The 56,624-nt window shown below is 45.2% G+C and overlaps 3 protein-coding genes across 9 annotated transcripts; 1 reads left to right on the top strand and 2 right to left on the bottom strand.

Annotated features, from left to right (window-relative positions):
- Positions 1–1,325: 1,325 nt before the first annotated feature.
- On the bottom strand, positions 1,326–22,589 carry DESI1 (desumoylating isopeptidase 1). The gene is made up of 6 exons (XM_043880629.1): positions 22,247–22,589; positions 10,192–10,213; positions 8,921–8,990; positions 6,576–6,685; positions 5,788–5,910; positions 1,326–3,908 (listed from the first exon to the last, which is right to left on the bottom strand). The coding sequence occupies exons 1-6, from the start codon at positions 22,332–22,334 to the stop codon at positions 3,815–3,817; spliced, it is 507 nt and encodes a 168-aa protein (XP_043736564.1). The 5' UTR covers positions 22,335–22,589; the 3' UTR covers positions 1,326–3,814.
- Positions 22,590–22,781: 192 nt separating this feature from the next.
- Positions 22,782–44,880, top strand: XRCC6 (X-ray repair cross complementing 6). 6 transcript variants are annotated; one of them, XM_043880623.1, is made up of 13 exons: positions 22,782–22,834; positions 23,483–23,575; positions 26,291–26,403; positions 30,901–31,039; positions 31,313–31,567; positions 32,241–32,424; positions 34,287–34,473; positions 37,139–37,307; positions 38,256–38,417; positions 40,330–40,459; positions 41,785–41,885; positions 43,609–43,722; positions 44,413–44,880. In XM_043880623.1, exons 2-13 carry the CDS (start codon positions 23,497–23,499, stop codon positions 44,607–44,609), a joined length of 1,830 nt encoding a protein of 609 aa, XP_043736558.1. In that variant the 5' UTR covers positions 22,782–22,834; positions 23,483–23,496; the 3' UTR covers positions 44,610–44,880. The 6 variants fall into 6 exon arrangements, with proteins under 6 accessions (XP_043736558.1, XP_043736560.1, XP_043736556.1 ...); XM_043880625.1 differs by having other exon boundaries at positions 22,822–22,844; XM_043880621.1 differs by lacking the exon at positions 22,782–22,834 and adding an exon at positions 22,851–23,203.
- A 3,218-nt stretch (positions 44,881–48,098) lies between these two features.
- SNU13 (small nuclear ribonucleoprotein 13) lies at positions 48,099–56,322 on the bottom strand. 2 transcript variants are annotated; one of them, XM_043880630.1, is made up of 3 exons: positions 56,165–56,322; positions 50,294–50,414; positions 48,099–49,311 (listed from the first exon to the last, which is right to left on the bottom strand). In XM_043880630.1, exons 1-3 carry the CDS (start codon positions 56,165–56,167, stop codon positions 49,049–49,051), a joined length of 387 nt encoding a protein of 128 aa, XP_043736565.1. In that variant the 5' UTR covers positions 56,168–56,322; the 3' UTR covers positions 48,099–49,048. The 2 variants fall into 2 exon arrangements, with proteins under 2 accessions (XP_043736565.1, XP_043736566.1); XM_043880631.1 differs by lacking the exon at positions 56,165–56,322 and adding an exon at positions 52,171–52,287.
- Between the last annotated feature and the right edge of the window lie 302 nt (positions 56,323–56,624).

The following is a 56,624-nucleotide window of genomic DNA, read 5'->3' as shown; positions in this document are numbered from 1 at the left end:
CCCCAACTCCCCCACCTCCAGCTGTTCTCAACAGTGCAAACCAGTCACATCATTCTTCGACCTACTGGGCCAACCCACTCTCCAGCTTTGACATCTCCCATCACCCACTCTGCTCAAGTTCCAACTGCTCTAGTCCCCTTCATTTCCTCCAACATTTTCTCACTTGCTGCTCCCTCTGCCTGAAATGCGCTTCTCTCAGATCTGCTTTTGTCATTTAGTTCTCAGATTTTTTTTATTGTTTGTATTTTGAAATTAAGCATCTTAGTTGACACACATAGGATGTTCGTTGTGGTGTGTAGGATCTAGTTCCCTGACCAGGGATGGAACCTGGCCCAGGGCAGTGAAAGCGCCAAATCCTAAGAACTAGACCAATCAGGTAACTCCCTTGACTAGGTTCCCCTCAAGGACTTCTGACCCTAAAAATGCCAGCTCTTGGGAAGCAAATATGTCAGCTAAAGCCACCTGCCCTCTGTGTCTCCTGGAAAGACAGAAACTCTTTTTTTTAAAAAAAAAAAATGTTTTTAATTGAAGGATAATTGCCTTACAGTGTTGTGTTGGCCTCTGCCATACATCAGCATGAATCAGCCACAGGTATACGTATGTCCCCTCCCCCTCGAACCTCCCTCCCACCTCCTACCCCTTCTTGCTTTATTTTTAAGCTAGCACATTGGAAAGAGGCAGTGCCTCAATGATGATGTCTCAGCTGGGTGGTGACAAGAACATGGCCTGGATTCAAGAGCTCAGCCACTCGCCACCTCTGCACCCACTTGCCCATCTGTAAAATGGGACCAGTGCTCACATCTCACATCCATTGTGAGGGGAATGGCCTGACTGAACCCGCAGACACCCACCGCCAAGCTGATGTGTCTGGTCATATCAGGGGTCATTCAGAGACCTGTCCATCCACCCCAACACTTGTTCAGTGAGGTGATGGTAACAAGGTGGGGAGAGATCTCCGGGGGCACAAACCCAGCCTACAGCCAAACTGAAACCAGAAGTGGATACTTCTTGTGAGGTCGATGTCCTCTGAGATCTCAGAAATTGGGCCCAGCAAACCAGGCTTCTGAGTCTTTCTCCACCCCCAACCACGAGGTGACCTTAGGCTAGTCAAATTCTCTCTGGGCCCTTTCTCCACCTTTATAGTCCGGCGGTGAAAGTCAGATATTCTTCTCTGCTCTCACCACTTTTTATCCACATGGCATATAGCCAAGCACAGGCAGCATGTCCAGACTCAGAGAAGCTAAGCTCAGAGGCAGACAGACGGAGCAGCAGCTTGGAGCTGCTTCATGCTGGCTTCAGACTTAGACCCTCAAACAGCACGCAAATGCAGCAGGCAGAAGTGAGTTTATTGCATTAGAAAAAACACCAAAGAAGACCAGCAAACACCTCCACACTAGACACAATTATTAGCTTGACTTCCAAGGGCGGAAAGGAATCTCTAAGGTACAAACTTTATTTCTGGGAGAGGGTGACAGTCTCATCCCCTCTCCTCCTCCCCTGCCCCGTTAGACCCGTGGACCTCAGTGGAGGCATCCCACTGTGATACAATCACACACGCCTCCTGTCTCATTCTGCTTGCCCGTGTGCTCCCGGGTGGAGCTAGCTGGTCACAATGAGCAGGCTCCTGAGGCTCTGGGATACAGAGAAATGTGAGGATGGGGTTGGGAGGTCCTAGTCTGAGCCTGGGCTTCCAGTTAGTGACTGTGGGACTGGGGTGGGGGAGGGAAGGTTTGCCTTCCTGCAGAGCTGCGGAGAAGGCTTACTGCTCCCTCCTCGTCCTGGACAAGCCCTAAGGCACGGGCTTTGGCACAAATGGCTGTTGCGCATGAAGGGCGGCTTTCCGTGAACCGAGGGACTCAAAGTCTCTCGGGGAGCTGCTCAGGCTGACTTCTTGGTATAGCCCTGGGTCTGGAGGTGACTATTAGAAGGAGAGAAATCAGCTGAGCCCGGATGTGGGGGAGGACAGACAAGACAAGGAGCTTGTGAGGCCCACCATGCTCTGGCCAGAGCACAGTGCCCTGCGCAGAGGGGTCTGGAGCAGGAGCCTGGAAGAGAGGGCAGGGCAAGGCGAGCTAAACAAAGGAGAGCACCTGGCTAAGAAGCAGAGCTGTGGCCTCCACTAGCATGCTGCCCTCCCAGGAGGAACCCAGCCTCAAACGCGTTCTCCACAGCCCAGTTCTGCCAGTTGGTCCACATTGAATAGCAGCCCTGCTAGTTTCTGCTCTGACGTATCATTACCACACACACTGGCAAATCAGTGGGTCTTGAGAAGGATTAAAGTGCTCACTGGTTTAGCTTCCAATCTTAAAAGTTCCAAAATGTCACTTGATAGCACAGCTCATCATCCCGGACGTGCCCTGCTCAGGTCACAGGCAAACACTAAGGCAGAGGAACATCTTTTCCTTCAGTTGAGACCTGACAATGCCAGCTGCCATGATAACGGCAGAGATGGGAGATGAGGCCAGAGGTGAGCAGCAGCTCTTCGGAGAGGAAAGGCACCTGCTGCAGGCCAGACCCCAGGAAAAAGAACATAATTCAAGTCTGAGAAGTGGCAAGAGCCGTGGCAGGAGGGACCCACAGAGGCCAGGGCTAGGACTCAGGCACTAGGGAGCTCTGAGTTCTCCATATTCACTCTCCCAACTTAAGGGAGGCTCACAGGAAGAAAGAGAATCTGAAAGCCTCTCCAGGTTAGAAACTTCCAGATTGTTCCCTGCCTAGAAGCTCCTGGCCAACAGCCCTTTATGAAAATGCCCACTCACGCCCTCCATCTTGCTTCCTTCAAGTCAGAAGGACACCAGAAATAACACTTGCCTTCAAAACACATTTAGGATACTATAAAAATCCCTATCAGAAATAACTCTACATTTTCTTGCCACCTTGATTCTGTATTATTACGCTTTCTACATCAGGGATATTTTCCAAGAGCATGGAATCATCTCCCCTTGGTCCCTAGTTGAATACTGCATATTGGTCTGGGTTGGGTGGGTACAGTGACTGTCAATAACCTACATTATTACTTGCAGACAAAAGGCCTGGGTCTCTGCTGCTCCAGACCTTCATTAACTGTGACAGGTCAGCTATACGGAGGAAGAGCAGACCGCAGACAGCAAGGGAGGTTCTCCTAGAGCGATGTCAGAGGACTGGCCATCAGTCTAGGTGGAAGGAAGCATGGCTTTATCCGGTTTCCTCTGGACTGGCACTTGCTGTTACTCTCCCCGCATCCTGAGGCTTTTGGTTGCTCCAGTCTGGGCCCCCTGGCCTTGCTGGGGGAGGGGAGGGAAGGTGAGAGAGATCGTGGCTAAAGAGTTCACTTAGGTTGGGTGAGTTTCCCTGAAACTGGCCCCATGTGCACCAATCCTTTGGTTCATTTCATGGTGGCGAGTAACCACTTCTAGGTCACGGATAACGTAAAACTCACCTGGGTCCCACAGCAGGTGGCAAGCTGGGTGGAGTGTGGGCATTCTCTAGAAAGAGGTTCTGGGCTGGGGCTCCCCCAAACAGTGCCTCTGGCTTAAACAAAGCCCCTCCCTTTCTCCAGTGGGGAGGACGCTTAGGAAGCAGCGTCAGAAGTGAACTCACAGACAAGAGAGCCTTAATAAATTAGTATAATACTATTAGAAGGGATGGCATTTTGTTCTGTGTCTTAGCAGCTGTGTCCTACATGCAGCCTGATGATTTCCTTCCCTGGGAAATTTAAAAAGCCGTCCCCTGGTTGTTAGCTCTGATGTAAAATTATAAAATAGAAATCTGGTAGGGTTTGTTTTGTTTAAAAAGGAAAAGCCCTGGTGAGGCAGGGCGGTCCCATGCAGTCCGGTTAGCTCTGGCCGTTGGGTCGGCCCACTGGGCTCCCTCCGGGAGGCTGGATCGCAATGGAGTCCAGGAAGGGCCTCAGGGCCTGTCCGAAGGGCCTGTGAAGAGAAGAGACACGGGCGCTGGGGTGGGCTCCCGGACGCAGACCAGCACGGCTGGCCACCATGCTCAGCTCTGCCCGTGTGTGCAGCAGGACTGCCACGCCTGGGAAGAGTTCTCTATTGCCTCACTTCATTTTCTCACTGAGCCCCCCACATCCTTTTTCCCAGAGGGGATCTCTACACAGTCGCTCTGCATTTTCACTCCTGGGGTCCCCTCCTCGGTTAACGCTACCATCGTACTGCCTTCGCCTCTGCATGCCGGTTAGCTGTGGTTTGAACAGGCTGGCCACATACAGTACAGAGTTTTCTGTGCCTCCTGCACTTGTATTTTCTCATGGCATAAGAAGATAAAGTTTTAAGTGAGGAAGCTGAGGTGAAAGAAAAAGGAAATGAAAAAGTCAGAAGTGAAGATGGCACACAGTTGGATTTGGGGGGAACTGGGGTCTTCTGGGGGAGTATTGGCAGTATTCAGGAAAAACGGCAGGTGCAGGTTGTCAGAAGGTGCCGATGCCACTGCCCCGTGTGCTCTGAGAGCAGCTCAGCTGGAAAAAAGACTGCAGATACTGTAGTCTCAGACACTCTCCAGGACTTCCCAGGTGGTCCAGTGGTTAAGACCCCCTGTTTCCAATGCAGGGGATGTGGGTTCGATCCCTGGTTGGGGAACTAAGATCCCACATGCTGTGTGGCACAGCCAAAAATAAAAAAAGAGACTTTCCAAGATTACTACAACTTTAAATTGGGTTGCCCGCAAAATATCTCAGTTATTGGCTTTTTTTTTTCCTTCGGTGGCTACTGCCATTTTTGAAAACCATCCCTGAATTCAAAGGAAGTGAAATATTCTAAAGCATAAACAGAGGAAACCAAGAAATAGTAAGCCTAATTCAGACAAGTCCAGGAACTCCATGCATCAAATAATAACAGCGAGAACACTCCAGCTACTCAGGGCCCATGACCTAGATCCTGCCGTGGGGTTTAACACGCCCACTAAGGAGTAGAAAGGCAGGGCCAGGGACGTGGGGCTCTCCTCGCTGGCTAGACACTGACAACAGCCTTGTTTCCTGAGGGGTTCTGACCCAGGTGTGAAGGATAGCTCACCTTGCTGAGCCTGCCAAACCTGTCAGGATCTCTGCTGGACAGGTCCTCAGTTCAGAGTCAGTCAGGAAAGGGGCCTGCTCCTGCAGGGGGCAGAGGCTGCCTAAATGCAACGGGAGGGCGGGGTGAGGTGGTACAGAGGGTGCGTGTGTCCCCTGAAAGGACGCTGCCTGGGTGACGGCCCACAAAGCTCGGACCGCATCAGGGTGGGAGGGGCTCCAGAGTGCTTCTGAAGAAAACACCTACTGAGGGCTGTCTATGTGCTACGAGGTATGAGGCTGCCTGGGAGGTTGTCTTTGAGGATGTCAAAGAGCTCAAGGTGCAAGGGAAGACAGACTGACAGTTTCCAAACAAGTCCCCTGACTAATTCTCCGACTTACTCTCTGCTCGTCCATCTAAACTGCCTTTTAACCGGGCACTTCTGGGGAGTGGCAAGCTTCATGTGCAATGGGAAAGACAGATGCCAGGATTCTGTACAAACACTGGGGCCGGCGTCAAGTGGGTTTCTAAATTCTGCAGTTGCACGCAGGCCAGGGTAGAGTTGGTACAGGGTAGAGTAGGAGGGTGAAGGTAACACAGGTGAGCCTCTGAGAGCAGAAAGAATGGTGGCCTTCCATGGTAGAAGCTGCCATCATGACACCCCACCCAGCCTGGCAGGATTCTGCCGAGATCGGGGTGGGGGTGGGGGGGCGGTGATGGGGAAGGAGGCGGATGTGGGCCAGAGGAGAGACCTTGTCTGTGAGTGGGGATTTCAAAGGCAGAGGCAGAGACAGAGGCCACTTACGTGGAGAGAATTTCAGAGGGAAGGTCAGTGATGTAAGAAGGGATCTTCCGCCCGGTTAGGAACTGTGCCACTTCGTTGCTGAAGGTGTTACAGTTGTTCTCAAAGATGTTGTAGGCCTCACTTCTGTACATTATGAGAAAGGTTTGGGACACAGATATAAAAGTCAGTAAGTGCGTACATGAAACCGAAATCAGGTAATGGGATGGTGAGCACAGCTGAATCTAAGGATGGGGAATGCCTCTCCTACACTCCCAAAGCAGAGCTTGGTTTGTCACTCTGGGCATCTTAAGGGAAGAATGAAATAAAAACATATAAAACATATGGCTCCTCCATTTCAGGAGAATATTTACATTCACAAAAGCCGAGCTCCGGGGTTAGAATTTTAACACTTGAAACTGACTCAAGCTTCAGTAAGAGAAAACCTGCTCCAGTATATTTCATCCCAACCTCTCTACAAACCCTGTTTCTGATTTTCAGGACAAAATACTTGGTTGAGAGCAGCAGGTGCTGAACTAGCAGCAGCTGCTTTTAATCAGAAGGAATAAATAGCCCTTCCTTCCCTCAAAGTTTCAGCAGTAGGTGTGCTGGATGGAACAGTGGCCTTGGAGGCAGTGCTGAGCTCTTTTTGTGGAAAGTAACCCCTTTCCCATCCTACTTGTTCAGCAAATACTGGGCCAGACCTTGGGTTGAGTGCTCTGGGGGAAATGACCTGGTGGCTGCCGTCTGGGGGCCAATTATCTAGTGGGGGAGACAGACACGACGACCCACTACCCCTGTTCTCCACTCACCGGAACAGAGACTCCCCCAGGGAGGACAGGTACTCCAGAAAGATTTCTTCTGTGACTTCTGTGCTCCCAACATCAACCACAGAATCTGGGGGCCCAAGCAAAGTCCTTCCCTACAGGAGCCAACCCAAAGAAAGCCAGTAAGTCACTCCCTCCGCTGAATTTTTTCCCCTGCCATGGAAGACCACGAATGCTCTGCTCCAACAACTTCTAACTTTCAGAGCACCTGGGGCAGAGGAAGACTTATTTCTTCTTTGTGTCAAGGCTACGACAGCTTAGAGGCTCCTGGAGACTGTCCGTGGCCGTGGGCTGACAGCATGGCTGAGAAGTCGGGTGTCTGGTTTCTGGTGGGGCCCTGGGAAGCTAAGTCTTCTGCAGGTTGGACTCTTGATACTGCCCACTCCTCCAGTGGACAGACACAGAAATCCAAAATCTGCGGTCTCCCTTTGTTCCCTGCAGGCCTAGTAACGAGGGCCGAGCAGGACGGCCAGAAATGCCTCACACCTGAGGCATCTTTCCATGCCCATATTCATCATGGATGCAGCCAGCTTTTCACATGACACACCTGATACCCCCTGTAGCCCTGGGAAAATGTGAAGAACTGTGAGAAACCTGGCAGATATGCCCAAGATTCAGTTCCTTTTTGATCTGTGACGCCAATTTAACAAGGTGATAGGGTTCCCCTGGCAAGAGAGTTACTGGCCCCTGAAAGGCCTACCAAAACCCCTCAGCCATGGGTTAACAGACTGCGGCAGCAGATGCAAGGAGAGACTGAGGCCCTGGGGGAACCAGCTGTGAGGAAAGCAACAGGATCAGTAGGGAGGAGAGGGCTGGGAATGGGCTGGGGAGTGAGAGAGCGCACTTCAGAGCTGCGCTCCTCGAAAAGATCATAAATTCACGCAATAGCTCAAGCACCCAACTGTGTGCCCGACAAGATTTGAGGGAAAAGCATGGTGAGCGGATTACTGTAGTCAGAGGTGCAAGAGACCAAAAGGTCACTATTTGACCCATTACTCTTCACTCGTATAACAAATATGTTATTGAGAACTTACTGCATGCAAGGCACTGGAGGTATGTGGACCAAACAGATGAGATTCTTGTCCACGTGGAGCTTACAGTCTAGCAGTAAAGGCAAACCAATGTATAATTATGAGCTGTGATAAGGGTCTTGTTGGAAAAAGTACAGAATGCCATTAATATATAAAACAGGGGACCTTCCCAGTCCAAAAGGTCAGAGAAGACTTGTCTAAGAAAGTGACAGTGAGCTCACCTGGAGGATGGAGAGAGTTAGCCCAGTGAAGGATCAGGGAGGTGGACTGATGTCAGAGGACAGGTTTAAATGTCCAAGGTGTTCAAGGAATGGGAAGGGGGGAAGGGTGGGGAAAGGCACCACCTGCAAAGAGGCAATCTAGAGAGAGGGGCCGAGACCAGATGGGACGGGCCTCGGAGGCTGTGCTGAGCTCTGGTTTTCATCCTGAGAGCAGTGGGGAGAGCTCTGACTTAAGCAGGGCAAGGCCATGATCAGAGCTGGGTTTTGAAAAAACTGCTTTGCCATCTGTACAGAGAACCAGCTGAGAAGGAAAAGCAGATGCACTGCTGTGGTCCAGGCTAGAATGAGGTGACTGGGTTAAGGCGAGGACTCGGGAGAAATGAGAAGAGACGAAGAGGGACAGACTGCTTTAAGATACACTTACAAGGTGGAGCTGACTTGGGCTTAATGAAGGACTTGTTATAGGAGGTGCGGGGCCAGTAGAAGGAAGAAATAAAACATGACGTCCCATTTATGAGTATCAAAATGAATGTTTTCTTGGTCTTTGCTTGAGTACCTACTGGGACAACCCTTAGATAGCTTAGACAGAAATTTTCTGGAAAAGGACATGGGATTTGGAGTCAGAGAAACCTGAGTTTTAGTACTAGTGCTCCAACTGGCTGTGTAACTTTGGGCACCTCACTCTCTCTCTCAGAGCCCTCATCAGCTTCACACTGACTGAGTTCAGACCAGGAGAGAGGCAGTGAGCTGGTGATGGTGACAGAAGAGTGAGACGGTCTCAGCTTATAAGGAGCATACACGGGGCTCCCTGTGGAGACTCAGCAACGGCCTGTTTCACCATCACATGCCCAATGTGACAGAGGAACCACGAATGCCATGGGAGCAGAGAGAAGGGCAGCTGCCTGGCAGATCTGTGAGGGGTATTCTTGAACTGAGTCTTGAGGTCATCATGAAGAACTATGCCACAGGGCTACTTACACCAGGTTAGACGCCAGAACTATGGAGGACAGCAAGGATCCTGGACTATGGGAACCCCCGGGAACCTGGGACAGTGGACAGGATGGGGGCAGACACTCACTGGCGGACAGCTGGAGATACCGCCACTGCCGAAGAAGAACTCATCCTTGTGCACGACTATGGAGGTGTGCCTGCAATGCAGAGAAGAGGTAGAATGAGCCAGATGGCTTAAAACTGGTCTGGGGAAAAGCAAACACCACAGTGCTGTAAGAGTAATTTCTGCCTCAGGATATGAATTACAAGGTCAACAGCTTTATAATCCTAACCAAACAAAGATAAGATAAACATCATAGATCAGAGTTTCTCAGCATTGGCCCTAGTGACACTTGGGGCTGGCTAATCCTTTGTTGTGGGGGCTGGCCTGTGCATTCTAGAAGGTTTAGCAGATTGTGGTCTGTTCACACTAGACAGCACTAGCATTCCTCATGCCCTCTGTGGTGATAACCAAACGTGTCTGCAGACACTGCCAACATTCTCCTGGTGGCAGAAATGTCCCTTGTTGAGAACCATCACTGTGGATCATGTCAGTGGAGGAGAGTCCTGAGAGTCACCCCAACATTAACAAATCAATACTGAAATAAAGCTCCGCAGACCAAGATGTTTCCAGACTTTTCATATGAGATCAGGTGCGTTCAGGGTGGTATGGCCATAGGTTGTTCCCAGACTTTTCAAATTAACAGGAGTAGTTAACCTGGACCATGTTGAGGGAAAGAAAGACCAGATGGTATTCAGGGTGGACCTATTTCAAGTGAAGGTGCTCATATTGCTTCTTGGTTCTGGTCAAACAAAGCAATGGTCATCTGGTCAACCAAAATGTCAGGAGGCTCTAGGATCCAGTCAGAACTCTGACCTACAGTTTCCTTAGAAATGGAACAGAGCCCAGCCATCATCCTGTGTCTGACAGGGATGAGTCTGAGAGACCAATGAAGTTGTGTTTTAAGACCAACATGGGGTCCTCATGACTTCTATAGTTAGAAAACTTGGTCAGGGGTGAGCATACATCATTTTGCCTTTCCTTAGGACAGGGTTTTTTATCCTCTGTCTGGTGAAATATCTGCACCACTGATATTTTTAGCTGGATAATTCTTTGTTGTGGAGGGGTGTCCTGTGCATTGCAGGATGTTTACAGCAGCAACCCTGGCCTCCACCCATCCACCCTAAATGTCTCAAGACACTGGTAACTTGTGGCTGGGAACCACTGCATTAGAACGTGAAGATTTGTGGCTTAAGAGAGCTAAGTTTCAAACTGGAAGCCACAGACCGGAACCTGAAATGCATGGATGCTGTTTGGTTTCATAAACTAGCCAACGTAAGGAGTCCTACCCAACTTACCAGATGCCTTCCAGTTGTTTCCCTGCGGAGAAAAAAAAAAAGAGAGATTTAGCCACTTGGGACTAGACTAACTTGGGACTTTTGCTTCCCAGCCAGAGCAAATTCAGATCATCAGAGGAACCCATTATAAACCTCTTGGGGGACCTCTGATAAGGTCCTTAGGTCATGACATGATATGTCATGTTAAATAAGTTGAAAAATAATCAGAATCCTTAAGCAGAATTCAAGAAGAAACACTGGTATTGATATACCCCCCCCCATTTTTTTTTTAATTTGTGCCAAGTCTTAGTTGCAGTGTGTGGGATCTAGTTCCCTGACCAGGGATAGAATTCGGGGCTGTTGCATTGGGAGTGCTGAGTCTTAGCCACTGACACCAGGGAAGTCCTGATGTATGTCTGCTTTTCTTTCCCCTTTAGGGTCAGTTCAACTCTATCTTTTTAATTTCTGTCTCACCTACAGAGACAAAGTAAAACAAGAGTATAGAAAAGCCATTATCCATTTCTTCATTGAGCATATGTGAGGTGAAATCCTCTAGAAAATAAGAATGAACTCTGAAGATGCCATCCATTTGACCAGTCAATGCACATGTATTCTGTACCTCTATACCTCTATATGCCAGAAGTGATGAGAGATACAGAAATGCAAATATGAAATGCAAGTCCTGCCTTTAAGGAGCCCAAAGTCAAATGGAAAGAGAGACATATGTAACTAACTCACAATGCTGATAGGCTCCATAACAGAAGTAAGTGTAATAAAGGTAAAAAATTACCTTCAGGGCTGCAGTTCAACCAGTGAACAAACAGGGAGAGGGGTGGACATTTCTGCCAGAGGGAACAGCACATGCAGACACAGGGCTATGAAAAAGACTAAGGTCTTGCAGGGTACAGCAGAAGGTGCAGTGATGGCGGGAAGAGGACAAGTGGCAGGCAAAGGTGCGAGAAAGAGAGAGCAAACCTGCACTGAAGGCCGCCCCACACTGTAGGGCATGGAAGGTTGTTAGGCAGCACAGTGCCTCGACCAGATCCATGTTTTCAAATAATAACTGTATCTTCTAAGAGATAACTGTAGGAACAGAAGACGTACTGGAGGAAAGACGGCAGAGAATAGACTGAGGAGGTCTTTGCGGTAAGCTACGGAGGATGCAGGAGTGGCAAGAATAAAGAGGAAGGGCAGTGAAGGACGTGAGAACACTATCAACATCACTCACCCGCCTTTGGTTATCATTTCAGGGTAACTGTTTACTGAGTGCTAAGTAAAGAGTGCTTACTGTCGCTTTCAATGCTTCGGTGTTTGCCCTGTGACTTTCTAAAGGACAAAACTCTAGGCCCTGTACAGAGGGGGAGCTGATGTGATTACACTTTTCCCTTTGCATAAGCTGCACTATTTTGCCCCTTCAAGCAAACTTGAAACAGATAACCTTAGCCTAATTTTCTTTTTTTGGAAGAGACAAAAGAAACCATGGCTACTCCATGACAACCTATTGATGACTCAGCATAGTGTCATTAAAAGCAGTTAAGAATATGGCATAGGACCTTCCTGGCAGTCCAGTGGTTAAGACTTTGCCTTCCAATGCAGGAGGTGTGGGTTCAATCCCTGGTCACGGAGCTAGGATCCCACAAAAACATAAAAAATGGGAACAATATTGTAACAAATTAAAGACTTTAAAAATAGTCCACATTAAAAAAAAAAAAGAATATGGCATAAGTTCAGATCTGCGCTATTCCCTTTGCTAGAGGTGGATCTTGGGCAAGTTTACTCAACCTGAGCTGCAGTTTCATCAATACAAATTTGTATTCAGTAATCAGTAATAATTACCTGATTTGTAATGATTATCAAACTTGTAACCAGTAATGGTTATATGTGTAACGCATCACAGTGTGTGGTACACACAATGCTGATTAATGGAGATACTGGATATAATAGTCTCCTTGAGGAAAAGGGTAAAAAATTTTAAATAGATCAAAGAAATACCACTTCAGGGTTGATAGGTAAGATCCAAGAACAGATTTCAGTGTCCATCAGATTAGTCTGAAATTCTGTATTACACGTAATCATTTTACACTTTGTTGTTAGTGCTGTGAGGCTAAGTGAAATAACAAAGGAAAATAAAATGTAGCAGAGTTGTTCTGACTCTAGAGACCAGTCTGCTTTCCACTAGGAAACCGGCTGCTTTGACCACAAGGTCACAAATGGGACAGAGGGATTCTGGCCCAGGGTTTTGGGGACTGTGGGGCAGGCCCTGCCTTGATCCAAACTGAAATTCCACAGAGGTGGATCAGAAAGAAATGGATGCCAAAAGGAAGTGATAACCCATTTAGGACAGGCACTGAGCTGGATTCTTCATCTCTTCCAGCCAACTCTAGGAGACTCTAAAAGACCACACTCTTCCTTTTACAATGCGTAAAGTGGAGGGACTAACGTTGCCTTTTAAATTGAGTTGGTGTGCTCTTCTGGACTGACACATAAAAACAGCTTGTCTAAATGGCAGCAACCTGATGTTTATTTCCTTGAAGACATGCAATGATGCATGAAACTGGACAGATAAGGGATCCTGCTTTCTCCTGGGTGATCCTGCTCTCATTTACTTTGGGAAGAACACTATGCTTATAAGACAGAAGTACAGTGTAGTGAAGAACAACACAGATTCTGAGAATTCCCTGGCGGTCTGATGGTTAGGACTCTGCGCTTTCACTGCCCCGGGCCTGAGTTTGGTCCCTGGTTGGGGAACTAGGATCCTGCAAGCTGAATGGTAAGGCTAAAATTTTTTAAAAAGAGAACACAGATTCTAGTGTGGACAGGGCAGGTCTGAATCTTATCAGTTCAGTGAATCAATGTTTATTAAGTGACTATTATATTTCAGGTTATGTTCTTGGCATTAAGGATATGTCAAAATGCAAAGGAGACGAAAAGAAAAGGAAAAAAAAATTCCTTCAATGCATTCACAGGGTGGGGAGATAGGACAGTCAATAAATAATACTAATAAGCATAATAAATCACAGTAGGTTAACAATGATGATGATGTGAAGTTGCTCAGTCGTGTCTGACTCTTTGCGACCCCATGGGCTGTAGCCTACCACACTCCTCAGTCCATGGGATTTTCCAGGCAAGAGTACTGGAGTGGGTTGCCATTTCCTTCTCCAGAGGCTCTTCCCAACCCAGGGATTGAACCTGGGTCTCGCGCATTATAGGCAGACGCTTTACCATCCGAGCCACCAGGGAAGTTAACAATAATGAGTTATAAAAATAAGAGCAGGGTAAGGGAGACTGGGCATTTTGGGGACGTCGAGGGTGGGCCTATTTGAGAAGGTGACATTTGAGCAAAGGCCCGCAGGAGGCAAGGGAGGGAGCCATGCAGAGGCGGGACATGCTAGGTATATCTGAGCGACCTTTAGGAGACCACTGTGGCTAGAGTGGGTGAGTGAGGACAAAAGTAGGAGGGGAGCAGAGGTAATGGAGAAGCAGGTCACGTAGATCAACTGGGAGAAGTTGAGAACTTTTCTAAGCCTGAGTTGTCCAGCATGGTAGTCACTGACCACAAGTGGCTTTTAAAATCAAAAGAACAAATTCAGTACTGCTTTTCAAGCACTCTCAACAGCCATGTGTGGCTAGCAGTTAGCCATGGGACAGCGCAGATCTAGAATCTTTCCATCACTGCAGGAAGTTCTATTGGTTGGCACTGTGGGAACCTTGGTTTTCAACTCTGTTAGGGAACAAAAGGCATAGTAGTAGTGTCCACCTCATAACATTTCCAAGGTTAAAAGAGATGACACATGAAAGAGGCCCAGCACAGTGCCTGGCACATAATATGTGCCCCACAAAAAGAATACCTCTAATTTCTTTTAGGCTTTACAGTTTGCAAGTTCTATGGCTGCTCTCACAGCGCCTTGGTATAAAAACTACCTACTTACAGGTCTTTCCCCCCCGTTAGACTATAATGGTCTCAAGGATAAGGGCCATTGCTTATGCATCTTTGTGATTCTAGGGCTGAGCAAAGAACCTGGATCAGAGATGTTACATGCACGGCTGTGGTGGCTGACACACGGTGCTAATGAGGCCAGAGTTCTTAACCTCAATCTTGGCTGCCCTGGCTTGTTATTCAAATGACTTTGCAATGCTGGCATATTGCACCCTGCTTCTGCCTTCTCAGATGCCCACGCTCAACGACCCAGGAGGACAGGTGGCAGGTGCAGATGCCCTGGTTCAAACCCAGTCCTACTAAAATAATGGGTTTTTGGAGTGAGGCCTCAGAGACCTTCCTGCCACTTATTTTTACACCTGAAAAACAATGCAAAGTTGTGGGATACGAGTCCTACTTCATTCTCCTTGATATTCTCTGTACTGATCATTGAACTTATCTGTAAGCTGGATATTATGCACACATGCGTGCGTGCCAAGTTACTTCAGTCGTGTCTGACTCTTTGCGATCCTATGGACTATAGCGTGCCAGGCTCCTCTGTCCATGGGCTTCTCCAGGCTAGAATACTGGGATGGGACTGCCATGCCCTCTTCCAGGTGATCTTTCCAACCAAGGGATCAAACTCATATCTCCTGCAGCTCCTGCATTGCAGGCAGATTCTGTGCTGCTGAGGCACCAGAGAAGCCCCAACGAGGACATTATACTTCCTATTTATTCAACCACATCAAGGTATGCTTAAGATCCTATCCACCCATAGAATGGTGATAGAAACTATAGAAAAAAAGATTCTTATTTATCCTTCTGTCATTAATCAATCCATCAACCAAACACTTAGAACCAACAACTTAAAATGGATTGAGTGGATTCACATCCTTTCTTAAACTGCTTCATAGTTATCCTTATTCTCACATCTTTACATAGTAGAGTGGGACAAATATTTATTAATGTCATTTCAAACAGGTAAATAAAAATGCATGATTTGTCCAGTGTAAAGAGGAAAAAAAAAAAAGGGATATGACCATGCACTCGTTAGAGCAGTTCAGGTAGAAATGTGACGTTAGCTGCCCTGTGACCTGATCTCATGAGGACAAGAACCAGGGTCATGGCCTCCTCTGGGGGTGATCAGCACTGTAAAGTGGGACTGAAGTGATTTTTAAATTTTTTCGTTCAGACTGAGACACAGTAGATGAGTAGGTGGTGAGGGTTGGAGACTGAATCAGGGCACAGGGCCACTGGGGGACGTGAATGAGGCTCAGTGGCTATAGGCGCACTACAGAAAAGCAGACTGTTTCCCACTAGGACTTCCTCAGCAAGCTGCAGAGTCTGTGGGTCAGATAGCTGTATGTCTCTAAGCTTGCTGGTACACCCACTGCATTGATTTGGAAGCCTGTGAGGTATGCACATGAAAATAAATGGAAGCTGTGGATATTAGCCCTGTTTTCCATCATAAACAACAAAGAATGTAGATTGAGGTCCTGATTATAAGAGTCAAGTCAGTAATATAAAAGCCAAGGAGAAAATACTCCATCTACCTCCCTCGCAGATTAAGGTAGTGGAGTTTGTGTGTACAGACAGTTGGCAATGAGACGTGCTCACCTTGTATACTGCTGGTGCTAAATAAATGTCTACTAATAAGCATAAGGTGGGTGGCAGGGATGGGACTTCAGGAGCAGGCAGCATTAGCTCATGGGTATAAATTGAAAGTAGCCCAGGCTCACCTCAGGCTTCTCTTGTAGCTCAGTTGGTGGAGTCTGACTGCAATGCAGGAGACCTGGGTTCAACCCCTGGGTCAGGAAGATCCTCTGGAGAAGGAAATGGCAACCCACTCCTGTATTCTTGCCTGCAGAATCCCAGAGACAGAGGAGCCTGGCAGGCTCCAGTCTATGGGGTCGCAAGGGTCGGACATGACTGAGCAATTGAGCACACTAGCTCACCTCCTAGGTGTCTCCCCACAGGGACAAAGCACTCTTAACTGGCAATGTTTTAATCTGATTTTCCAGATTACCAGCAATGTGAAGGGGTTAAAAAAAAATCAGCTTATTCTCTAGATGGTGGTTTAGTTGCTAAGTCATGTCTGACTCTTGTGACCCCATGGACTGTAGCCTGCCAGGCGCCTATGTTCATAGGATTCTCCAGGCAAGAATACTGGAGTGGGTTGCCATTTCCTTCTCCAGGGGATCTTCCCGACCAAGGAATCGAACGCTGGTCTCTTGCATTGCAGGTAGATTCTTTACCGACTGAGCTATGAGGGGTTCTCTGGTGGCTCAGCTGGTAAAGAATATGCCTGCAATGGGGGAGACTTGGGTTCGATTCCTGGGTTGGGAAGACTCCCCTGAAAAAGGAAATGACAACCTACTCCAGTATTCTGGCCAGGAGAATTCCATGGACTGTATAGTCTATGGGGTTACAAAGAGTCGGACATGATTGAGTGACTTTCACTATTCTCTAGAACCACTAGGTAAATGTTGAATCTATGTGGGAAAAGGTAAAAAGAAACATTTGTGTATCATAAGTGGACCTCTGGACCTATTTTGTTTAAAAAAAAAGAAAGCTTATTAGCAGGGGGCTTGCCCCTCCTTAAGGCAGGGAAAGGTCATCACAAAATCAAAATGCAAAACACTGTTAAAAACTGAGAGGTATTTTAATCCTCAAAAAAGGATAGATTTAAAACTACTTAATACTTTAGCTCTAGGATCCAGTACAGGATTCTTTCTCAGGATAAAAATAACTAATTTGTGAGTTCTTTTTTTTCAGTACTGAGTGGGTTCCCTCTTAATCGTTGCTTGGTGTTATCAGTCAGGCCTTGTAGCAATGCTTTGAGATAGGTCTGCAACATCCTGTCACTCAGTTTGTATGATATTTACTGAACTCCAGGGATTCCCAGGTGGTGCTAGTGATAAAGAATCTGCCTGCCAATGCAGAAGACAAGAGGGTTCGATCCCTAGGTGGGGAAGATCCCCTGGAGAAGGAAATGGCAACCCACTCCAGTATTCTTGCCTGGGAAATCCCATGGACAGAAGAGCCTGGAGGGCTACAGTCCATAGGGTCACAACGAGTTGGACATAACTAAAGCAATTTAGCACACATGCACAATCAAGAATTCTTGTCCCCAGTGGAGCTTCTAGTCCAGGTGAGGCTGGGGGAGTGGACACAGATGAGAAAACAGGCAATTATAAGATAGAATAAATGCTATTAAAGGAGATCACAGGATGTTATCAGTACTTTATAGAGACACATGACCAAGATTTGAGGGGCAGGGGGACAGGGAAGGCTTCCTGGAGGAAGTAACACTTCAGTTGAGACCTCAAAGATAAGCAGAAGTTATCCAGGCTAAGAGATGGGGGGAGAAAGCATCCCTGGCAGAGGGCACAGTTTTTGAAAAGCCTTGAGGTGAAAAAGAAATGAACAGTTCAGTCCTGTTAGGATGTGCAACCATCTTCTCAGACCCTGGGGTTCTGTTAAGACAATTAGGCCATAATGCCTTGAGGATCTACTGGGAGAAACAGTTACTCAGATCATTTTCTCCAGGGCTTAGTTCTCCTGTAGAACCCAGCTGAGAAAGTCTTAAGTAGAGACTATTCAGGATGTGGGGACAGGTGAGGGTGGAGAGAAAAGCAGAAGGATCATAAAGGGCCTGGTAAGTCACATTTGTTTTTTCATTTTGCAATTAAGAAATGGCAGTTATTACTAAATCAACTCATTGGATGGATATAAAACAACACACATAATGAAGAATAAAAATCTAAAACAAAACACAATAGATGGCATTAAAACATTAAATAAATCCCCTCAGATTTAAATACATTCTGTCTAATCTTAAAGCCTGAGCTTGTCTCAATCATTCCTATAATCAATATTTACTGGCCACTAGCTCTGAATGACCACTAGGGAACACACAGGGGAGACAGAGTCCCTGCCTTTCAGGAGCTCAAGGTTCCTGCTGAAGTCTTTCTGACACATCCAACCCACAATGGCCTGTCCCATCTTTCAAGGCCTAGAATAATTGTTTCACCACTCACTTCTTTTTGGCATCTAATCATAATCTCTTTTGGGCTGTTATCTAATGTGGCATATGTACAGCATTATTTTTAACTAAATAAACTACTCAAGGACAGAGTCTATGTGTTTTATTTTGTTACTATTTGTACTATAGAATTAAGCAAGAAACTGAACAGTGTAAAATCTCAAATATTCATTAGATTGCATTCTGCCAAGAATATATATTTATATATATTCTATATGCCTAAGTCTTTAAATTTGAGAACACTTTTGAGACAGGATTGTAAAGAGAAAATAAATGTGATCTTGGAACATGTATATGTACACAAAACTTCAGATCGGAAAACAATCAACAAATACAAAATATCCCTTAGTACAATTAAATAAATACATAAACCTCCACATTTATTTTTACGTACTTTAGCACAGAAAGAGGTCAAGGAATTTAAAGAGCAGCCAAAATTATTAAAAGGACAAACTGAAGGACAATCATAATAGCTAATTATCTTAGGCAAATAGTGACCATGAAAAAAAAAAGTACAATCAGGCCATCTGCTCGATTAGAAAGGTAAAGATATTTCTGGGATCATGTTCATGGTGAGTGAGAGACTGTGGAACAGGAACAGCTTCATGAAAAGCAATTCTAGAAGACTGAAAAGGGGACAGAGTAAAACTGTGGAGTCCACACTGTTTCAGGGGAGAACGTAATTACACTGGGCTTTGGAGAAGGAAATGGCAACCCACTCCAGTATTTTTGCCTGGAGAATCCCATAGACGGAGGAGCTTAGTAGGCTACAGTCCACAGGGTCGCAAAGAGTCGGACAAGACTGAGCGACTTCACCTTCACCTTATCTGGTCTAGTCATGACTGTAATAGACTACACGGGGTCTTATAATGAGGAACTGTCACAAAAGTACAACAACTAAAGAGCCAGGCCACTCCACCTTAAAAAAACAAGATTAAGAGGGCACTGCTGATGAGGTCACACTAGTTCGGGACAATGAAGGCCAGGAGGCATGGTCATAAATCTGTGATTATGACTGGCACACACATTGAACTCAGCTAATTTGAAACACCTGGCCAAAAATGCCTTTACATCAATTATAAGGGAACAGATTACACAAGAGAGGTGGTATAGCAAAATAACTGAGAATATGAGCTCTGGAAGTCAAGACTGCCTGTATTCACAACCCAGCTCTGCTACTTACCAGGTGCAACCTGGGGGCAAATTTCTTAATGCCCTTTATCTCAGGAATCTCCACTAAAAAATGGAGGTAATAACAGGACCTATCTCACAAAATTGTGGCGAAGAATGTAACACAGGAAAATACTCAGGAAACAGAAGGGTCTGGCACATGGCAAGCGGTCAGTGAGTTCTAGCTATTAATATGCTTCTAGAATTCATGAAAAAATTAGGAAAAAAACTGATTTTTTAAACGTTCAAATATATTAATATTTAGGAATGGGAAATCAATGGATGGCTACTCACAGAATTGGGACACACTCAACTTTAAGGTTAGTGATGTTTGGATGGGATGAACCAGTAAGGTAATGCCCATTTTCCATGTTTTTAACTCAAGAGAGTAACGATTATCAGCTCTGATAACCCTTTTTTCATTACTTTTACAAAAGGCAGAGAAGCAATATGAGAAAAGGGGATAGAGAAGAGAGAATTAGATTTGCAGGCAAGGTGGTGTTCTCAGAAATACCACTGCAATCAAAGGTGCCCAAATGATGAAGTTCCAATTTGGCTGAGGTCTTCTAGGATTTCACATCTATTAAAAAAGCTTTCAGATGGGATGGGAAGGAGTCCCAGTATTCCACCTTCAGTTAAGGCACTTTCTTCTTCACGCACTGAACTACACAAAGGTCTTCTTCCAGTGCCAGGCCAGGCTCTTCTTGCCTAAGGGCCTTGGCAGGTTAATTCCCCTTCTGCCTGGAACCCTGTAACTACCTCACCACCCACCTTGTGACTACTTCCTCATCCTTAAATTTCCAACTTAAAAGACACTACTCCTGATTCTCTTATTTAAAATAGGTCTCTCTTCGTATTTTTTGTCTCAGCACCTAGTTGGCTTCCTGCGCAGCCTAGTACTTTTCACAATTTGTAGTTATTTCATATGCTTATTTATTTTTACTATCTTCCCCACTAAATAGCTCCACGATGGTAGAGAACATCTTTATTCATCACATCATCTTCACTTAATCTTAACATTGACTAGCATATAGTAGGCACTCAATAATATGTTGAATGAATTATGAACCAATGGCCCTAAGGCCCCTTCCAGCTAAAATCAATAACTATTAGATAATATAACAAAAAATATCCAGTGTAAAGGTGGAGGCTTTTATTGATGGGCCTAGGAAGTATCGAAGTGACACCTCACTATGATCAAGCTAACTAAATGGCTCCATTCCAAGAGGTTTAGTCACAACTTGACTGATGTAATATACTAGTGACTATCACCTCCTCAAACAGTGACTCTGTAAGTTTTGCTTTCAGATTTGCCTTACTCATTTTAACAACTGGAGAACTAGGCCCAAACTTCTAAACATGGAGTGGCTACGTAAGAATTGTCTGAGGAGTTTATTAAAAAGACAGGTTTCTGGACCAAAACTCCAAAGATTCTTATTTAGTACTTGTGTAATAAGGCTCTAGAATCCCTATGTTTAAAACTTTGTGGGAATTCTCTGGCAGTCCAGTAGTTAGGGCTCTGTTGCTTTCACTGCGGAGGAAGAGGGGTTCAATCTCTGGTTGCCGAACTAAGATCCTGCAAATCAGTGTGGCCAAAAACAATGCTTATTTTGCAATATGTGTATAGTACACAATTCAAAAGATACAAAAAAGTTTACAGCAAAATCTCCCTTTCATTCCTGTCTCCCAGCCTCAAGTTGTCCTTTTCATAAGCTAACACTGTTACAAATTTTCTTATGTATTCCTCCAGATAACTATTTGCCTAAACAACATGTATCCTTTGCTTCAAACACCCAATTGCATATAGAAAGAACTATTTCAGTTTCATTTTTTCTATTCCCATTTAACAACATATTTTTAACAAGCACCCTAGGTGATTTCTGATGGAAAGCCAAACAGGAATCACTCATTGGCCCAGAGTTAAGTGATTAAGTTCACTCCAGCAAGACGTGTTAGAAACTTCAAGGACACACAAACTCAAAGGTAGCCTTGCTTACTCGACCTCTCTCCTCTTGTCTCATGGACACGAACTAAAACATTCGCTAATGTCTCCACAGAAGTCAGGAGAAACTAGCCATTCAAATGGATGCTCCCAAACTGTTCAGTTTTCAATTCCCATAATCCTTTCCTGCCCAACAGCACCTGAAATCACAAACCGGACTATTTCTAGGTTACACAAGACATTTTGGTATTTGGGTTATAAAAGAGGATTGGTTTCCGCTAAACTGGGACTGGTTTTCTCTCCTGGTAGTTAAGTAGTTTAATGGAGCACAACCGAAAATACTTCCTTCACTAATCATTACTGACCCAACAGCATTCAATCCTCCAATTGCTTTCTCACCATGTGGGCAAAAGCAATTAACTTAGAAACTGTCGAGAAGACCGCATGAAGTCAGGCCGAACTCGGTGAATTTTCGAGTTCGGAAGCCGGGAGACCCCGACTTTATTCTGTCTGGGGTCGATTGGCGGGGCCCCTGTTCAACACGCTCTAGCCTTCTCTTCCCACCTACCCCAGAGACTGCAGGAAGAGTTTCCCTTTGGCGCGGAGCGAAGGATCTCCTCCGCAGTGTCCCTTTCACCACGCGGGGCACTGCGCGGAAAGACACCTCGCCTCCCTCCGAGGGAGGAGGAATGTTAAGGGGGCTCCACGAGCGACTCAGGACACCCACCGGGACCCAGCGCCGGCTTCCCCCTCCTCCCAGCTGGAGGGGCTCTGAAGGGCTTGGGGAAGGCGTGACTCCTCCCTCCCCTCTCCCGGGATTCAAACGTGATGACTGCAAAGTGGGGCTTAGAGGGCCCCCACCTCAGACGCACATCTTCTCTCCTCGGGCGCTTCTCCATCCTCTGGGCCTTCCCTTGAGTCGTGACCCAGGCCTGCCCCCCTCGGCCGGCCGTCCCGGAGCCCTCTTGCCCGGTTCCCGCCCGCTCCCCACAGCCCCCCTCACCCAACATGATGGGGCTGAGCCGCCGGGCCAGGCCCTTGGACAGGTCGTACACGTAGAGCTTCACCGGATAGAGATTCGGCGGCTCCATCGGGACCCGTGGCTGCGGCGGCCACGAAGTCCCTCAGGCACCCGGCAGCGGCTTGGACCTTCCCGTACCCGACGGGGGAGGGGAGTGGAGGGAACGGGAGACCGAGCCCCGGCCCGGCCTGAGGGGCGGGGAGAGGCCGCCCTGGGCTGCTTGCGCCCCGGCACCCGCCACCGGCAACGACTACTGTGAGGTGACAGAGCGGGGACGGGCACGATCCGTGCGAAAGACAGCACGGGGGCAGGGACGCACTTTCGCGCATGTGCGTAGTATCCTGACGGACGGCGAGGGGCGGGGTTTGGCGGGCGGGGGCGGGGCTTTGCAGACGGCGTGGTGGTAGTTCGGGTCCGGTGTGGAAAGCGCCTTGTGGGAGTGGGCGTGTTTGCTGGACAGGAACGGGGCGCGCCGTGCGTGATGACGTAAGCGGCGTTGATTGGGTGCAAGAACAAGGGTTGCGCGTGCGCAGCGCTCCGCCTTCTGCCCAAATTGATCGCTTCCTTGAGGTAGACGTAGGTGGGAAGGGGCTGTTCTCTGTTGTTTGTTGCTTGCTGGCCAGGGCTGGCTTCATTCTGCTTTGCCTATTCAGTCTTGCGAGTCCCCCGTAGCCTCGCCGTGGGGCGGTGTCAGCCAGAAGTGTACAGACCCGAGGAGGTGGAGGAGACAGCCTCTGATCTCCGTTTCTTCCTCCGGGGAGAAGGCGGCACCTGGCCTTGGAGGGCCGCTTCGTTTGAGACCTCAGTGGGCATAGCTGGCTGAGGAGTTGGGGAAGATTTGGGGGCGGGATGAGGATAAGTGGGTCTGCTAAAAGATGGAGTACCCTGGACTGGGAATCTCCAGTCCAGATGATGCTGGAGGCGGGACTGGACCACTAGGTCAGGCTACCCAAGCACACCCATTAGAGGGGTTATCCCGGGCCACCGGCCCTGAATCATCCTTAAGGGATATAGCTCAGGAGAGGCTGCTTCAGGAATGGTCCCCATGCCCGTTACCTTTGCATCTCATTTACCAAGCACTCCAGGCAGTAGGATCCAGCATCTACATTTCTCATAAGTAACCTGTAGCCTTTAGGACAGATCTCAAAGGAGCCTAGGAGTAGATGACTTTTAGGTTTAAATTTACTTTGTTACTGATCTTCTCTTTCTTTCACCTAGTGAGCAGTAACAACATGTCAGGGTGGGAATCTTACTACAAAAATCAGGGTGATGAGGAAGAAGAAGAACAAGAAGAGGGCCTCGAAGCAGGTGGTAAGTGACTTTCATTAACATGTACCATTGTGTGTGTGTGAAAGCCTTTCCCTGCCTATCTCTGCTGGATGACCCTTGTTGCCTCCTGGCCCACCTTTCTCTCCCCAGAGAATCTCCAGCACTTTCCTCCCTTTGAACTTTGCAGAGCTGCTCTGAAAGTGGAAATGAAAGTTGCTCAGTCATGTCTGACTCTTTGTGACCCCCATGGACTATACAGTCCATGGAATTCTCCAGGCCAGAATACTGGAGCGGGTAGCCGTTCCATTCTCCAGGGGATCTTCCCAACCCAGGGATCTAACCCAGGTCTTCCAGACTGCAGGCCGATTCTTTACCAGCTGAGCCACCAGGGAAGCCCTAGGCACTTTTATTTGTGTCCTACTCTAGTCTATGGTACATTCCTAGTCTTAAACTTCTGCTGGGCACTGGTAGATTGAGCTCCAATAAACTACGCTGAAACATTGGTATTAAGGGTCACCTTAGGTGGCTCAGGGAGAAGGCAATGGCACCCCATCCAGTACTCTTGCCTGGAAAATCCCGTGGACGGAGGAGCCTGGCAGGCTGCAGTCCATGGGGTTGTGAAGAGTCGGACACGACTGAGTGACTTCACTTTCACTTTTCACTTTCCTGCATTGGAGAAGGAAATGGCAACCCACTCCAGTGTTCTTGCCTGGAGAATCCCAGGGATGGGGGGAGCCTGGTGGGCTGCCGTCTCTGGGGTCACACAGTCGGACACAACTGAAGTGACTTAGTAGCAGCAGCAATAGTAGGTGGCTCAGGTAAGACCCTTCCTCACCCAGGAAAGTAGTTTTTCTCATTCTTGGACCTCAGTGCAAAAATGCTTTCACCCTACAATAACTGCAGCAACCAAAGAGTAAATGTTAGCAACACAGTTACAAGAGTCATTCCCTCACCTTAGCCTGGTGTTTTGGGAGTATGTGTTCAGGCAACACAGTAACACATAGGCCAAAGGAAAAGAAACAAGGGATGCATGTCTGTTGTTCATTTAATAAGTTGCATCCAACTCTTTGCGACCCCATGGACTACAGTACTCCAGGCTCCCCTCTCCTTCATTGTCTCTCAGAGTTTGCTCAGATTCATGTCCACTGGGGCAGTATGCTATCTAACCATCTCATCCTCTGCTGCCCCCGTCTCCTTTTGCCTTCAGTCTTTCCCAGCATCAGGGTCTTTTCCAGTGAGTTGGCTTTTTGCATCAGGTAGTCAAAGTATTGGAGCTTCAGCATCAGTGCTTCCAATGAATATTCAGGGTTGATTTCTTTTAGGAAATCATGTACTCTATATACTGGTTAATTTAAGTCCTGGGTAGAAAATTTTAAAGTATTTTTATTAAAAGTGAGAAATATAAGAAATATAAAAAATGAAAGATCTGTAATCTACATAATCTACCACCCTTATACAGCCATTACTAGCATTTTGATAATTAGCATATTTCCTTCCTATATCTTTCAGACTATGTATTTCCTAAGTATATACAGTCTGTTTTTGTTTGTATCTGATTTTTATATAATTGTAATCATAGTGCTTATATTTTTTCCTTTTTAATTTATACTTTCAAAATTTATGTTTTTCAAAAAGAATTTTAAACATAACGTTGTGTGCCTTTTTTCTTTACTGTACTATAGATATATCTTTCCATGTAACTGCAAATATAGCCTCTATGACTCATTTTAAATGCGCTGTGATTTTTTTCAGTCTACCTTCCTTTGGACATTTTAGTTTTCAGTTTCTTACTTTAATAAACAACATTTTGGAAATTTTTGCATAGGATTTTTCCATATCTTATTTTCTTAATATAGATTCCTAAGAAGCAAAATTCATTGGCTCAAGGTAGAATTTTTGTTTAAGGTTCTTGACATATATTGCTATATTGCTTTAGAAAAGATGGGTAAATAAATTTATTGCATTAGGAAGCGGCATAGTCAAAAGGGAGACAACCAGATATTATATGTCTTTTTGTGAAAAACTCGACATCACCTATAATGTAATTATGCCAAAAAAAAAGAAAGAAAGAAAACCAAATCTGATGAAGCTTCTGTAGGTCCTTTGTGGGAAGGACAGAACTATGTTAATCTACATCAAAAGAATGTAGTCAAGCAAAATCCAGAAGTTGGAAAACTATATGACATAATATCTAGGTTCTTCGGCAAATAAATTATAAGAGACAAAAGACAGAGGGGCTATCCATGGATTAAGAGGCTTTAAAAACTGTTTTTTGTGTTTTTTTTAAGTCAAAACCAGTGTGTAGGAATGTTGGCTTGGATGATTAAACTATAAAGAAAAATAAATGAAGAATGATTACCAAAAGTCAGGATGGTGGTTACTCTTGGGAGGAAGGTGGGTGATAAAATTGGAAGGGGACCTGGAGAGGGCTTCAGGGGTTACTGGCAAGATTCAATTTCCTGATGTGTTGATTTTAAGAATGTTCGCCTTTTTTTTTTTTTTTGGTTGCACTACGTGAGCGTGGCTTGCCAAATCTTAGTTCTCTGGCCAGGGATTGAACCCATGTCCTCAGCAGTGAAAGCAGGGAGTCCTAACCACAGGACCACAAAGGAATTCCCTAGGGGTGTTCATCTTATAATAATTCATCAGGTTATAGTTTTGCTTAATGGGCTTTTTTCTATTTGTTTTACATGAATAATAAACATGATAAATATGAAACAACTGCAAATATTCCCTTCAAATTTTTTTCCCCCATAGGAGATTATTCATATTCAGGAAGAGATAGTTTGATTTTCTTGGTTGATGCTTCCAGAGCCATGTTTGAATCTCAGGATGAAGATGAGTTGACTCCTTTTGACATGAGCATCCAGGTGAGACTACCTTTTCATTTAATTAAGCAAACAAAAAAGTATTAACACCCCTTTAAAAAATGTGGACTCTTAGAAAAGTTTGTTTGGATTGATAAATGGTGGTTAGCCTCCTAGGATGGCTACCTATACTTGCAGCTGAAAAAGTAGCAAGAGTTGGAGAGAAGGCCCATTTTATTTTGGGTTTGAACTTCTGACCCTGGGAATACATTGCTCCCACCTTCTGTGTTAGCCCTGGTAGTAGAAGTGGGCACCTCTTTCTCTAGAGATGTTTGTGTAAGGGAAGGAATGAAGTTCCAACAGTTATGCTGTGAGATAGGTCCTTCTGTAAGTAATTATGTGGAAGCTGAGTATTACTTGTGATTGTGGACGATTATTACAAGAGGACAAACAACCTAATTTTTATTTTTGGTTGTGCTGGATCTTCATTGCTGCACGTGGGCTTTCTGTAGTTGAAGCGAGGTGGGGCTACTCTCTATTTACGCTGCAAGGGCTTCTCATTGTGGTGGCTTCTTGTTGCAGAGCACAGGCTCTAGGTCATGCAGGCTCAGTAATTTTGGCTCCTGGGCTCTAGAGCCCGAGCTCAGTAGTTATGGTACACTGGCTTAGGCGATCCTCAGGATGTGGGATCTTCCTCCACCAGGAAGGGGACTCATGTCACGTGCATTGGTAGGAGGATTCTTCTGTCTGTTTGTTTAATATTTATTTCTTTATTAGGCTGCATTGGTCTTAGTTGCAGCACTCGACTTCTCGAGTTGTGCACATGAACTTAGTTGCTCCATGGCATGTGGGGTCTTAGTTCCCCTACCAGGGATGAAACCCATGTCCTTTGCATTGCAAGGCAAATTCTTAACTACTGGACCCCCAGGGAAGTCCCTGGCAGGAGGATTCTTATCCACTGTACCACCAGGGAAGCCCCGGACAACCTAATTTAGAAATGAGCACAAGACTTGAATACACATTTCTCTAAAGATGTTCAAAGGTCCAAAAGCACATGAAAAGAAGTTTGACATCTTTAGGCATTAGAGAAGTGCAAACCAAAACCAAAATGAGGTATCACATCCACCAGAACTGGTATAATTAAAAAAAAAAAAAGAACAATAAGAAGTGTTGGCGAGGATGTGGAGAAATTGGAACCCTCATGTGTTGCAGGTGGGAATATGAAATGGATCAGCTGCTGTGGAAAACAGTTTGGCAGTTCCTCAGAAACTTAAACATAGACTTATTATTTGACCTAGGAGTTCCCCTCCTGGCTGTTTAGCCAATTAAATAAAAAGCAGCTTCTCAAATACTGATTCTGCCACTTACAAACTGCATGATATTAAGAGAGTTGCTAAAGCTCTTATACGTTTTCTCATCTATAAAATGGAAATAATAATAGTACCTGCTGTGTCAAATTGTCAGAATTAAATGTTTTCGTTTTTTAGATTGAGATGTAATTCACATAACAAAATTAGGAAGTAATTTCATAACCATTTTGAAGTATACAATTTTAAGGTATTTAGTCATTCATGTCACCACTCCCTATCTCATTCTAAAACGTCCTGAGTGGATAAACAAAATGTTTATATATAGTCAGTTCAGTTGCTCAATTGTGTCCTACTCTTTGCGACCCCATGGACTGCAGCACGCCGGGCTTCCCTGTCTGTCACCAACTCCCAGGGCTTACTCAAACTCATGTCCATCGAGTCAGTGATGCCGTCCAACTATCTCATCCTCTGTCATCCCCTTCTCCTGCCTTCAATCTTTCCCAGCATCAGGGTCTTTTCCAGTGAGTCAGTTCTTCACATCAGATGGCCAAAGTATTGGAGTTTATATATAGGTGGAATATTATTGTTGTTATTTAGTCACTAAGTCGTTCTGGCTCTTTTGTGACCCCATGGATTGTAGCCCATCAGGTTCCTCTGTCCATGGAATTTCACAGGCAATATTGGAGTGGGTTGCCATTTCCTTCTCCAGGGGATCTTTCTGATCCAAGGATCAAATCTGAGTCTCTTTCATTGGCAATTAGATTCTTTACCACTGAGCCACCAGGGAAGCCAAATGGACTGAAGCCATAAAAAAGAATGAAGTACTAATACAAGCTACAAGGTGATTGAACCTTGAAAACATTAAGAGAAAGAAGCCAGGCCAAAGGTCACATACTGTATGTTTGCATTTATATGAAATACAGAATAGATAATCCACAGAAAATGCAGGTGGGTAGTTACCCCCAGGCTGGAGGGGGAGGGAAGAATGGGGAGCAACTTCTTAATAGGTATGGGGTTTGCTTTTGGGATGATGAAAATATTTGGTAACTGTTACAGATAGAGGTGGTGGCTGTACAACATTATGAGTGTATTAATTGAACACTGAATTGTTCACTTTAAATTGGTTAGTTTTGTTATGTGAATTTCACCTCAATTAAACATGTTACTATTTCTTCACAGAGAAGAATTTCTAAGGATTTATTGTATATCTTGTTTCTCATATTTTTGCAGTTGGGAATCAAAGAGCGGTTTCTCATGTTCTAATTTCTATACAAATAGTTCTTTCAGTTGACAAGTCAGAATATTTTGCATCTAAAAAAAAAAGAATTAATAAAAACAATTTTGAACTTTAAAGCAGTGGTTTTCAGTCTTTAGCCTACATCATGCAGGGCTTGTTGACACAGATTGTAGGACCTCACCCTGCAGTCAGAATTTCTGATTCTATAGGTCTAGAGCAGGGCCCAAGAATTTGCGTTTCTAGGGACTTCCCTGGTGGTGCAGTGGTCATGTTTCCACTGCAGGGGGCTCGTGTTTGACCCCTGGTTGGGGAACTAGATCCCACATACAGAGGCCAAAAAGAAAAGAAAATGCTTGTCCAGCAAAGTTCCAAGGTGATGCCAGTGTTTGGAGATCACTCTTTGAGGAACACTTCTTTAACATTTTTTGGATCACGGGCCTCTTAGGAGATGTGATGAAGGCTATGCACCCTCTGCCCCAAAATGATACACTTACAGTATATGTAAGAAGATTGCTATGTGTAATTTCACAGGGCTCAGTGAAATGGGACTACCTAGAGAACCCAGGAAGAACTGCCGTATTATGCAGTGAATAAGTGAAACTTTCACAGATGAACATAACGTATTTGATAAGGAGCAATGAAAAAACATTTACTTATATTCTATTTTAGTTTGTATGTGCTGTGTATGTGGTTTATCTTAAAACATGAAGAACCTCTCACTAGATTTTTGTAGAAGTTTGTAGAGTGCTCATAGATTAAAATATTTGTAGAAGTGATTACCTTAAAGATTTTAATTGTCTTTAGAGTTAATAAATAAAAAATTTAAATTTAAAAAATGACTCCTTGCCGTGAAGATTACTGTCAGTGACTAGACATACCATATATAAGTTCTGCATTCCAGGAGAGAGTTGCTAAGGAGGAAGACCAGGTAGCGTCTCAAGCAGGATATGGAGGGGGGTTGCCAGGGTTAGTTTATTCCTCAGCTTTGCAGAATCAGAAACTTAATTTTGTCAGTGTCCCTCGAATTATAGGCCACAAGGACTAACCCACTTATGAGACACTGATTTATCAGATGCTGGCTTTGTTTAAATGGATGGCTAGAACTTTCCTGGAATACTGATGTCTTTAAATGTGTAATTAAGCAAATTTTATTTCAAAAAGTGCTGTTGGTAGTTACAGATTTATTTCAGGTCACATATACTTTTTTTTTTTTAACATTTTATTTATTTTTTTATTTTTGGTTGCTCTGTGCCTTCATTGCCTGCAGGCTTTTCTGTAGTTGCAGGCACTGGGGGCTTCTCTCTAGTTGGGGTTCTTGGGCTTCTCATTCTTCTGTTACAGAGCATGGGGTCTAGGCACGAGGGCTTCAGTAGTTGTAGGGCACAGGCCTAGTTGCCCCACAGCATGTGGGATCTTCCCGGACCAGGGATAGTACCTGGGTCCTGTGCATTGGTAGGTGGATTCTTAACCACTGGTGGTGGTGGTGGTTTAATCGCTAAGTCATTAACCACTGGATCACCAGGGAAGCCCCCAGGTCACACATACTTAACATTTGCTTAAATTTTATACACGTATATTTTGTTTCTTGGTATCACGCTACTAGAGAAATGATAAAGTGGCCTGTGTAAACTCAGCCAATTAAGTAAATGACATTATTGGGACTCAAATTCTGGTTTTCTGATTCTAGTGCTGGGCTTTTATTCATTTATTTTTATTTCCCTATTGTAGAGTTTCCTTCCTGGGTATATACCTGGTTTCAATTCTCTGGTTTATTATAGTAGGAACTGCTTATACTTCTGTGTTTATCACAATCTGCTTTTTGTTATCATAATGTAAATGGCCAGCATTCTCACTGGTTTGTGAGTTTCCGGAAGGCAGGAGTCACGCCTTACTCTAAGGCCATGTACAAATTCACCAAACATATATTGAGTGCCCTACTATGTGTCAGGCACTTGTGGAGCTTAAGTTTAGTGGTAAATAATATTAATTGAAATTTTGTTTTTGTTTTTTCAGTGTATCCGGAGCGTATACACCAATAAGATCATAAGCAGTGATCGAGATCTCTTGGCAGTGGTGTTCTATGGTACCAAGAAGGACAAAAATTCAGTGAATTTCAAAAATATTTACGTCTTACAGGAATTAGATAATCCAGGTCAGTAGTATTCTGAGATCAGCTTTTCCCTTTTACATGAGAAGGTCACTCACTGCCATGCAAAAGGAGGGCTGGGGAGGAGGAAGCAATGACATCTTGACTGGGAGTACGCTTTCCTGCACAAGGGGCTTCTTACTGGGATGTGGACCTTTGTTGCAGGGGTTAATCAGCTCTGGGTGAGAAAGAGACCTTAGGCCCTTCTGTTAGTTTTTAAGTGTGGCCACTGACACCATGCTGACTTTTCTGCCCATTTAACTCCCTGTCTCCGATCAGGTGCTAAACGAGTGCAGGAGCTTGACAAATTTAAGGGGCAGGAGGGGAAGAAATATTTCCAAGACCAAATTGGCCATGGATCTGATTACTCCTTAAGTGAAGTGCTGTGGGTCTGTGCCAACCTCTTCAGCGATGTCCAGTTCAAGATGAGCCATAAGAGGATCATGCTTTTCACCAATGAAGATGACCCCCACGGTGATGACAGTGCCAAAGCCAGCCGGGCCAGGACCAAGGCTGGGGATCTCCGGGACACAGGTTGGCATTCTTATTCTGTCTTTTTTTTTTTTTTTTAACAGCTCCATTACAGCTCAGTTTTATTCAGCAAACAAAGGATAGTACACCCTCTCCCCAAAGGAGAGGCCCCCAATCTTTAATTAATTTATTTGGTCACACCGTGTGGCTTGTGGGAATCTTAGTTTCCCAACCAGAGATTGAACTCATGCCCCCTGCGATGGAAGTGTGAAGTCTTAACCATTGGACCACTGGGGAAGTCCCTTCCATTGTTTTTTTATTTATTAATTTTTTTTGGTCATTGTTTAGTTGCTAAGTTGTGTTTTATTGCTTCTTTATAGCTGATGTCAAATATTTGCTTTTCACCCTTCAGAGGAAAATGAAAAAATAAAGTGAAGCTAGGGGAGACCCTTATGTAACATTCCCAGTGAAAATGGCCAGACCATTAGCTGTACGAAGGACTCTACCAGAGAGAGCTTTGCTTGACTTCAGTGCCACCATGAATGGTGGTTCCTTGAATAACTTTTCTGAAGTCATTAGAGCAGTTGATCCCCTTAACCACTTTCTCTAAGTCCTGAAGGTGTTTATCATCAATCTAGTCTTTGGAAGCATTTATTTAGCATATTTGAACTTAATTGAAAAAAATTCTCCCTTGCTGGAAATTGCTTCCCCTCATTTTTGTCTGTCCTCACCCCAGGTATCTTCCTTGACTTGATGCACCTAAAGAAACGTGGAGGCTTCGACATATCCTTGTTTTACAGAGATATTATCAGTGTAGCAGAGGATGAGGACATAGGGATTCACTTTGAGGAGTCTAGCAAGCTTGAAAACCTGTTGAGGAAGGTTCGCGCCAAGGAGACCAGGAAGCGCGTGCTCTACAGGTGGGTATTAAGCCTGGGTCAGCGTCTTCAAGGCCCCTAACTAATCATAAGCCATGCATGGCTTTGACCTTCTTGGCAACTTAGCTCTGGGTTGTACCAGCTCTGGGTACATTGCCTCACTGTGTTCCTCTTAAAAAAATGTGCTTTATTTCAGGATCACACAAGCTACTTGCTTTTCTTTCTCTAGACAGAGCAGGTATGCTGTTTGTCTGAAGTAACACACCTCTCCACTCCTTTGGGGTAAACAACTGTAGCCTAACGGTGTCCCCAGGTGCACTCTCTGGGACACTGTCAGTTTTTTCTCCTCTGTAGATGGGGGATAACAGTAGTACCTTGTATAGAACAAAAACTCAATGCATGTTAATTATTATCATTGTTGTTGTGTTATTCTAGTTTCTTATTAAAAATGAAAAAGGGAAAGTGTTAGTTGCTCCGTTATGTCTGACTTTTTGGGACCCTGTGGACTGGAGCCCACCAGGTTCCTCTGTCCATGGAATTCTCCAGGCAAGAATACTGGAGTGGGTTGCCATTCCTTTCTCCTGGGGATCTTCCAGACCCAGGGATTGAACCTGGGTCTCCTGCACTGCAGGTGGATTCTTTACCATCTGAGCCATGGGAACCAGAGGGTTGGATTATCTTCTTTTAGAGAATTTAGGATTAGAATCCTAAAGCCTCTTCAGTGTTTTTTACTGAAGAGCATCAGACTTTGATTTTAGACAAGTTTCCTCAGTATAGAAGAATGAGACCATTGGTAGTTTTTGAGCTGTTTTCAAAAAATTAAAATTCTACTAGAAAACCCATGAAGTTTTTTAAGGAAACCAAGATGCAGCTCTTTGCTATAGTTACAGTTTTGTCTTTGGTGTCTCTTTCCCCCAAGAAAAGAGGGGGGAAATTTCTCCTTTTCCTCAAATAAGCACCCTATCACCTTCCCCCTCTTCCTGAAACAGTGGAATGTTGTTACTACTGCAGTTTGGAAATCTAACATATTGGTGGAAGTGGCAGGGAGGATGAAATTGTGGTTGAAAGTAGGTTATGGAGTCAGATTGACTTTAACTCTAGTCCTGGCCCCTCTGCTGTGTGACCTGGGGTAAATCATGTGGCTTCTCTGAGCCTCAGTAAAATGGGAGCAAAAATGGTTCCTCCTTAAAGGACTGCTGTGATGATTAAAAGGAATAACGTAATTATAAACGATAGCTAGTCTTACTATTTTGTGAAAGAGTCATTATAGGATACTGGATATGAATAATAATGAATTGGAGCTGTTTGAGAACTAATTGCCTAAGGCTTGGAAAATTATTACACTTATCCTTGCTATAATAAAATAACATAATTATTTTATTGTATGATTATTATGTGCCAGGCACTGTCCTAAGCTCTTTGTCTCCAGACTCTCAGGAACAAGTCTGATGGCTTGAGCCTGGACCAGATATGCCCATCCTTTGGTCAGGGTAGGGCACGGTACTTTGCTGGACATTTTTCCAAAGCAGTAGGGAAAGGGAGATTCCCAAAGAAAAATTGGGGTTTCACAGTACTTACAGGGTTATGATGATGATTAAATGAGAGAATAGCTGTAAAATGGTTTAGTAAATGGCTAGACTCACTTTAAAAAATCATTACAATACATTCTTTATCATTATTTTAAGGAGTTAACAATATGTTCTGAAACTAATTTTTTGTGGTACAGACCCTGAGATGTATTATAGCAAACTCCATTGTATTATTAAAATGCTTTATGTTTGTATTCAAAGAGCTTGAATTATTGGACGGGATAAAACAAGTCAGGGCTTGGGAGCCATGAAGGTATTTTAGATAGGAAAGTATAATCTTTCAGTCCAAATTTAAAATTTTTTTCTCTCTTTCAGGTTGAAGCTTAAACTCAACAAAGATGTAGCACTCACTGTTGGCATTTATAATATGGTCCAGAAGGCTTACAGACCTTCTCCAGTGAGGCTTTATCGTGAAACCAATGAACCAGTGAAAACCAAGACCCGGACATTTAATGTAAATACAGGCAGTTTGCTTTTGCCTAGTGACACCAAGAGGTCTCAGGTAGGTCTTCCTTCTTAACTGAATTTTGTCCTGTTGAACTGTTGAGGAGGGAGACAGGATCAGTCTAACCAGTTAAATAACTTTCACGTGTGCATCTTTCCAGCCAAGTTGTTGTCATTACCCTTTAGACTATGGCATCTGGATCAGTAATATCTTAGGGGCTAGAAAATTAGAACCAGTTATTTGAAAGAGATGTCAGTGAAAACTTCAGCCCTCAGTCACTCAGCAGATGCTACTCTGAGTCTTAACAGTCTTATTCCTTGCTCAGTACAATGGCAGAAAGGGTTGTACAGTTGACTAGGTAGGTGAGTTGTGTGTACTCAGTCGTGTCCAACTCTTTGCAACCCATAAACTGTAGCCCACCATGGTTCCTCTGTCCATGGGATTTCCCAGGCAGGATTACTGGAGTGGGTTGCCATTTCCTACTCCAGGGAATCGTCCCGACCCAGTGATCAAACCCAAGTCTCTTGCATCTCCTGCATTGACAGGCAGACTCTTTACTACTGTGCTATAGGACTTCCATAGTGGCTCAAGTGGTAAAGAACCCGCCTGCCAATGCAGAAGGCCAGGTTTGATCCCTGGGTCGGGAAGATTCCCTGGAGAAGGAAATGGCAACCCACTCCAGTAATCCTGCCTGGGAAATCCCATGGACAGAGGAGCCAGGCGGGCTGTAGTCCATGGGGTCATAAGAGTTGAAGACAACTCAGTGACTAAGCAGCAACAAGGGGGATGAGTTAGGGAAAGTGTGAAGTGTGTTAGGTGTGAAGTGTATTGTTTTTTTTTTTAGGGAGAGGGTTATTGTTTTTTTTTTTGCCAAACTAACCACAGTTTTCCCTGTGCTTTGAAATGATACAGATATGCCTTTCTTAATCTGAAAGACAGACTAAGAATGTAGAACCTTGTGTGTCACCCTCTCACCTTTGTTTAATCTGTAGAAGGGTCTTAATTTATTTGGCTGTGTGCTGGGTCTTGGTCGCAGGATCTTTGATCTTCCTTGTGGCATGAAGGATCTTCTGGTTGTGGCATGGAGGATCTTTATTATTTAGTTGTAGCATTCAAGCTATTATTAGTTGTGGCACATGGGATCTAGTTTGCTGACTAGGGATGGAACCCAGGCCCCCTGCATTGGGAGCGTGGAGTCCTTGCCACGGGACCACCAGGGAAGTCCCAATATTCTGTTAATTTCTGCTGTATGGCAAAGTGATTCAACTATATATAGGGCTTCCTTGGTAGCTCAGCTGGTAAAGAATCCACTTGTAATGCAGGAGACCTGGGTTTGATTCCTGGGTCAGGAAGTTCCCACTCCAGTGTTCTTGGGATTCCCTGGTGGCTCAGTCGGTAAAGAATTCGCCTGCATTGCAGGAGACCTGGGTTCAATCCCTGGCTTGGGAAGATCCCCTGGAGAAGGGAAAGGCTACCCATGTCAGTATTCTGGCCTGGAGAATTTCATGGACAGAGGAGCCTGGCAGGCTACAGTCCATGTGGTTCCAAAGAGTCAGACATGACTGAGCAACTCTCACTTTCATATATATGTATATTTTTATTTTATTTTATATTTTACATATATTCTTTTCCATTATGGTTTATCTCAGCATGTTGAATATGATACTTCCCTGTAGAAAGGTTTGATATCTAAAATTAAAGTTGAATGAGTCATCCTTCCTTTTTAATTATGCAAAATGTGGGAGAGCAATTTTGTATAAGTTCAAGACCTAGGAGGATCAACTAAGTGACTAAAATTAGATATTATTTTGATTCAACCCTTGAGATATTTTTTGGAGCACAAATTTCAGGCCAGAGTGTCTTGCCCTACTTTTCAGAAGGAGAAGATGACAAGAAATTTCCCCTTCCATTTTGGAGGTAGCTAGCTTTCCATGTTGGTTTATTGATAGGCAGTACCTCTTCTGGTTACTGAGTTTCTTTCTTGATTCATTGTGCCTCCAAGAAAAATCTTAATTAAGAGCTCTGTTTTTACTTTTTTTTTTTTTTAATAAAACTCAAATTTGATTGTTACTAATTTCTGTTACAAATCACACATTTAGGATCCAAATGCAAATGTTGACATTTGAAAGTGTAATAGATAGTAACAGACGTTTGAAAGAGATTGCGTGTGTGTGTGTGTCTGCCTCCCATACTAAATGAGACCTCTCACAGTGCCTGACATAGGTCCTCTCACTGAATAGGTAAGGTTTGAGCATCCTTTATGTGTCAGGGGGTGGTGCTGAGAGTTTGTTGTTGTTGTTCACTAAGTCCTGTTCAACTCTTTGCGACCCCATGGACTGAGAGTTTCATACACTGTTGTTACATGAGGGAAAGCATAAATGCTTAAAGAGCCAGGCCTTTAGCACCAGACAGATGTGGTTTGGTTCAAGGCCCTGTTCACTTGTATAACCTGGAGCAAAGTTAGTAACTATTGCGCGTCAGTACACTCATCTGTAAAGCAGAGTTTTTAACATTTACCGCCTAGGAAATTGTCACAGATGATAAACTGGGTGGCAGAAGTGCAGTGCCTGGTCAGCCCTCAATAAATGTCCATTCTTATTGGTAGGAGGAAGGTGCTTCCTGCCCCTTAGAGAACGCTGGTTTTAACTTGCTAGTGTCAGTGGCAACCACTTGAGTCTCTGTGTAGCCTCTTTACAAGGCTCTCGTCGTTCCCTTTCTGCAGATCTATGGGTGTCGCCAGATTGTATTAGAGAAGGAGGAAACAGAAGAGCTTAAGCGGTTTGATGACCCAGGTTTGATTCTCATTGGTTTCAAGCCCTTAATGATGCTGAAGAAGCACCATTACCTGAGGCCCTCGCTGTTCGTGTACCCCGAGGAGTCCCTGATAAATGGTAAGGGGCACAGGCCACGGGTAAACGAAGAAGTGATGTAGAAGGCAGTTTACCGAGCAGCATTTCCCAAATGGCTGCTGCTAGAAACTGTATAGGAGGCGTTACTGGATGTTTTGAAAGTGTTTCATGCTCAAATAAATTTTAGAAACATGGGACTAAACAAAGAGATTTCTTTAGGACCTACAATACCCTAATATGTATTGTGAATATCCAGGAGGGGATATGAAATTAGCATATTTAAAACTTACTTGCTTTGAAATTCTTTCTTGGAGGCATCAGATAGGGAGTTTGGGAAAAACAAAACACAATCCTGGCATCTTCCTGTTGCAATTAGAGATGCATGAACTTGGCCACTGGACTGATGCTGAAGCTGAAACTCCAATACTTTGACCACCTGACGCAAAGAACCGAGTCATTGGAAAAGACCCTGTTGCTGGGAAAGATTGAAGGTGGGAGGAGAAGGGGACGACAGAGGATGAGGTGGCTGGATGGCATCACCGATGCAATGGACATGAGTTTGAGTAGGCTCCGGGAGTTGGTGATGGACAGGGAGACCTGGCGTGCTGCAGTCCATGGGGTCGCAGAGTTGGACACGACTGAGCAACTGAACTGAACTGAACTTGGCCACTGGGTTTATCTGTCCAGACCTATATTCCTCTGTGCTATAACTAATGAACCCCCTGGATCTGGACCTGACTGGTATTCATTAGCAACTCAGGCTTATATCATTAGCCTAATGATAGTGAAAGTGAACCAACATCAATAATTCACATTCCTAAATGGAGTATTTGATGCCTCTGCTCTGGGTCCATCACCCCTGACCTATTTAAGTATCCAAAGTCCTTTTAAGAAAATGGAAGGGAAACTGTAGGCTTATAACTTGGGCTAAGAGGGAAGACAGGAGGAGACACCTTTAGGATGTAGAACCCTGGGACGTTTGTTTTCCAGGGAGCTCAGCCCTGTTCAGTGTTCTGCTCACCAAGTGCCTGGAGAAGGAGGTCATGGCCGTGTGCAGGTACACACCGCGCCAGAACATCCCGCCTTGTTTTGTGGCCTTGGTGCCACAGGAAGAGGAGCTGGATGACCAGAAAATTCAGGTGGCTCCCCCAGGTAGGTGGAAGAGGTGATTTCAGGGCTTTTGATATTGAACTTTTGAACCTGGCTTAGGCTTTGGAATCAATCACTCATGGGATAGCAACTCGGACCGGCCAAAGCAGAGTCTCTAGGAATGGAGCCTGGGAATTGTGTATTTATAAGGTTGCTGTTGTTGTTAGTCGTGAAGTCGTGTCCGATTCTTTTGCGACCCCATGGACTGTAGCCCGACAGGCTCCCCTGTCCATGGGACTCTCCAGGCAAGAACACTGGAGTGGGTTGCCATGCCTTCCTCCAGGGGATCTTCCTGACCTGGGGATCTAACCCATGTCTCCTGCATTTCAGGTGGGTTCTTTACCCACTGAGCCACCTGGGAAGCCCTTTTATAAGGTTGCATAGGTGAATCTGAAGAGCAGCCAGAGAAGGCTGTCATATGTGGTTGTACAGTACACAGCATGTACAACTGTACAAGGCAGCTCTGCAGCCAGGGTTGAGAATTGACTACATAGGGACTATTCGTGGGTTATTGTCATAAGTTCATGGGGTCTCACAGATACTACATTCTTTACTAAAAACCATTGTTTGATACCCTTGTGATGTTTAATAGTCGGTTTATCTCCTGTGAACAATAAGGCAGTGAGGTATAGTGGAAAGACTGTGTGTTTTGAAGTCAGATTTTATCTTGTACTTTAGTGTCTGAAGTAAGACACGTAAGTGTCTTTTGTTTTAGGTCCTTCTCTGCCACCCGTTACCTGGCCAACTTGGGCAAATAATTGAACCTTCCTGTTTATGTTCCTTCTCTGCAAAGATGACAATTCTGGAATACTTTTCTCTCAAGGTTGCTTCACATTTGATATAAGTTAATAAACATATAAGTGCCTAGCCCAAGGCAGCCTTCTACTGTCGATGGTAGTCATTATTCTTCATTAGCTATGCTAGTAAAAATGATAAAGTAAGTCTTTGAATGTGTTCATATTTCTAACCCTGGTCATCATGATGCTTAGGAACAGCTTTTATGTCAGTTCTTAAGCTGTAGCCTCTGCTCTGTGCTCCTGAGGCTGTGAGGCTCTTCCAGCCCCGTTTCTGCATTGCCAGCAGGCTCTCAGGGAGGCTGTCAACAGTGGGTGCTAGAGGGAGACATTAGTGCGGGGGAGAGCTCAGAGGCTGGCTTCTTCCTCTTGCTTGGACCTCTTGGCATTGCCAGCAAGGGCTCTTCGCCTGGGTTTCAGTCTCTAGATTTTTCAGTCTTTCTGCAACCCATCCGTAATAGGAGAGGGATCAGCCTGATAACCCTTACCTCTTCCCGTTTAGTATGTATTGAGGGCGGGGGAACAAAGGGGAGAGGTTGAAACTCAGAGGAGAGGCTGATGGTGGGACGTAGCCCTCCAGGGAGGGGCACTGTCCACCTGGCTCTGGGTGTAGGGAAAAAGCTGGGGGCTGGAAGCTGGCTGGGGGTGGACATGAACTGGAACAGGAAGTACCTGAGAAGGAACACTCCTGCTTTCTGGCCTTCCTCTTGACGCCAAAGGGAATCTGCTAGGCAGATGCTAACAGGAATCAGCTGATAAAGAAGAGATGGGGTTTGCAGGGTGTCAGCCCCAGCAGAAAAAAAAGAAAGTTGCTTAGTCGTGTCCGACTCTTTGCGACCCCATGGACTATAGCCTACCAGGCTCCTCCGTCCATAGGATTTTCCAGGCAAGAGTACTGGAGTGGGTTGCCATTTTCTTCTCCAGGAGATCTTCCTGACCCAGGGATTGAACTCTGGTCTCCCGCATTGTAGGCAGACGCTTTACCGTCTGAGCCACGAGGGAGGTCAGCCCCAGCAACACAGGACACAAAAGGGTGAATTGGGGCTGAGAGAAAAATGACAACTCAGTGACTGAAGCCTTTTATTAGGTCAAGTCTCCGAAGACATACCTTTCTTCCTCAGGCTTCCAGCTCTTCTTCTTGCCCTATGCTGATGATAAACGGAAGGTGCCCTTTACCGAAAAAGTCATGGCCAACCCAGAGCAGGTAGACAAGATGAAGGCTATTGTTCAGAAGCTCCGCTTCAAGTACAGGTGAGTGATGTGTTTTTCACAGGCTTTCTTCTGGAACTGCCTCCTGAGTTGAAGGTCTACCTAGAGTTTCGACTTAAACACAGACCAAGAGAATATGATTTTATTATTTTCCATTAACTGATGGGTTATAACTCTTTAGAAGCTATATAGAGAGTGAAAGGTTTTGTATTGAAACTCTGGAATTGGGCGAAGTGTCTATAGCTGGTTGACCTGTTGTGCTGAGAAAGCCAGGTTGGTTAGTTGAGCTTGCTCAACGAAGCAGCGGTAAGGAGAAGGTTCTTGGATGGCCTTCTTCTTGATTGTTGTCACACAGCGAGTAAAAGTAAGTAAATCCAGTGTCAACTGTTGCAAGGTTAAAAGGATGATTATATAATTCAAGTTATTCCCCCTCACATGCACGTAGACCATCTCCCAGAACCTTTGTAAAGTGACACCATTTTTTCACATTCCATCTTTTGTCTCTGGGCTACTTCTGGGCAAACTGACCTTCCTCCTTCAAAGGAAACCTCCTAGTATAGTCCTTTATTGGGCAAATGGAAGCATTGTTAAGATTCTACCACGTGCTAGGCACTGTTCTAGATACAGTTCCAACAGTATCTCATTTATATAATTCAATGGCATTTTTACAAGAACCTGCCCATTTTTTTTTTTTTTTTTTTTGAGACCAGAAAGGCTTGTGCTTTAATGGCAGCTAGGGTAAAGGGGAGCAAAAATAGTAATTCTGGGGGGCACAGCGAGCAGGCAGCCAGGTCCAGCCTGGCCCAACCCAGACCAGCTGAGCCGAGGTTGCTGTCGAACCTGCCCATTTTATAGATGAAGAAACTGAGGCTTAGAGGCGTGAGGCAACTTGTCCAGATTCACCAGGCTAAAAGGAACGGGAGCCAGGGTTCAAGTCTAGGACTGTATATGCCTCTGGGTTCTTTCTCTTTTTAATCTCATGTTGCTTTTGTATATGGTAAAAGAGACTATCAAGTTCATTATCTCCTCACCTCCCATCATCCGTCCTTCCTCTTTTCTCTGTACATGCCTCCCCTGGCCCTGCCTCCTCTATTTCTGTCTCTGCCACAGCTGCCAGTGCCAGACAGATAGGCGGGTATTGTTTTGCTTTTAAGTTCACTTTTGGATCTTTAGCATCAGACAATAAATTGAAAATTGGGAAGAAAGAGGTTGATTCAAGAGAGAAGACTCCCAGCTGTTTTACCCAGGGTGTATTTCTCAGCTGACCTTGGGCCTGCACTGTCTCAGCTGAGTTTTTATTTTTGTTTTTTAAATATTTACATCTTAACTTTTAAAATGTATTCATGTTACTGTTAATGTTTTAACAGATGTGACGGCTTTGAGAACCCAGTCTTGCAGCAGCACTTCAGGAACATGGAAGCCTTGGCGCTGGATTTGATGGAGCCTGAGCAAGCCGTGGACCTGACGTGTAAGGAGGCCGAAACCCAGCTGAGAAGTTCTTTTCATGGGAGGCTTTCACGTTAATTTTTCCTGCTCCAGTACTATGCTTGCGTTTCCTGGCAGCCTCTAAGTACTTGACCTTGTTGTTCAGGTCATCTCTGCTTGAGAGCTTTTCTAGACCAGCTTTGATTGCCTGGGAACAGATCTGGCCAATTCCACAGTAAAAGGAGGAGAAAGTGCCAGGCTTCTGAGTCTCTGAAGTAGGCCACCCATGACTCCGTGTTGGTAAAAGTTAAAAACAACAATCTGTACCATTTATTGAGTGCTTCCTGTGTGCTGGACACTGTTGTCCTATGTGTTGACTCATTTATTCCTGCTGACCATGAGGTGGGTGCTGTTACTATCCTTGGTTTGCAGAGAAGGGAGTGACTTGCCCCAGGCACTAAGTAGTAGTGGTAGATGGATCTAGGTTCAGAATCCCGTGAGCTGGCCCAGAGCCCTTGCTCTGAACCGCTGTGCCCACTGCTGCTCCATCAGATGGCATGCTCTGCCTTCAGAAAATGTACCTCGTTACCCAGCATAGAGGAGATCTGCCTGGCCTCTGAGCTCCCTGCTGGTCCCTGTCTGGATTGTGTCTCTCTGATGTATTTTGTAAGAGGATGCATGACATTTAGTGATGTCAGTAAATACCCAGTGGAAAACAGGTTGGATTTAATAAAGACTCTAGACAGAGGTTGAAAAGATCAGAACCATTAGTTTGGCCTTCTTGGCTTCCCAGTTATTAATGTTCTCTTTCATACTAGATAAAAGGAACCAGCCTTAAAAGCATAAGAGTTACTGGACCTGGGTCATGGTGGTGACTATCAGCTGGGCCTGGCATGCCCCTGAACCCCACCGCTTAAGCTTTCTCTCACCCTCCTTCAATTCATATTCTGCAGAGCTGGCTGGCAGGGAGATCCAAAATGTCAGTCTGATCACATCACTCCCCTGTTCACAGCCCTTCAAAGTTTCCCCAACACTCTGAGCATGAGGCCTAGTTCCTGGGCAGGCGTCTGAGGCTCCTGTGACCTCGCCAAGCTGCCTTTCTAGCCTCCTTGCTGGTCCTGCCCTCATACCCCGCCTGCAAGTGGTGTCACTTGCTGTCTCTCATTCCTGTGCCTTCTGCTGAGACTGGACTCAGCTTGCCGGACTGTCTGCACAGAGTCCTTCCTGCACCCTTCCCCACCGAGTTCCCACATGCCTCTATGGCCCCTTCCTTCACGGCACTGCCCGACTCTACTGCATTTGTGTTTTTACCTCCTCCTCCTCCCGCCTGGCCTGTAAGCCCCGAAGGCAGGGACTCTTGTTGAATCCCCTGGCTCTAGCCCTGTTCTCAACTCTGCCCCTTCTCTGCTGTTTGACCTCAGCAAAGTAATTTAACCTCTCGAATTTCCACCTCTGTAAAATGAGGAGAGAGGTTTCCCTACCCCAGAGATTGTTAGGAGGAGTAAATAAAAATAATAGTAAGTTTAAAGCATTTGAGAGAGTGCCTGGCTGTTGTGCTGATTAAGTGCAATTGTGAGAAGCTACTTGGTAAATGTTAGAGTTTTAGTGAACGTTTTTGTGGCCAGGTGAGCTGCCTCCTGGAGCCTTCATACACCTCCCTGTCTCAGCAATTACATATTTTCTTCTCTGGTCCCTGTAGATTTGGACTGGGCAGAGGCTGGGCTTGTGACTCACCAGGCCACTCTTCTTATGTTTTTATTTTCTAGTGCCCAAGACTGAAGTAATGGATAAAAGACTGGGCTCCCTCGTGGATGAGTTTAAGGAACTTGTCTACCCACCAGATTATAATCCCGAGGGAAAAGTAACCAAGCGAAAACAAGGTAAGGAGCTGGGCGTGGATGTTCAGTGGGTTTCTTTTTTTTTTGGCTGCACCACACAGCTTACAGAACATACTGCCTGTGTTTTCACCTAGAAGTTTTATGGTTTCAGGTCTTACATTTAAACCTTTAATCCATTTTGAGGTTTTTTAAAGTATGGTGTGAGGAAGTAATTGATTCTTTCGCACAAAGCTGACCGGTTTCCCCAGCACCATTTATTGAAGAGGCTGTCTTTTCCCCCTATTCTTGCTTCCTTTGTCATAGATTTATTGCCCATGTAATGCAGGTTCATTTCTGCACTCTATCTGCTTCACTGATTTATGTGTCTGTTTCAGGGCCAGTACTATATTTGATTACTGTAGCTTTGTAGTATAATTTGAAAGTATAAGTGCTTTTTGAATAAAGGAAGGAAGGAAGGAATGACTTGCTCACCCAGAATGATCAGGAGTTTGGGGTAAACTGGTAAGACTCATGACCTTTAACTCCCACCTAGATGTGATACTTTTTAAATTTTGTGTATAGCTGAAGCTGCCTTATCAAGACACCCATCTTCCCCAAGGTGTGCTAGGTGGGCATCACAGCTTTATGGAAGATGGTTAACTGCTGCCCAGATCATGGGAAGGCCCCTGTGCCGTATAGCTGGGATCCCACTGGTAGCCTTTCCAGTCACTCCCACCTGACCTCTGTCCTCAGATGATGAAAGTTCTGGAAGCAAAAGGCCCAAGGTGGAATTGTCCGAAGAGGAGCTGAAGGCCCACGTCAGCAAGGGCACGCTGGGTAAGCTCACCGTGCCTGCACTGAAGGAAGCCTGCAGGATGTACGGGCTGAAGGGCGGGCTGAAGAAGCAGGAGCTGCTGGATGTCCTCACCAAGCACTTCCAGAAGGCTTGACCAGAGAGCATACAGCCGGCCACCCTTCCACAGTGTAGCCAGGCTGCCCGGTCTTGTTTTTATCAAGTCAAAACCTTTCTTCTCCTGATCCAGGAAGAGTCTGCGTGACAGAAGTCAAGGACTTAGTTTACGAGACTTTCTGTTGCCATGGAGGCAGTGTTGCCCTCTCACGTTGCTGTGCCTTACTCTACTGTCTGAATAAAGAGCCTGACTTTGTACTATATATTGTTCTATAGTGTAAAAGAAAAAAGATGTCTCCTTTGCATCCAAAGATACCGTTGGCTGTGAGCTTTATTTTCTCTCCCACTGGGAATGCATTTCCTCACAACGGAAACAAGAAATATCAGTGAGGGCAGGAAAGAGTGTGACAGGTAAGGACACATGAACACTTTAGGGATGATAATCCTAGTCAGATTATGTTCTGATCCTCTGTTTTCCCACCTGTTTTCCTTTACATGTGTCATATTAAGATCTAAATCAGATTTCAGAAGTAATAACAAGGTGACGTGTAATTCTTATACCACTTGCTTCATGAGTACATAGCAACTCCCCTACTCATGTTGTATTTTCTTAATATGACATTCAAGTATATGAAGAAGAGAGAGACATTTTCTGTTGCCCTGAGAATTTGGGTTGCAGTGTAAGTGAAATGAGTTATTCCTGTAATTTTTCAGGGGAGCTGTAGGAAGTTCAAGAAGATAAAGAGAGGTTTGATGGGAGAACGGAAAAAGGAGGGGTCCTTGGATCAGGAAAAGGGGAAGAGGAGGGGAGGGATCTTTCTGTGTCCCCCCCATACCTTCCCTCCTATATCCTCCCTGCCCCTTTCCTTGTTCTTTCTGCAGTTACTGCTTTTGAAGAATTAGCCTGAGAGAAGGAAGGAAAGAACCTGGAAGGGTTTTTATCCTCTGAGGATGGCTTGTAAGTCCTGTGTCTTTGAGGACTAGAATGAGCATCTCATGAGGTGAGTGTAGGAAGGATCAGATTACTCTTGGAAGAGGTTTTCAGTTTTGGATTCTTTGCTCTGAGTTTTATGGATTTTTTTAACTTCTTTTTGCTTGTGTTTGTTTGGAAAGGAGATGTTATATTCTTGTTTGGATTTCTTTCCTTGTCTTGGGGAGAGGGAAAATAATTATCCAATTAGATGACTTTGAGGATACAGCAAGATAATGCAAAATCATGTAATACAGGAAGTGTTCATTCTTGTTGCTGGAAAATAAGACCACCCTCGTTAAATGACACATGCTTGGAAACTGGGTTCTAGAGAGCATTACTGGAGAAGGCAATGGCACCCCACTCCAGTACTCTTGCCTGGAAAATCCCATGGACAGAGGAGCCTGGTAGGCTGCAGTCCATGGGGTCGCTAACTAAGAGTCGGACAGGACTGAGAGACTTCACTTTCACTTTTCACTTTCATGCACTGGAGAAGGAAATGGCAACCCACTCCAGTGTTCTTGCCTGGAGAATCCCAGGGACGAGGGAGCCTGGTGGGCTGCCATCTGTGGGGTCGCACAGAGTCAGACAAGACTGAAGCGACTTAGCAGCAGCAGAGAGGGTTACTGATACTACAGAGGTAGATCAAAATCGGGCTGGTCATCGCAAGTAGGAGGGTAAGACTGAGTGCCACCACTCGCCGGGGCTTTGTTTTCAAGCTGGTGAGAAGGAAACCTAGTGAGCCCCAGGCTTTTCTATGCACTCCTGCAGGCCCCTAGGCTCCCCCTCCTCTGTTCTGTTTACAAAATGGAGAGAAGAGTTCAAGAGTCAAACAAAACATGGGTAATGTGAATGATGTTAGAAAGATAACCACCGAGGTCTGTGATAAAGAGCAATTGTGTGATCTCTGTTTCTCTGTAGATTAATTAATGATACTTGCCTTCTCTGCTGTTGAGCTCCTGAGAGAAAAACCATCATGTCCAAACATAATTTGGTTGGGCTCTTGTAAGCTCACAAGTCAGATTTAGTAGATTTACATCTTGGCTCCATCACACACATACAAATGACTATAGGCAATTTACTTGGCATTTTCAAGTCTCGGTTTACTCATATTTATAATAAGAATAATAACGTGGAATAATGAAAATAAGGAAACCTGTAAATGGACAAAGTGCTCAAAAGGCACAAACTTACCCAATTTCTTCGACTGCGAACACGCTTCAGTCCAGCAGGTGGTGGTCACGCGCAGCCACTGAGCAGAAATGGTCTGCACGTGCACGCTGCAAACCAGGTGCCGAGAGCGGGGATGGGAGCAACGGGGAGGTGCATCTGATGCCTGAGTGGCAGTCAGCAGAGGCAGGTGGGGGCGGGACCGCTGGAGAGAACTGCACGTGCAGACACATGTGTATTGGCCTCCAGGCCTAATGCCGAGGGGACATATCTTATTAATGTCTTACTAATTAATGTCTTATTTTAAGGGTAGAAGCAAAGCAGGACCATGAAATCTGGGAGAACTTAGTCATCCACTTCCTCTCCATTGCCTTCAAACAGAAATTCCAGCCTGAAATCCATTTTAGAGGGAAAACACACACCTATTATAATGGACCAGGAGCTGACAACTACCCAGCCTTTCCGGTTTGAGCCCAAACTGTCCCTGAATGTGTAATCTTCATTGTAACTGACTATCACACAGGAAAGCCAGCCCTGCCTGGGTTTACTCTGGGCACTCACACAGCTGGGACCTTCTCACCTGTAGGCCCTGCCAGCACTTCCAGCAGTCTTCATCACTAGATCAATTCTGACATGGTCATATTGCTGTTTTTTATTTTTTGGCTGCGCTGGGTCTTTGTTGCTGCTTACGGGCTTTCTCTAGGGCCATGCGGGGCAGGGGGCGGTTCCTCTCTAGTTGTGGTACACAGGCTTCTCATTATGGTGGCTGTTCTTGTTGCCGAGCACGGGCTTTAGAACACGCGGGCTCAATAGTTGTGGTGCACAGGTTTAGTCCTCCCCCTGCCTCGTGGTGAAGGGCATGGCAGCCCACTCCAGCGTTCTTGCCTGGAGAATCCCATGGACAGAGGAGCCTGGCGGGCTACAGTCCACAGGATCGCAGAGTCGGACCTAACTTAGTGACTAAACCACCACCACCGCCACCTGCCTCGTGGAACGTGGGATCCCTAGTGGATCAGAGATTGAACTCGTATCCCTGGGTGGCTTTAGCTTCCCTAGGAACCTACTGCTGGAGTGGTTACATTCTAGTGGGAAAGGCCAGGTTTGCTGCTAAACATTCTGCAGCATACAGGCCAGCCTCCTATAGGAAAAGATTATCCAACCAAAAATATCCACAGTGCTGAAGTTGAGAAATCCTCTTCCAGAGTGACAGCAACACCTCAATGATTAAGTCTGAATATTCTGAACCGCCAGAAATCATCTGGAAGTGACAGCTTTTGCACAGCTTCCTGGTGAAAACTGAGAAACTACAAGAAACTATTAACCACTCTAATGCTTCAATCAAGTATCAGCTGGACACCTACCAAGAACCACACTTTCTTTAAACTGGAATATGAATGTATGTATTCTTTATTAGGATGCTCACAAGAATGACACATTAGCACTGTCCTTCTGGTGGGACAGAGAATACACATCTGACCCACATCACAGCAGGAGACAGGCCCAGGTAACAGCTCTCAGAGCTGGTACAACGGTCCACTGAAGAAATTGCCTTTCAGCAAAGCAAGGATGCTTCCTTGGATTCCATCATCTCTGCTGCAGCTTCCGGTCAGTCCTCTGTGATGGGCCCAGAATCCTTCATTCCAGAACCTCTTGCCATGCCTTCAAGACCTACGTCAACTGGCCCATGTCTCACTCACCTGGGCACCTCTGGAATTTGGCAGCATGTCTCTTTGGTATGCTGCTGCCCTGCCACCCTCAGGAGGCAAAGGTGGGAGTTGGGGGGGAATACAACATTACCAAAAGCAAACAGCAGGGTTACATCAGCAACGGACACTTCGGTTGTTTGGTACACCCAACAACCTCACAGAATACATGCTTCCTCCCCAAATGATACATAATGCCCTGCAGAGCAAAGGAAACCCCTCAATGATTCAGACACGCGTGCAACGATCCTGTACACCAGGAACAAGGGGTACAAGCAGACAGTTACGCCATCATGCCCTGCACAGCAGGAAGCAGGCACCTGAAAGCTGGAACCAATTCTCTACCTCAGCTCTTCCCTGCCTTTAAGTGGTGTCATCCAGCCTGTTTCCACCTGTTCTGGGCCTTAGTTCACTTTCCAAAAGGGAGGATAAGATGGCAGAGAGGAAGGGGAGATTAGGGGAGGGGCTGACAACCTATAAAACAAGACAACAATACAAAAATGCAAAAACCAGACTGAGCATTAAAATACTTTATAACAATAGAAGGCAGCTGGAAACACGACATGCTAACAGACAATATGATACACAACTCGGGGTGGGGGAGGGGGTCAGCAGGAGGGGGCCGAGGCCACTGCTTTAGACTAGGAGCCTTTCGATGGACTGCTGGATGGACTGGATCTGCTGCTTCAGCTGTGAGCCCTCTTTGATGGTGACGGAGCAGGCGATGACAGGCCTGGAGACCCCACAGGCCCGGCCCAGAGCCTGCTTGGAGCGCACGAACACGTAGGGCACGTTCTTGTCCTCACACAGCAGCGGGAGGTGCAGGATGATCTCCAAGGGTTCTGCGTCTGCAGCCATCACGATGAACTCAGAGATGCCTCTGTTGAGGGTTTTGGTGGCTGCAGAGAGAAGGACATGAAGTCAACAGGTGATGGGCGCTGGGGCAGGGAAGCCACAACAAAGCAACTTCGAAGGAAAAGAAACAGGTGCAAGAAAAATGGGCAAAAATGTCCAGGTCTAGGCAATTCTCTGTCCCACATTGGCCTTTGGAAGAGATAGGGAGCCAAGTACCAAATCCCCAATGCCTTCCTCAAACTCTACATCAAATCCGTCAGTTCTGTCAAAATGCAGTCTAAATCCTAAAAAGAGCGCTTCTTTTCCTGTCCTCGGCTACCACATTCTCCATGTCACCACTATCTCTTGCCTGGGTGATGGGAACAGCTTTCACCCAAGCTTCAGCAGCGTGAAGCAGTGCAGTGCAGCACTTCTCCGAGCCTGTGACCAAGGGTCAGGAGTTTCCATCCGAGTCTGCCATGATCAATACTTTGGGAAGTTCACACCACATGCAACTCACCAAGCAAGCTCAACACCCCACAGCATTGTTCAAATCCTTATTCCTTGTTTTATAATTTTATTTAACTTATATTTTTATTTCTGGCCATTCTGGGTCTTCCTTGCTGCTTGGGCTTTTCTCCAGTTGTGGCAAGCAGGGGCTACTCTTAGTAGTGGTGTGTGGGCTTCTCACTACAGCGCTTTCTCTTCTTGTGGAGCACAGGCTCAACAGTCGTGGCACACAGGCTTAGATGCTCAGCTGCATGTGGGATCTCCCCAGATCAGGGTTCTAACTGTGTCTCCTGCATTGGTGAGTGGATTCTTTACCACTGAGCTACCAGTGAAACCCCCTCAAATGCTTATTCCTGACTGCTTATTCTCTGTGACCCAGTGCTAGCCCATAGGCCACACACGCTGCTGCTCTTAAGTCCCCATGGTGGGCCTAATCAAAAGCATTCAGCCCTCTTTCCACCTTGGAAATCTAGTCCAGACCCTGGACAGGGACAGTGCTGTTAACCCTCTTCCCGGACTATCCTCTGGTTGCCTTACCCTCATTGGCTCCTTTTCGAAGCTGCTTGTAGTTACATGACTGCTGAACGAGATCCAATAGTTTCTTGGTGAGGTGGGCATCTGCAAGAGGGTAGGCCTTCGGATTAACGTCAGCCTCGGTCTGTTGGGGGTAAATCAAAGCATGAGTCAAACTGAACCAGAAGTTGTTCCAGACAAGTCACAAAGTACTTCAACCCAAAACTGAGAGGGACAATAAATAGGGAGCTTCCCTACTTCCCCTCCCCCAAACATACACATTTAATTTACTAAATCTAGACAAGTATAATTTATAGAAACCCAGCACAAAGTTCTGTTCCCTTTATATGTGAATCTTCAGTTTTCAGTAAGAATCCTAGTTTCCAAAACAAAGTATTTTCTCATTTATTCTACCCTGCAATTTACATAAAATGGCTTCAGAGTTGCTATACCAATACGACCTCCATCAACTATAAACCCACCAAGGTCAAAATTTCCTTTTAATCTTACAATATATCCAATTAAAACCATCCAGAGTACTATATTCAAAAGTTATTCAAACTATATTTTACGTTGTGGCTAGCAATCTGATACACAATTAAGGTTCCTTTGTATTTAGCTTGCTTAAAAAATTCTTAAAAATATAACCGTCCTGCAATCCATGCTAATTAATTAATCCAAACAAATTAATGGATCCAGGTATTGATTTTAATAGCTACCAACATCACAAAAGAAACTACCATGTGACCATTGCCTCTCTGGACTTCCCTGGTGGCTCAAAGGTAAAGAATCCGCCTGCAATGCAGGAGACCTGGGTTCGATCCGTGGGTTGGGAAGATCCCCTCAAGAAGGGCATGGCAACCCACTCCAGTATTCTTGCCTGGAGAATCCTTATAGACTAGGGAGCCTGGCCGGCTACAGTCCACTGGGTCGAAAAGAGTTGGACGCGACTAAGCACACTGCCTCTCTTAAAGAACAAACCATCTATGATCAAGCAGCCTTGGGGGAAAAGAGGAAAGCTAGCAGAAAAGCTGATCAAGCCTTCCATCCCACCTGTTTTTGCCCGCAGGGCATGCGGAGATCCTAGTTTCCAGACCAGGGATGGAAACTGCGCCCCCTGCAGTGGAAGCGCAGAGTCTTAGCCCGGACCACCAGGGAAGTCCCAGCCTTTGATTCTAATACTGCTACCAAATCTAGGTCCAGAACTCAGGTCTGGCTGCTTGAAAGCCAATTCTCCAGAGATAAGTGCTGGTAGGAAAGGAAAGGTTGCTTTATTTTGGAGGCCTGCGGTAACCAGGCGAAAAAGGCAAGGGCAACCCACTCCAGTACTCTTGCCTGGAAAAATGCCATGGACGGAGGAGCCTTGTAGGCTGCAGTCCATGGGGTCGCACAAAGTCAGACACGACTGAAGCGACTTAGGAGCAGCAGCGGCAACCAGGGGAGAACAATACTATATATTTGATATTAACGAATTATTAAATTTGGGGGTATTGTAATGGCATCGAAGTTGTTGAAATTTCTCATTTTACAAACGCATGCTCTAATACCTATAGATAAAATGCAACCCCACAGGATCCATTGCAAAATAACACACATAGAAAACAAACTCGGTGGTGCCTCGCCTATTCCATTCCTCCTACCCTATTTTCACGTCTCGACTTTAACTATTTTTATTCATTTCTCATTTGCTTTCCCTCTGATTCTTTTTACAAATATGTATTTTATTACATGCATAACCTGGGTGCAGCCCTCATTACCATTCTTTAGCACAAAGCAGTTCACCCGCAGTGATGCGGTCTAACCTTGGGTTTGGAAGCTGGACCGCGGCACGCAGCTTGCGGCACGCGGCACCGCGGTTCGAGGTGGTGACCCATGGGCAACGGCCCAGTGGATATACTCACCATATTGAGTCCGCCTTGATCGTCTCCTGCCTGATCCCCCAAGAGCTTCGAAGCGACCCCCCTCCCAGAGGAACTGGAAGTGAAGTCAGCGGAAGTGACGTCGACACCCCCCACACCCGGAAGCTGGTCCCACACACTAACACAACCCACTGGGTCAATCTGTCACGGGACCAGGGTGAGGAGAAATTAGGGGAAGTTCGAGATGTTTCACGAAGTGGGAAAGATCCCTAATTATTTGCTCTTCTTCATACACCCAGGTGGCTCAGTGGTAAATAATCCGCCTGCAATGCAGGAGACTCAAGAGATGCGGGTTCAACCCCTGGGTCAGGAAGATTCCCTGGAGGAGGAAATGGCAAGCCACTCTAGTATTCTTGCCTGAAAAATCCCATGGACAGAGGAGCCTGGTGGGCTATACTTCATGGGGTAACAAAGAGTTTGACATGGCCAAGCGACTAACAGCGACCGAGCAAGCACATACATTCTAGAATCAGCTTTTTCAAATTCTACCAAGGGAAAAGAAAAAAAGGAAAGAAAAAGAAAAGGCCTGCTGGGACAGCATTGATTTGTAGATTTAAAGTAATCCCAATTAGGAAATTAGGATAAAACACCTTTAAGATACAGAATCTGTCAAACCAGTTAAGCATATATATTTACTTAACTCTTTAGTGCTTTTAAATAAAGCTTTATAATTTCTCCAAAAGCCTTAATATCTTTTAGATTTACTCAGATATTTCATCTTAAGAAAATTCACTCTATTCCTTAATATTTTAAGAACTTCTTTTATAAACGAATTGGCGCTGAATTCTGTATTTTTTGTACAAGATGGATGAGTTAAGACTTTTCTCCTTTAAAGTTTTTCTAGTGTTGGTTGCACAAGGTTGTAAATATAAGAACACCCACTGAGTTATACACTTACTTTTTTTTCTACTACACTCTTGTTTTTAAAATTGATGCATAATTGACCTATATTATTATGTTAGTTCCAGGCACACAATACTGTTATTTGATATTTTTATACATTACAAAATGATCACCACTGACTTACTTTAAAGAGAGGAACTTTATGGTATGAAATTATCTCAATAAAGCTATTTTTTAAAGTAGGTGTAGTGGCTCAGATGCCACAATGCAGGAGGCCAGGGTTCAATCTCTGGGTCAGCAAGATCACTTGGAGAATGGGATCTCTACCCACTCTAGTATTCTTGCCTGGAGAATTCCATGGACAGAGGAGGCTGGTGGACCACAGTCCATGGAGTTGCAAAGAGTCAGACAGGACTCAGCAACTAACAAAGTTTTTCCATGTTAAAAAACTTTAGTTAAAAAAAGAAAAAACTTTAGTTTTTCTTACTGAGTTATAATTAACATACAATACAATATTAACTTTGTTTTTTTTACTATTATTCAGCCCTCCTACTTTAATTCATTTTGATTCTATTTTTTTTCAGGTATTTGTTCCTCTAAGTTTCTATATTTATAGATATCACATTGCTCATAATATCCTTTCTTTTTAAAAGTCTGCAGATTATGTCTCCTTCAAGTTTGTTATTCCTTACTTATAACTTTTTGCTTATTTTCTTGATTAATCTCATCAGAGGGGACTTTTCAAATACTCTTCTGATTTTGTCCACCCTACAAGATATATTTTCTATTTCAGTAATTTCTGCTTTTCTTTCACGTTATTTTGTCCTTTTGATCTTTTCCTAGCTTTTTAGTGCTCCCCCCCATCTTAGGTTCCAATACTTTAGTTGTTCTGTACATATGCTGATATTTGGTATTTCCATTATTGTTCCGTTCTGTTTTCAAATTTCCCTTATTATTTTCAACTTGACCCATGAGTTCTTTTAAAATGCCAGATATTTTTACTGTAGCTTCCGATCACCCATCTCTGGGAACTAGGATTCTCATCTCTTAATAAAATCAAAAGCATAAAAGGGGGAGACTTCAGGAGATCCACTATGATCATCCGGTCCCATCACTTCATGGCAAACAAATGGGGAAACAGTGGCAACAGTGACAGACTTTATTTTCTTGGGCTCCAAAATCGCTGCAGATGGTGACTGCAGCCATGAAAGTAAAAGACGCTTGCTCCTTGGAAGAAAGTGAAGTGAAAGTCACTCAGTTGTGTTCAACTCTTTGTGATCCCATACAGTCCATGGAATTCTCTAGGTCAGAATACTGGAGTGGGTAGTCTTTCCCCTCTCCAGGGAATCTTCCCAACCCAGGGATCAAAGCCAGGTCTCCCGCATTGCAGGCAGATTCTGAAAAGCTATGACCAACCTAGACAGCATATTAAAAAGCAGAGACATTACTTTGCCAACAAAGGTCTGTCTAGTTAAAGCTATGGTTTCTGCAGTAGTCATGTATGGATGTGAGAGTTGGACCATAAAGAAAGTTGAGCCCGGAGGAATCGATGCTTTTGAACCATGGTGTTGGAGAAGGCTCTTGAGAGTCCCTTGGACTGCAAGGAGATCAAACCAGTCAATCCTAAAGGAAATCGGTCCTGAATATTCACTGGAAGGACCAATGCTGAAGCTCCAATACTTTGGCCACCTGATGCGAAGAACTGACTCACTGGAAAAGACCCTGGTGCTGGGAAAGATTGAAGGCAGGAGGAGAAGGGGACGAGAGAGGGTGAGATGGTTGGATGGCATCACCAACTGGATGGATAAGAGTTTGAGCAAGCTCTGGAAGTTGGTGATGGACAGGGAAGCCTGACCTGTTGCAAGTCCATGGGGTAGCAAAGAGCTGGATGCCACTGAACTGAACTCAACTATGATCAAAGAGGAGTCACTTTATTGGTTTAATAAAAGTCAACAACAATGACAACAAAAGTTCCACTCAATTTTAAAACCAAACCACGGACCTTATAAACAGCAACTGAAAGTTGCTTAAGGGTGTATTTATTCACCTTTTAATTTTTCCAAGGATTAATTAAATGACTGAATAAATGAAATCTTACTATTAGACAACTTTAACCCGTAGCTTTATGTCTTTGTTCTCCTCATACACCAAACAGCCAAAACCTGCAACTTTTGATTTGACAACAAATAGTGCATGCTCACTCTCTCCATACCAGGCGTAAAGGCAATTAAATGCATTATTAAACTGAGACCACCTGATTCCAAAACTTTTCAAGGAACTCCGAAAGATGAGCACTAGTTTAGAAGGTTCAAGTTCTAGACTCAGCAACATACCAAGCTCAAAATAGGGGTGGGGCAGCAGGGAAGATATCCATTGGGATCCAAGAACCGTTAAAAGGATTAAACCTCATTATGAAAGTCGAAGTGTTTTTGCAAACTCTTCCCTCCTTACTAAGTGCCGACGAAAACTAGGTACCAAGTCACACGATCTGATTAAAAAGTTAGAGACCATCAAGAGTTTTAGAGGAGCCCCGCACGTGGTGCTACCAGAACTTTTGATTTCTGAGGTTACCGCCTCGCAGGAGGATTCGTTACTGCATTCCAGGCTGGGGTTCCCTCCAAACGCCAAAGGCCCCTTTAATCCCCGGCACATGTAACTTGCGACAAGCACTAGGCGCAGACTCATGCAGATATCCTTCTCCTGAACCCCAGCAATGGGAAAGGGGAGCTGGGGAGGTTGATTCAAACCCAGGGTTCCACATCACCCTCTAGCGACCCCTCCAAAAGAAATATAAAGCCAATAAAATCAAATTTTCTCATCCGACTTTCTACTCTGTCCCACGTGGGTTGGTCTCTTTCTCCCAGGCCGGGCTATGCCCTCTCCGCTCACCGGAGGCCTTCGGCCAGGAGCACTAACTGCTGATAGACGCTCCATCACAGAATCCGGGACTCATCTCTAGCGCTCTAACCTCGGGCCGGGAGAAAAGACAGTGCTTGGCGCTATTCGGCCGTCCGAGCTCCAACGCCTCGCCGGGCCGGCGAGACCGCGTCATGTTCTAAGCCGACAAGCTAATGAGAGAAGAGAACCCCGAGTCTCCCACTTCCTGGCTTTTCAACCAGGCGCACGCACTCACCATAGCTGCGGTTCAGCGGTATCGTCCCTCCTCAAGAAGCACAGGCGACGTCGGAAAATAACTTTCCGCCGCGAAAAGTCGCAGGGAAGAAGTAGAAATGGCTGCTCGCGGCCGGAAGCGGAAATGACGCCAGAAAGAGGGCGGCTCTCCCCTTAAAGGGCACCAGCGCGGAACTACTTCAGTTCTGGGGGAGGGACCGCCTTTGCCGTAGTTTTAGTATTGTTCAATTACCAGTTATTGGCAGGAACCGTGCGTTCAATATCCAAAAAATAACACACCAAAACAAAGAATTTCAGTGGTGTCATTCCATTGCTAGTTTATTTTGTAGCACATTTATGTGATTTTAATATCATTTTTTTTTTACTCTACCTGGTAGTAAGGGAATGGTATGGAGATAGTAATTGGTAATCCTGAATGTTTTCCTTCATATTCAGATATCTTTGTTAAATTTTCTGGTGAA

This window comes from Cervus elaphus, chromosome 22, assembly GCF_910594005.1.
Source record: "Cervus elaphus chromosome 22, mCerEla1.1, whole genome shotgun sequence".
Taxonomy (NCBI): Eukaryota; Metazoa; Chordata; class Mammalia; order Artiodactyla; family Cervidae; genus Cervus; species Cervus elaphus.
This window is presented reverse-complemented; position numbering and strand designations above follow the sequence as displayed.

What these genes read in the sequence shown, in the direction of transcription:
- XRCC6 (XM_043880621.1), top strand. Translation starts at nt 23,140, where the DNA reads ATGGAGTACCCTGGACTGGGAATCTCCAGTCCAGATGATGCTGGAGGC. An exon ending in GTGACACCAAGAGGTCTCAG is followed by an intron (nt 34,474 to 37,138) that starts GTAGGTCTTCCT and finishes CCCTTTCTGCAG; the next exon opens with ATCTATGGGTGTCGCCAGAT. An exon ending in CGAGGAGTCCCTGATAAATG is followed by an intron (nt 37,308 to 38,255) that starts GTAAGGGGCACA and finishes TTTGTTTTCCAG; the next exon opens with GGAGCTCAGCCCTGTTCAGT.
- SNU13 (XM_043880630.1), bottom strand. An exon ending in TCGAAAAGGAGCCAATGAGG is followed by an intron (nt 49,312 to 50,293) that starts GTAAGGCAACCA and finishes TTCTCTCTGCAG; the next exon opens with CCACCAAAACCCTCAACAGA.
- DESI1 (XM_043880629.1), bottom strand. Translation starts at nt 22,334, where the DNA reads ATGGAGCCGCCGAATCTCTATCCGGTGAAGCTCTACGTGTACGACCTG. An exon ending in GCTCAGCCCCATCATGTTGG is followed by an intron (nt 10,214 to 22,246) that starts GTGAGGGGGGCT and finishes TTTTCTCCGCAG; the next exon opens with GGAAACAACTGGAAGGCATC. An exon ending in GTATCTCCAGCTGTCCGCCA is followed by an intron (nt 6,686 to 8,920) that starts GTGAGTGTCTGC and finishes TGGCTCCTGTAG; the next exon opens with GGAAGGACTTTGCTTGGGCC.